Source organism: Triturus cristatus, chromosome 3_1, assembly GCF_964204655.1.
Source record: "Triturus cristatus chromosome 3_1, aTriCri1.1, whole genome shotgun sequence".
NCBI classification, from domain to species: domain Eukaryota; kingdom Metazoa; phylum Chordata; class Amphibia; order Caudata; family Salamandridae; genus Triturus; species Triturus cristatus.
Genome location: NC_140583.1, coordinates 1,005,315,193 through 1,005,386,878, shown reverse-complemented (window position 1 = coordinate 1,005,386,878; position 71,686 = coordinate 1,005,315,193). Strand labels below are relative to the sequence as shown.

The 71,686-nt window shown below is 47.0% G+C and overlaps 2 protein-coding genes across 2 annotated transcripts; both read left to right on the top strand.

Annotated features, from left to right (window-relative positions):
* Positions 1-6,856: 6,856 nt before the first annotated feature.
* On the top strand, positions 6,857-19,138 carry LOC146861412 (uncharacterized). Its single transcript, XM_085646434.1, has 4 exons — positions 6,857-6,895; positions 8,250-8,332; positions 12,968-13,094; positions 17,754-19,138. Exons 2-4 carry the CDS (start codon positions 8,284-8,286, stop codon positions 18,937-18,939), a joined length of 1,362 nt encoding a protein of 453 aa, XP_085502560.1. The 5' UTR covers positions 6,857-6,895; positions 8,250-8,283; the 3' UTR covers positions 18,940-19,138.
* Positions 19,139-47,336: 28,198 nt separating this feature from the next.
* Positions 47,337-63,640, top strand: LOC146861411 (uncharacterized). The gene is made up of 4 exons (XM_085646433.1): positions 47,337-47,360; positions 48,940-49,022; positions 53,781-53,907; positions 62,306-63,640. The coding sequence occupies exons 2-4, from the start codon at positions 48,974-48,976 to the stop codon at positions 63,489-63,491; spliced, it is 1,362 nt and encodes a 453-aa protein (XP_085502559.1). The 5' UTR covers positions 47,337-47,360; positions 48,940-48,973; the 3' UTR covers positions 63,492-63,640.
* Positions 63,641-71,686: the final 8,046 nt, after the last annotated feature.

The window sequence follows — 71,686 nt, the reverse complement described above, 5'->3', positions numbered from 1 at the left end:
GTGATGACATGTTCTAGGATAAACAGTTAGAAGAGAGAGATTAACGTTGAAGAAGCTACTCTCTGCTGGGACGCTGTTTGATGAATAAACTACCACAAAACTACAAGAAACCTGTGAAGGCTCTTCATTTCATGGCGACGAGGATGGGAATCGAATTGTTATGGAAAATATACAGTTGTCCCTTGCAAATGGATTGTCTTGGAGACATGAATTAAGGAAAATGATGTGGATGCATAGAATTACTCCCCATTCCAGTACTGGGGTAGCTCTTTTTGTGTCTCTTAAGGGAAGAGAACCAGGAAAAAAAGAATGTCTTGTATTGTTGTGTAAGAAGGAAAGCATATGGGTTGACCATGAACAAGTATTAAAAAAAGTTGAAAAAGGTCAAGAAAAGATGAAAAGTGTGTACAACTCCAGAAAAGGTGCAAAACAAGTGTATATTCAAGTGGGAGATTGGGTTGTAGTACGAAAAAATGAATGGGTTTGTAAAGGTGAAAGCAAATATATAGGACCTTTTCAGGTCAAAGATGTAAAATCCAATGTTGTTATTTTGGAAGATGGTACAATTTGGAGTTTAGGGAATGTTTGCAAAGTGTGTCGACCATAAGATATCAATTGGAAAATATACCTGCAGAACATTGGGTATAGATTCCCAAAGTTTATCTTTATATCTTATTGTACTGATTAATCTTTCTTTCTTTTTGTTTTTTCCTCGTTTCATTATTATTGTATATTCACGTTTGTTGTATTGTATGAAAAGGAGATATGTAGAGAGGTCTACTGCTTATGTCATAGCCCTGTTACTTAGTTACAGATAGAATGGAAGTGATGACATGTTCTAGGATAAACAGTTAGAAGAGAGAGATTAATGTTGAAGAAGCTACTCTCTGCTGGGATGCTGTTTGATGAATAAACTACCACAAAACTACAAGAAACCTGTGAAGGCTCTTCATTTCACCATTGTGCCACACTTTGGAGGAAATGGCCATGCTCTGGGGTGTTGTCCTGCACCTCATTGGACAGGGGTGCCCTTCTGTGTGACCCCAGAGAACACTGAATAAGTATCTGAGAGGTGCAGTGCCTCTCAGCTCTGTTGCTTGAAACTGAGAGAAGAGGAAGGATTGCCAAGCTGGAAACTTGATTTGCACCATCAGACCCTGCATTCTGACTGACTGCGCCTGCTGCATTATCTGTAACTACAGCCCTTTGGGTGTACCTTGCTTTAAGAGGAACAAAGAAGGTACGCCAAGCTGGAAACTTGATTTCCACCATCAGGCCCTGCATTCTGACTGACTGCGCCTGCTGCCTTATCTGGAACTACAGCCCTTTGGAGTACGTTGTTTCAAGAGGAATAAAGAGTGGGCTCCCTGAAAGATACAGGTTGACAGAACACGGATGCATCAACTCTGCCAAGAGTCCCCTGCCTGGAGTGTATCCAGTGGACTTTTAAGGGTGCTCTCCAGGTTCACTTTGTGGGAACTGTGTTCCCAACCTTTCAAGGCCCTTCTTGGAGATTCCAGACCCTTGGATTGTGTTTTGGACACTTTGGACCCTCAAGAGGAACTTTAGAAAGGAGTTCCAGAAGTTTGGGAACGTTTGGTGAACTTTTGTGAAAAAGCTCCATCCGGCAAACCCTCATCGAATCTGGACTGTCGTAGGAGACTGCACAACGTCTGGTGAGAAATCCTCCAGAAAAGTTCAAATGTGAAGGAAAAATCTTGACCGGGGCCTTCCTCATAGTGTATCTGACCAGGGCTCCATCTCGATTGGCCTCACCATTTGACTTTGTCCTGGTCAGAGGTGACCAAATGTCCAGAAGTGGCACTATTGGTTTCTAAGTACTAAAAAGTGTTTAATCTTTAGAAGTGAATATCCTTGGTTCCCTACATTGGATTTTTATTCTTTTTGGTGTCATTTTAAAGATAACAATATTTCCTATTTTTATAAATTGGTGTTGGAATTTTATTGTGTGTTGTATCTTAAATATTTACTGAATTGGTGTTTTTAAATGCTTTACATACCTGTCTTTGAAGTTCAGCCTGCCTGCTCGCAGCCAAACTACCAAGGATTGAGCATGGGAATAATTTTCTGAGACCTATTCTGACCCCTACTGAGCATTATTGCCAGTGGTAAATGCATATTTACCACTACTTATACACTTTCCAACAGTGTTCTAAGGACAGAGGGCTAAAATGCACTATCCTTAAAGAAGAGGAAGCTTGCCAAGCTGCTAAATGATATGTTGTGCATTTGAAATGACGTGACATGCACTAGGTATGATCAAAGTGATGCTAAGAACTGGCTCATGGAGAACTTTCTTTCCAGGTAATAAGGGAAATATGGAACATCATTTGTTTGTAACACTACTTCAATCCCCAGTGCTGACCTGTTCCACTAGCTTATGTACTTGCATGACTTAGGGTCCCTCTGAAACTTGAATGGCCTGGAGTCTGGAGAAGCTTTTTTTGCTGAAGAAGCTGTACAATTCACCATGGTGCTGGAGCTGAAAACAAGCCCATAGCCACGATGCTTTGACTTTGGGGCACATGCTCCTGAGTAATGGCAAGAACATATATGGGGTCTTGGGGTTGGTTGAGTGGCTTATATCCAAGGTAAAAAAAAAGGTAGACTTTTTTAAGGCTTTAAGTTCGATGGCATTTTTCAATTACTGCATGTAATCTACACCAAGGAAAATCCGTGGAAAGTTATTACTTAGCTGTGTATTTTAAAGCACAGCCTGAAACATCGGTCAAAACTGGATAGAATGTTATAGTGGAAAAAAGGGTCTCCCAAATGAATATCTGTGAAGTTTGTGGACATTTTTGTGTTTTAAGCACATCAGTTCAGTAACATTTGCAAACAATGGCATAGACTTTAAAGGATGTAGTTTGAATAACACCGGCAGAGGAAGATTAGTAAAAACGGGATAGTTTTTAAAACATTAAAACTAGTTGAGGATTCTCCATCAAATGACTTTTCAGGTAAACGTGGCAATTGAAGCAGTTTTAAGCACATTCCAGTTTCTATCAGTGACGTTAATTCAAACAATTTACTCTAGGAATTCTTCCTCAAAAAGGGAGAGGCACTATAGGTGAGGTGAGAATTGCCTGTTGGACAATGTCCAACAGTTCACTCCACAAAGGTAAATAGGGGTTTCTCGATAACCTTGGATCACCTTTAGAAACGTTGCTCGAGCAATAGGGCTGTATGCTGACAAAAACTGTATATTGCATATAAATCTCTTTATCTATAGCCACCATGGAGCTAAAACAAATATAAATTCAATAGCAAAAGAGACTGAAGTTTGATCAATGAATCAATGAGTATTAATTACTGTTGCAAGGTGAAAGTATTATGGGATATGGCAGGGTGGCTTACCATGTAATACTGGCATAATACATAAAGGTGGACCCTGGGTACTCTCTTGTACACCTTCACTCAGTGCTGGTAGAGTGGCAAAGAGCAGACAGGCTACTTAGAGGAACATGTGTTAAGCATTTCACATTACCAACATGGACGATAAGCAATCGACAAGACTCGAGAGAAATCTGACAACAATTTATAAAAATAGAGCTGATTTTTACCTGGGCATAGTTTGAGGAGTTTAGCTAAGCAGAACTCCGCGAAGAGACAAAAAAACACTGTGGGGTTCCGCAAGTGGGGGAGTACAGTGCAGACTGCAGTTGTCGCTGATCATCCTGCCGCTCGAGTGAAAATTCTACCCAAGTGGGAGCTTGAGTTTGCCAACTTACCATTCGTGAGCGGTGAAAAAACTCCGCTGCTCTACGCGGAGTGGAGTTTTCTGCACTCCGAGAGCTCCGAGTACTTTAAAGTGTAAAACATTTAACATCGCTGTCAATGGGAAAAACGCATATCTGCGCTTGGTTATTTAGAGAACGAGTTCAACGGAACCCACTCAGAGTTAAGGCCTCGTGAGTCCCTGGACCAATTAACAACAGCTAGCACAATTTTACCTCGCTCAGGGGAGCGGGTTGCAGAGGTGTACTTTGGCTGTCAAACTGAGCTGTCAATCAGGGTCTTTGAATGGCTACCTTAGCAAAAAGGTACTTGCGGGGTGAGTTGATTTAAGCAAGTTAATTTAAGTTAAGTTAATTTAAGCAAGGAGCTGGCCTTGGACCTACCTGGAGTCTCCAGGCAGATCGGATCTACCTGGTTCAGAGGACTCAGGTGCGGAGGTGCTTCTTGCTATCCGTGGTGCTGAACAGGATGCGCAGCAACTGGTGCTGCGAGGTATGACAAGAGAGGATGAAAACAAGTGCAGGATCTTCACGAAAGAGCCACAGGAGTGGATGGTCATTTGTGCAGGTGGACCCTTCTTTTGAAGAGTCGACTAAATCAGGTAGGAATCGGACTGCCACTAACAAGCCTTGGTACATGCAAGCACTGTGGTTGAAGAAATCTTCTTCCAGAGGACCAGGGGAACGTTGTAGAAAGCTGAGCCTCACTGAGGGCAAGGACTACAGTTCCCAGAAACCACCTGCCCAGTTAGGTTTGAGTGGCCACACCGGACAGATCATTAGACAGTACTTCAAGGTCATGGACATAGGGGTTTGTGCCTGCCGACTGCAGGGGACTAGTTCCTGTAGCCCAAGGGAGTTCTTGTGAAGTCTGGAGTTTGCAGAGGGGTTCTTCTTCCTTTTGGAACTGGCCTTGTCGTGGAAGTAGGTCTCTTCTCGGTATCACATTGAATTAAAGGTGCTGGTGCCCAGGTTGCACCTTAAATCCTAGATTTAGGGGGTGTTAGTGGGTGTGAGAACTGGTAGCCCTTGGGCTTCTACTCTTGTGGCTAATCCTCCCCTTTAGTGACCACATCCTGTAAGTGTATGTCACTAAACCAGTTAGAACCTACTTTTCAGGCTAAATTCCAGATGGCCAAAGCCATCCTCGACTGTGCACATCAGCTACAGCACCCTAGAGGTGTGTTAAGCCTTGTGGATGTGTTCACCTCCCGAATAGCTAATTTACCCACCAGCCTCGAAAGACAGTGCCTGGGGTAGGGAGAGGCTTTGTCCTCGATGGGGGAAAAATTCCTTTGTCCAGAAGCGCTGGTGAGGCCTTGGAGGTTACTATTGACTAGTCATCCTGTGTGTGTGGAGGTGTCACCTTTTGCACACACAGGTCTTTGTCTCTGACCTCTGGGAGCTGCACACATTCCCCAGCATTTGGTCAAATCTCTGTCTCGGCGGCAAACACTTGCAAAAGCCTGCCAAGGCACAAGAATACTGGGTTGACTTGGTGGGCACTGTCTAAAGTGCCAGCTAAGTATATGCTTGTTAAACCTTGACACCACTATCATGTCTGGGGTAAAAAGCACTGTGTTTGACACCAAACATGAAAGGAATTTACCGTTCCATAATGGAGTTGGACATCTGGAGATGTCCACTGTCCAGCCCATGTTTTCCTATTGTGGGTTGGGAACTTGCTGTACAATTACGTTTAGAAGGATACCAAAGGGAAATGTATGCTTGTACATATATTTCCACACATACAATATAATGCACTCTGCCTCCTGGGCTAACGGGAGGCCTACTTTAGGGGTGACTGACCTGTATTACATGCAGTGAGGTGACCCAGTCCCACATGGTGTGTGCAGGGTCAAACTCGAGCAGGCAAGCTGCTTGTGCGAGGCTCACATGGCTGACCTGCAACCTTTGGTTTCACTCGTGTCCCTCAGGGTGGTACCATAAGGGCTGCAGCCCTGGCACCCCTTTTGCATCCCTGCCCTGGGTGTGACTGCTAACATATACTAGGACCTTACAGGGGTGTAAAAGTTCTTTGCCAACTGGGTGTACCAATTCACAGTTACAGTTTAAGGAAAAAAGCACTGGTGCTGGGGCCTGGTTAGCAGGGCCCAGCACACTTTCAGATCAATTAGCACAGCATCTAGCAGCAAAAGGCTGGGGGTGACCACTACACTTTACATGGACACCCTCGCCTATCCCTCCAGATGTGTCTTAGTTGTAAGCACCCCCTCCCCGCCCCCTCCCTCTGCAAACAAGTCAAACTAGTAGATTAAGGGTTATTTTGGATTGGGTCACCAAAGGCTTTCCTGCTACTGTAGGGTTTCATAACTGGAGATCCAGAGTTACCAAGCACAGGGCCTGGTGGATGTTCTCACCAATGCATGACCAACCCCTCTTTCCCCCAACTCGCCACGTGGTCACTAAGATTCACAAAAGACATTCATGCATTACTGTTCTATCATTTACCCCTCGCCTCTCATGTTGCATTAATCAACTAATGTATGTCTCGCCCCAACCCTCAGTCTCCCCTCTGCCTTCTTGTGACCCACCCACCAAGATACATTGTCTGCTCTTTGTCTTCCCTCTCTGCCCTCTGACGTCACAGACTACGAAGTAATAAACTGTCTAAATTTACCAAAATAAATTAGCCCTGTTATTGTATATGTAATTTGGACACTCGTGCTTTCCTTACAGCGCCTCTTCTGGTCGCTATGTGCAGCAATCTATCACTCCAAAGGCTAGGACGGAATTTAAAATTGACTGCAGATAAAATCGAATGCGGTGGCCCCTGTAAAAGGGAAGAGGGTCGAGCTCGCACTTTGAGATCGATCGGTGAAATGTGGGACGTGTGCTCCACATATTACCATCCGCTGTTGGTTTGCAGTCCAGTCAGGGCGATCAGTGCCCTGCGCGTCACCCACTGAGGGCACCGGCGAGGGCTGCAGCATCACCAGCAGACAAGGCATCGTCCACAGGTGACACGTCTGCCCGCGTCTAAAGTCCAGCGGCGCCTTCTGGTCTTCCTCTGGGCGCTGTACCCAGAGGTGAGGGCGTTTACTCTGGTATAAATACCAGCGAGGCACAAGCGGTTGGTACCAGCAGAGGCCAGCCAGCAGGTGTAGACTCCAGAGGTGAGTTGTGGAAGAGGGGCTTGCGAGGGTCTGGTGAATGCCAGAGACCCAGATGTTATGATGGGGGCTATTCTTGTCCGAGGAGGTGCACATCTGCACTTCAGGCACAGGAGAGGTGAGGTTCGCTGCTTTAAGGGCTGGAGGCATTTAACCGGAAGTGGCACTGCCCTGAAAGGGGCTTCTGACTTGGGGGCCGGTGGAGGATGGGGCAGCGAAGCCACAGACACAATTCAGTGCTGGAGGTTTCTAGCTGAGAGGGCTGTGAAAGTCGACAGCTGAGCGGGTTATGATACACTGCAGGGAAGAGGGGCTGTGAGTTCAGAGGACCGTCGACCCTAGGGATTGGGGCTGCTGGGTGGGGGGCTGTGGGGGGCTCAGCGCTCCATGCAGTGCCTAATTTAAAAAAATATATAATAATAATACGTGCCAGGCCCTTCTCGGAGGCCATTGCAGCTTGCACCACCCACTGCCAAATGACAGCACCAACACAGTTACTAACCATCACACTCCCACAAGAGTGACAATTCAGACTATTCCAGGCCACCCAGAGTTACAAGAAAGGCATGGGTGGCAGGTATTATTCATGCTTAATGTTTCTTGAGGTATTAAACTCTCTGTTGCTGGGCTTATCTCAAAATAAGCAAACTGCACCGGCATGTGGTGGGCTGTCATAAGTACCAGTTTTGAGAATTAAGTGCTGGTGCCGAGCACCGGAAACCACCGGTTCAAATTAAGCACTGCCATAGACACTTCAGGGAGTCGGGGTGCTGGCTGTAACAGGTGAGCACCTCAGACACCGTAGTGAGGAGTGATGTTTAATGAGGCGTGAGGGTGCCTGGGCTCAGACATTGCAGTTATGGGAGAGGCTGTTGTTGGGGCATGTTACAGTGCATCCACGTGATTTAAGGTGGGTTGGTCTGGCACAGGGGGGCGTAGGTTCACCGAGCACCACAGACACTTCAGTGGTAAAGGCCGATGGTTAAAAGGTGACCCCTTGGCAGTGAACACGCTGAAGATGGGAGACACTGGAATGGAGTGAGCGGAATGGCTGGGGCCGCCTGAGATACAGCAGTGATAAGAGTCGAAACCTGACGGGCCAGGATGATGGATGCGGGCATTAAAGACGTTGCCCTGTACAGTGGGGGCTTCAGACCTCAGGCAGCAACTTCCCAGACATGCTTGGGTTGGCATTTCACCAGACTGAGGTGTTTGATGGAGGGATTCGTGGCTCTGATGTTGGGAACTCGGCATAAAGGGAGCCCCTCACCCACCCAATCCGTGGCAACTGGCAGCCTTTTCGGTTCTAAGCCCCTCCTCTCCCCTTTTGTGCTAAACCCAATATTTTCTCTCACAGGTTCCACCCCCCGAAGCTCCTTTCGAAGCTCAAGATGTTTGTGAAATCCATCGGCGTCGTGTTGGCCTTCCTGGCCATTACAGGTAACAGCAGAATCCTTGGCTTATGACGTCAGCTTTATTTGCAGAGCACTTAACACTATTTAGCAACCACTTTGGCACCAGGGGATGGTGTTTTACCGAGGGTCACTCAATCGGACAAGAGCGGAAGCCGTACCGGGAGCACTTGGGGGCATATTTACAAGCCCCTATCGCCACCACAGCATCACTTTTCATGACGTTGTGGTGGTGATAGAGGCTCCGCCTTGTTTACAAGGCAGCGTTAAGATCATATCATCAAGCGGCAGCGATATTTATCGCTGTCCGCAATTAGCGTGTAAAATTTTAACGTAGACTATTGCCAAAATCTATCGCCCGGTTAGCGCACTATTACCAATGCGCATCGCCGAGGCGATAGAAATCCAGGCAAAAGCGGCGGAAAGGGTGAAAATCGCCGGAATTCCAGCGATAGAAAACCGCGTTAGGGAAAACCTTGTAGATAGAGAGATGTGGACTCAGCATAACAATCCACCTCCCATTATAGATATAGCTTAGTAAGAAAAATAGCAGGCGTTACAAACCGGCGAAATACCCGGTTAGCGCTGATTTTAATATCGCGATGCGTGTTAGCGATACACTTGTAAATAGAGAGAAGCTGGGTTAACGATAATATCCCATGTTGTTTCACAGGACACACCTCCCTTGCATCTCATTAGCGATGCAAGGCGATGCGATGTTGAAGCCAGCGCTAATCCCATTTCACATGCGTTAACGTGCTCTTGTAAATAAAGCAATATTTTTATCGTCGCATTTCGTCCGAAAACGGACGCAAACACGGCTATAAAAATATCGCTAGCCCTTGATAATATGCCCCCTAGTGTGGCTCAACGCTGCCTTGTAATAAGGCCCCCTTTCGCACTATGCTTATCGTGAAAGGGGAGGGCAATGAGTGTTGCTGTGGGCGTTCCACTGCAACACCCATTGATTTTCAAGGGTGGCGTAAATATGGGGCAGCACCAAAATAAAGACCAGGGAAAGCCTGCTCTTAACCTGGCAAAACGAGAAGAAATGTTTATTTTCTCCTTGTTTTTGCTGTTTCTATGTGTGCTGCGCAGCACACATGGAAACAGCCCAGCACCAATGTCCCTTACTGCACGTATACAATCATTTTTTAGGTCTCGCCTGATCCAGAGCTTGCGCTGATCTGGCCGAGACATTTTGTATACAGGCTTTTCAAAGTGCTGCCGTGGTCTAAAGCTTCAGTGCACGTGAACGTGCACGCGCGCAGCGCCATGTGTCTTTCCTCAGCACGCGATCGTAATCGTGATCGCGATCACTTTCACTTTCGCGGCCGCATCACTTTGCCAAAGCTTGTGTATGTTATTTAAAATGCAATAGGCCTCGTTTTCTATTTACTTCAAAGTCACTTAATTCTTAATGCTGTTTGTTAATGTGCGCAATCGGAAGGCAGGCATCGTTTTAATTGGGAACTGAACGAGCACCTGCATAAAACTAAAACTGGCCCATAAATGTCACAGCTCCCCCTTGACCACAATACTTGCAGGATGGGACGTAACAACCAACTTTTAAAACGTATTTAAAGGAATATTACATGTGTACAGTTTTCTGGACTATCCATTAAGCATTCTATAAACGTCAGGAAGCAGACGCGTTTTCTGCAGGACAATGCTGGGAAAATGCTGCATGGATTTGAGAGTGGAATTACACGTCTCCCAAAATGCAGGACAAGGAAACAGCCAAGTTTAATATAGTGCTGCATAGCCTCAATGGACAGCTGCGGTCTAGAATTGCAATTCTACGAGGCGGTGAAATGCTCCGGTGAAGTGAGGTACTGGAGGAAATGATCCTATACCAGGTTTTTGGATGAGAATCTCGCATTTATTCGTCCTCCATTAGCGCGAGCAACTCTGTGTTCAGGCTTAACCTCCTCCTCGTATGCCTGCTGAATAATAATCCCTATGAGAACACCAAAGATGTGCCCCCAGTTTAAGCACCTTCGGCACCAAAGTACGCTATGCATAACGTGCCCCTCAATGATTTCTGGAAGTGAAAGTCTTTAAATTGCACATCTGTGCTGAACCCTAGCAGGTCACAATATCGTAGCAGCCCTGACTTCACCTCCCAGGTAACGCAGACGAATAGCCCTATACCTGCTCCACTTCATGCCGTTCGCCGGTAGTTTCACGCTTATCAAAGCAAAGCAACATGCACACATGTGCAAGTACTGAAACCCTTTGAGTCCCGTAACACTCTGATCTATAGATACAGCAGAGGTAGCACAGGTTCAATCCTAGACAAAATAACATATGCCAGCAAGAACAGACCAAAGACAGTTTTTTCAAATAGACTGATGAGACAAGCAATCAGTAAAATGCATTAACCCTTACCTGTTTTAAGGCTGGGAATTCTAAAACATCCATCACCTCCCTGTTAGCATAATAAAGCGTCACACCAAGCTCAGACCAAGTCCTTTAAGCGTCACTTTTATACACGGGCGTGAGAAGGCTATCACTGCATCGGTTCCAACGGGCTTGGTATTCCTATCGTGCTTCCCATGTGCTGCAAACGCTGCCGCGGCTGCAGCTACTGATGCTTTCTCTTGATCAGCAGAACACATTCAGCGGCCGAACGAGAACCTGTCATTGGCTTGCGCACGCGCATCGAGTGTGCCCATACTGCATCTGCTCACAGATCAGGCAGACCAAATTCACACGCCATGTTGGTGCGGTCATTCTTGGACGATTAAGAACTGCAGAGATCTGGCGAAGGTGGTACTAAAGTGAAGTAGAACAAGGATAACAGCTCGTAGACTGAGCTCGATTCTTTCGCGCATTTAATTATAAAATTAGAAGTAACATTAAAATGTGACCTTGCAATTAGCGTGTAAAGCACCTCTCCATATCTTTCCATGCCTGGTTAATGCCAAGACAATGTCCTTTTCTAGTTTGGATTATGTGAAGCACTTCTGCCTAGAAGCTATTAACTAATTTGTTTTCTGTGGATAAAAATTACTTTCCCCCCACAGTGTTCAGTTTATCAGTCACAGGTTTTAGTCTGTAGGTACACCAGAAACAGTAGCATACATTCAGTAGCAATAACTTGTTTGCAATTAATCTGCAAGTGAAAAGTCAGTACTCTATGGATGTTGTAACTGGACAAATTATGACAAAAGGGTAAATGTTATCCATAATTTGCTTAAGTTGTTTATTATAGTGAATACAATTTGCCTTCCCACGCCTTCAGATTGCACTAATGTAAAGTATATGTGGAATGATGCTAATGCAAAGGCCATCTGTATGCATTTGCCTGCCTGCTGAATTTAGAGATTGTTTCTTTTAGCGTTACACTCCCTTGGGTCAGTTGGTATCACTCGATTTGCTCACTCGGTGACAGTCGAAGATGACTTTTACGCTCAAAATAAACAAGCATTTGCAATGCAATAGGTCTCGCATTTACGTGTGTTTGAGGTATTGGCATTGTCAATGACAATGGCTTTTAGTTTTGTTTTCATATTTATGTTTTAATAACGAAAACAAAAATAAAAGGCATTGTTATTTGCAATGTCAATAGCTCAAACTCGTATAAATGCGAGACCTATTGCATTGCAAATGCTTGTTTAAAAATGACGTTTTGCAACTTGAGCAGCTCACATAGAAGCTCCAAAACAGCATTTAAAGATTGCTTATGTGAAAAAGGGACACCTTCCTGCACATAAACAATCTTCCCCTGCAATGCACTATGGTCATGGGTGTCTGTGTTGGCGCTAGGCAGCTAAATTCAGTGCCAGCGCAGGGGAAAATGCAGGGCTACACAACATTCTAGTGAATATCGTGCAGCCCTGCATTTTCTGAAGTGACGGAGCGTGTTGTTAGCCTTCTTTGCTTAACGACATGCTTCGCCACTTAACTTGTAAATATGCCCCCTGTTTTCTGGTTGAATGCTCAACATCCCTGAACCTCTAGTCCATCTCGTCCTCTCTCTAAAGGGAGGAGGATAGCGAAGGCCTAGATTTCCGTCCTTGGGTGGGCTCTGCGGATGCAGAAAACACCACCTGTTGTTATCTAAAGTCTGAGCCGAGTGGTTCCTGGGCACCTTCACATACCGCACCCCAGGGGTGGCATTTAGTTTGCTCTACATCCTGGCAAGGGCAGGTAATATACCTTCGCATGGATATTCCAAAGGTTCAAAGTTATCGTGTCTTCCATCCTGCTTCCAAAGCTCCCTGTAAATGCAAGCGACGTCAATGGGTAGCTCACATCCATAACCCCATTGGTCCATTTCAGCACATCCTTCACACATGTAAACTATTCAGCACTACTCCTTGATATGTAATTATAGAGGTTGGCCTGAAATTCAGCAGAAAGTGCAAAATTTGCTGTGGTGAAGGGATTTTCGAAGCCATGGGTAAAATGATATTTTGACTTGTGGGTGCACCCATGCCCTTGCAATAAGGCTTGTTTTAGCCCATTGAATGCAACCTTGTGCTGTCTCGTGCCATTCATTATGGATCCACAAGACAGCCTTTGTAGCAACCTTATCGTAGAAGTGTCCCTTGGTGAAGTGTACTCCAAAAAGAATGGTAGGCTGGTGGTCCTCATACACCAGATAATGTATGGATTCTTTCTCAAGTGCCTTTGTTCCTGTTTATTGTTCCCACAGGGTCCTGCACAGATGTGGGCACTGATGAGGTGGAAGATGGCTTCTGGGATAACTTAAAAGAACTAGGCAGCAGCGCGAAGCGGGCAGCGCAACAGATCCAGGAGTCGCAAATCAGCAAACAGTTCAAGTAAGCATTGCCTGACAGTACGAACAAAAAAATCCACCAAATCAATGACCAGTCACTATCCCTCGTGCAAGTCCCATTGCTTACAATGATTACTCCAAGCCAATTTGTTTGTAATACTTACACTACTCCCTATTGTTGTAGATCCTTACACTACAGATATTTTTCTACAGTTTCTTAGGATAAGCCGCATTGTGACATGGTTACGAATTCTTAAAGCCCCATGGTTAAACATCTTTAAATAACCCCTAACCATTGAAATCTCAACACCGGCTTTATTTTTACCGATCCATTAGCCTCATCCCCCTGTTCAACTTCTTATGACCAAGGCCAGTTGTCAGATATGGAACCAACAAGCCCCTTTCTTGTATGTCCCTCAACCGCGTCCTGTTCCAGAACACTTTCAACCTAGTCAAAGTGTTAGGAATCCAGACACAAACCTGTCCTGGGCAGACATTTCATTAGGTCCCATTGTTGAATGTCACTCAGTCCTACCCTATCACCCTTCACTATGGTCCATTGTTAGACAACCTTCTAGCAACTGCTCTTCTTTGGGACCGTCCACGAAGACCCCCTGCTCAAAATAAATACATGTTTTAGTTGTGGAAATGCCGCATTCAAACCCTATTCACATTTTTTAATGTGACTTACAGTCTTTCTTTAACGTCATCGTTAGATGCCTCTTTTCTAAGCCCATGTGTTTAGAAATGCCTTTGCAAAGCTCGGTTGATGGACACGCATAGGCTAATCCTTGTTATTAAAACTCCATGCTTGAATGTTATCCACCCTGTCTTTCTTTCTAGGGATTAGAACGTAGATTTTAGTGGCAGCTTTCATGAGCACTGGTTTCCTGCTTTAGGTTAGGCAGCGTCTTCAAAGTCTCATACCCCGACTCACATCCTCAAGAGCCTTAAGTGGGTTCTAATTTGCCCTTTGTCTGCCATTGATTTTTTTTCTTTTTTTAAGTATTTTAAGTTGCTCATTGCTACAGTAATTATAAATGGGTTATCGTGTACAGAATAGACATAATAAAAGAACAAAGTACAGTACGAGCGGCATAACCACTAGGATACATTAAATAAGAATTGAGCAGACAGTTGTTAGCAACGCTTTATGATGGAATTTCAACAGTAACCCCAGTTCCACACCCAAGGTATCATGCACCCCATTTTTTGAGGGCTCCCTCTATTTCCTGTATGTACACCAGCTGTCCCAGACTTTCTCCCATTTCTTTGGGCAGCCCTGACTCTGGTACACCACATGTTCAGCCCTTTGGCACCAGTCTACATCAGCTTCCCATCCTGTAATGAGTGGCAGCCGACTCACCCCCCGGGCCCAGGCTAAAGTTCTCTAGGAAATCCTAGAGGTCAATGTAAGGCATATTTTTGGGAATTTATGCCACTCCTCTCCGCCACTTATACATAGGAGGTGGCACCTGGCTGTGAGCGGCACGTTGAGTCCAGTGGCTTTGGCCATAATTTGAACCACCTCCCTCCAGTAGCGTTGTATTTCCAGACATTCTCATAGCATGTGACAAAAGGACTCTGTCTCACCACAACCCCTGGGATATAGGATGGTGTCGCACTTCCCGAGGCGATGCAGTAGTGTACTGGAATAGGATGATCAATGGAGTATTTGCTATTGGATGAGGCGGAACAGAGCTCGTATGGCCATCTGGGACTTTGTATAGCCTCCAACCAATCCTCCTCTTCTATAAGTCCAAGGTCTCCCTCCCACGCTTCCTGTGGGTTCTGCAGATGGTCGGGGAATTATTTATCAGGTTCTTATAGGTTAAGGACACCGCCCTCTCTGTCATGGGGTCCGGTAGGAGACGATCTTTCTAAAGGTGCCAACTTTGGTAATTGCTCCATCTCCTGTATGTGGTGCCTAAGAGCGTGACCCAATTGTAAATATTTAAAATGTTCCGATTCATCCATTCCATACTCCTGCCATAGAGCCTCAAATGTGAGTAATGCTTGCCCTCTCCACACATCCCCCAGGTGTTCAATGCCTATCAGTTCCTGGTTGGAGAACCCCTTCAGATCCAGAACCTCTTGCGGAAGCTCGCTGTCCCCCAAGTGAGCGCTGTCTGTCAGTTTGTCATCCCACCCCAGGAATCGAGTGGCTTCTCACCATGTCCTTACCGTCAGCTGTGTATGAAACGATAGAGCGCCCTCACATCCTTTTCAATATCGCAGTGAGGAGCAGCCCCGAGTACCCATGGCCTCCTTTTCCACAGGGTACGCACGCTCAGTACTGACCGAGAACACTCAGTCGTTTATTACGATCAATTGTGCCGACCAGTAATATTTGTGTATATCTTGGACTACCAAACCCTCTTCATATACCCCTCTCTGAAGCTTGCAGAGTGCGATTCTTGAACTGCCCCAATCCCACAGGAGTTGCCGTAGTGCATCATTGACTTTCCTATAGAAGTTAGAAGAGATTTACATTGACAGTCACAGAATCTAACTTTGGTTCAATGGTACCCTTGAGTATCGCTTAAGGCAGCCATGATGGCACTGAGAGAGGGTTCTGTCGTCTCTGTTTGTTCTGCCTGTATCTCCAACACCAGCGTGTTCTACCCATGACCGCAAGTGCAAGTCGCTCGGTTAGGGTTCGCCACAGCTCCTTACTGTTGAGCCTCATTTGGGCCCCTTTGAGTTCCCTGTTTGATCTCCTGTCATGCCACGTCTCAGTTGGATCATCAGTATGACGTACAAGTGGGCCATCACAGCCGAAAGGGCAGAGCCACCGCGCCTCACAATTACCCGCAGCCACTGCCTCCTCCAGTCAAATCAGGTCCAGCTTCTTGAGGCACCTTTAAATGCCCAAGCAGAGCTTAGCGCCCCATCACATAGCACTGTTTACGGCATCGTCTAAGCCCTGTAGGTGATTCCTCAGTCAGTGCATTTAAGTTGCATCAAGAATCTTTCTTCAGGTACTTGCAGGGCACTACCTGGCTCTGCTGGGCTCCCTGTGCTCCCATCTCACCAGTCCAAAAGTCTTGTAGGGAGGGGCAAGCCCCCAAAGGAGAAGAGGCATGAAAGGGGAGGGCCGGGGAGAGGAGAGAACCAGACAGATCAATTGAGCTTATTAGGCACATGGCTGTAATCCCCCACTGTATCTCTCCATCTTTGCTGTGCACCCCTTGGTGCCACTCCGGTATGCTATTTGAGCCACCACCTCTCACCAGCACCGGCAAGGCTGTGCACTCCGTTGTGAGAAATGGGGAGCCCTGTGATATCCTCAGATCAATGCCCCTCCCCTATTCACACCTGTCCCAGGGCTTCTCTGCAATCTGTTCTCTTTGCCATGTAATCCCCAATCTTCGATGCATTTCTAACCCCTCATTCACTCATTCGGGCCGCACCGTGGGCCACATCCACCGCCTGTCCAGGCCATGGGCTACGCAGTCCCACAGTCTGCCTCTAAGAGATCACACCAGTCCATCTGGGGAAAGGCAGGAGGGCCAGAGAGGCGGCCCCCCAACTATGCGCTCACCTCTGGTTATTGGGGATCTTACCGGGGAGCTATGTGGTCCTCCAGTGGTGGGGATCGGCAAGTTACAGCCTACGACACGAGGCGGTCCTCCCAGTCCACAATCAGCGGGGAGAAAATAATTACTTGCACCAGACCACCACTCACTGTGGCATGCTCTGGTGTAGTTTTACTGCGGACAGGGTCAGAGAATGTGTTGGATGTTGAGGATGAAAGGTTGGGTCACAGGGAGCTCACTTAGTACATGGCCATCTTGGCTGGTGCCAAGCCATGCCCCTGCTATTGAAATCTTTAACCTCACCTCTCCTCTTTTGGCCACAGGTTCTTAGGTTTCTTATTGTATCTCTACAGTATTCATCTAACATGTCTCCCATCTTTAAATGCCTGTTCCAGCTTTCATAGCATCCTAGTTTTATTTTGAAGACTATGGGTTTCATATACCTTTTTGCTCCTATTTTCTGCTTACCTCAGCAGTGACGGGGGGCTTTTAGTTACATCACAATTCTTTAACCTCTAGTGCTGCTCACACCAGCTTTGAGACTTTGGTTTTGCCTCACAGCCCGAGCCTAACAGTCCATTTTCTTGGGCAACGTGCATAAGATCACAGGGTTCCAGGGCCCAATTATCCCAAAGGTAAGAACATGGGCCTATTGTGAATACACTTTTCTGAGCACTGCATCCCAAAACACATAGCAGTACATGAATTCAAGGGACTGGTAACATTGGGCACAAGGGGGGATTCTATATAAGGAGAATTCTTGAATGTTATGTTCTAAGAGGTATTAGTGCTTCTCTATACAACATCCTCACCTACACAGACAGAGAGCTTTTACTTTTTACAATACTGTTACCCAAGCCGTGCCCTTATTAGCTTCTCTCCATTCCATGCCCAAATTGAGTAACCCACCAGGCTGTTGTACTCACTAAGTAAGGTATTTAAGCAAAATGTGTGTATAGTGCATGCTTAGAGAATTGACCTCCTTGAGACACTTTTAAGACTATTATGGACTTTGTGGTTGATGCAAGAAATTTTAGAACACAGATATTGGAGAAAGAGGAGAGACGAAAGGGGAGAAAAAAGGGTTAGCTGTCATATACTAAAAATATAGGATATTTCATCTAAAATAGTTATTGATACATTTTTGATTTTCTTTTCCTTAGCACCCTCCTACAAGAAAATCTTCAAGATGTTCCTCTTTATGCAGCAGACCTACAAAGCCAGCTCGTTCCATTCACCGCCCAGCTCCATGCACGGCTCTCCCAAGACTCAGAGAAACTAAAGGAGCAGATACACCTGGAGCTGGAGGAGTTACGCTTGAAGGTGTCACCATATGCAGATGATATCCACAAGCAGCTTAACAAGAACATTGAGGAGCTACAGCTGAAGCTGACTCCATATGCTGAGGAGTTTGCCAGTCGAGTACAGGAAAATGCAGAGGAGATTCGTCAGGCGCTCACCCCATATGCCGAGGAACTTGGCACTCGTGTCCAGAAAAATGCAGAGGAGCTTCGTCTCCAGCTCACCCCATGTACTGAGGAGCTTCAAGCCAGACTCAAGGAAAATATGGATAACTTCCAGGCAGCATTCGTTCCGTATGCTGAGGGGCTAGAGGCCAGACTTCAGGAAAATGTTGACCACCTTCAAGCAGTGATCAAGCCACATGCTGAGGATCTTGAGGCCAAACTCCAGGAAAAGATGGACAGCCTCCAGACTGAACTCTCACCATATGCCAAACAGCTTCAAGCCAAACTGCAACAAAATGTGGGCAACCTGCATTTGGCCCTTAGCCCGTACGCTGAGGAACTTCAGGGAAAGATCTGTGAAAAAGCGCAGCAGATGAAGAAGAACCTGGGCCCTTACAGTGATGAGGTCCTGGCGAAGATTGAGCAGAACATTGAGGAGCTGCAGAAGCATTTGACACCGTACGCACAGAATGTCCAAGAAAACCTCAACCAAAAGATTGAGATCATGGCCTTCCAGATGCAGAAAAACATAGACGATATGAGAACCAAGTTCTCTGTCAATGTGGAAGATGTGAGACAGCAAATACTCTCCTCCACCAACCAAATCAAGGAGAAACTTCACTTGGACGACATTGGGCAGAGTTTATCACCCTACTTGGAAGACTTTAACAAGAAGGTGAACCAGAGGATCGAGGAGTTCAGCCAGTCAGTCTCCCCATATGGAGAGGATCTAAAACAAATGATCATCCAGAGAGCTGAAGACATGAAGAGGAATCTGGATCCATACACTCGTCAAGTCCAGGATCAGTTGGACATGCTTGAAGGGGGCATGAGAGATAAGATCACCTCCGTCCTGAACAGGAATGACCAGGCTGAGAACTGATGGGCTCATCGACCAGCACCAATATTCTGAAGCACCCACTGTTATTTAACAGAAAACACATCCAGACTCATCAGCAGATTTAATAATAAGACAGTGCAGAAACTCCAAACTCCATTTCTGGGAATATTTGTAAAATAAAATAATGAAACATCCTCTTGAAAGCTGCACATAACCAATAAAATAGATCTTGCATACCGCATTTCAAGCCTGGTTAATGTGTCTACCGTTGCATTGTTTCTCTTGTTGAATAGCTGGAACGTGCCCCCCTGACATTATCCGATATACATTGGTTAAGTTGGGGGCTATGGTTTGTAGTTGTGATGAGGGTTTGGGATAGGGTCTGTGGGACTGGGTTAGAATAAGTTAATCTTTGGGTTGAGGTAGAAGGTTGGGAATCAGGGTTAAGGTGTGTGTTAGATGGTTAGGGTTAGAGTTAGGGTTCTAATTAGGGGTTAGGGCAGAGGGTTGGAATTGAGTTTAGGGTTTTCAGACTACTGGAGCTGGTAATGAAAAGGCATTGGCAATAGTATTGTGTTGATTGTGGTGGTAAAGAACATATTGGTATGTAGTTTCATAAAGATGTGTAGGCCACAATGTAATTGTGGATGGTGCAGCGGTTAAAGCTGATTTGACATATTAAATGATGCACAAGTGTAGTGGAACCAGTCCACTGTTAAATTGCTGCTTTAAGGCACCCATGGGCGAGGGAAAGTCCACAAAAAAGTACCTTCTACATTTCTTATAACTTGACTGGACTCACAGCAAGAGGACTCACTCACTAGCAATGGTGTGAACAGGGGATGCACATGTGTATTCGTGCACTCTTTCAACAGGCAGAAGAACACTTGTTGAGCAATGTCAAGGAAATTTACAGTAAACCAGTGCTCCAGACATTCTGTCAGGATGGGGGGCAAGAAATCACGTGCCAGATTCCCCTTTGAGCTTCTCGTGTGGCTGGAGATGAGTCAGTGACATGTTAGGTTTCAGCTTGGCATAGGCCTGCCCCTTCCACATGCACGCGACCCTCGAAGAGTCATCAACCTGTTGGAATATATATTGTTTTCCATATATAACGTGTGGCGGATATATGGTACATCTCTAAAACAGCTTTACACGTTTTTTAAGAACCCGGCAAACAACCATTAAGATACATAACAGAAAATTAACACAAATGAAATTCTGTCATTATGACTGTTAGAATGGCGACCTCCGGGGCGTCAGATGGTGTCGGACTGACCACTCCGAGAGGCACCGTTCCGTAAGGATGCAGCCGAGCGCCGCTGAGAGGCCTCCTGGCGAGGTCCTTCTCCTAGGATCGTACAGCCAAGTAATCCCCTCCCACCACAAAGGGACACAACCAGGGTATCAATGCTCACAAGTCGTTTATCAGAATTAAGGGTCGGTCTCCGTAGGCAATATTTACAGGTGGATCAAGGGATCCAAAAGAGTCTCAGGGTTTGGTTAGGAACGGGGCTAGCGGGACAGTCTCAGTGTCAGCCCGGGACGTAGTCCGCAGGGTTCGAGGGGTCGCTTCGGTGAGGTCGAGCCGCGACGAGGTCAGCAGGGCTCCGGTGGTTGCTTCAGTGAGGTCGAGCCGCGACGAGGTCAGCAGGGCTCCGATGTTCCATGAGGGTCTTCTCAGCAAGGGGGAGCCGCGACGCAGTCAGCAGGGCTCGAGTTATCAGTTCCAGGCAATGAGTCTTTCTCCGTAGGGTCAGCCGCGATCCGATCAGCAGGGCTCTGGACTCCAGGATACAACTGCCGCCCTGGTTGTGGGCTGCCCCAGATATATGGCTGGAGCCCTTTGATGTCCGGACCCTCGCGCCTGGGGGGCCGGGATGAGAGAGTCCAGACACCCAGCGGGGGGGTGGAGCCATCGCCCAGGGAGGCCGGAGGGCGTTCGGGCCCAGGTGTCGGGGGCCGGCGGGAGGCCCCATCGAAACTCCCCTCCTACGGGATCTGTTGAGTGGCCACTCGACCCCCTTGGGTCGGGTCTTGGCGCCTTGATGTTGGGGCTTCGCAGGGACCGAGGCCCGGGCGGGCCGCGTCGCGAAGGCTGGTGCGGGGAACGGGATACAAGCTCGGGGGGCCCCAAAGGGTTGGGGTTGCCCCCGTTTGGTCTGGTAGGAGGGTTCGGGACCACGCCACGAGGCCGGGTCCAACAATGACGAAAATCCAAAATGAAGATTGACAGCCTGGCGAAATTAGACCGGGAAAAAATACATTTAACAACGAAAACAGAAAGATTTTGTGGAAAAGGTATATTAGGCATAGCTTTCAATACCTGTTACTGGGATTGATTCCTGGGACTGGAGAAAAACGTACTTACAATTCCAGTTGCAATAGGAATTGTATGAATAAATGTTTATAAAATAACAAACAAAAATGAGGCGCAGAAGGCAGCTTTAATGAGAGGTTTTGAAGGTTTAAGTGGATGGAATAAACCCTCTCAAAAATAAACAACAAAAAGGTTAACCTAGCTGAAGGGATTGGCAGGTGAAGGGTGGGAACGCCTCTTAGAAAAGCAAAGAAACTAAACTGCAAGCTGAAAGAAATGTTTTTTGTCAACAAGATGGGCTTTCATCAGGTTGGATTCTCAGCCTGGTGATAACCATTCTAGGTGGAAAAAATCATAAAAGTTTGATGAAGAAGATTCATCAGAGCATTGTTCTTTAGATTGCATTTTTGTTTAATACACATACAACCAGATAAGTAAATGTTCATGGGCAACACCGGTTTACTCTTTGAGACGTGTGGGGCGGGGATAAACCAAACACGTTGGATACCTGCAATCTGGAGACCAGGATAGACAGCCCCATGTTTATGAAAACCATGACCCCTCACTGAGATCAGTTCATATAGGTTGTATGACAGAGGCACGTGTGGCTGAACCACGTGTGGCTCTACAACACGGTCCCAATCACAAATGCGTCTTAACCACGCGTTCATTTACCACGCATGCCTTTACAATGATATTCGTTGTAAAGACTTGCTTTCTAAAGGAATACGTGTGGTAAAATCAGAACTAGAGGTTCCAAGCTACTCGCCCATTCAAGCAGATCCTCTAGGAACCACCTGGAATACCCTCTAATCACACCCCGAAAACGTCCAAAACCGCTCCTTTCAGGGTCCCCAAAACAGGTGATTTCCCATTTAAAAACTAGGCCTAAAACCACCCTTACCGTAGATGGATTTCCTCCCAAAAAATCACAGGTACAGTAGATAATCCTAGCCATTGGTGACAGAAGCCGCTTTCACCTGGGGCAAATCGTACCCCCCCAAAAGCATTTCTCACCAACCCCCAAAACGGGCCCATTGGATGACATTGCAAACCAGACCGTCACAAACAAATGTGTTTTGACCCCTTCTATTGCATCGATCCTCTTGAAACTTGGAGAAACAATAGTCCCACTTATCCCCAAGTGCCTCAGCATGCCGCATCCTTATCGAATCATGGCAAGAGGTATGACTTATAACCCAAAGACCCCCCACCCCGCCCACTGAAAAACAAGCAAAAGTAAGCCAAAACAAGTCAAAAACATACCAAATCCAGGCCAAATCTTGCCAACTCCAATATGCATGCAACTAAAATGGGCCCTGAGCCCTAGACTCTGAGAACCCTAGCCCAAACCAACCCATAGTCCTAAAAAGCAGCCTGACCCCCCCCCCCCGGGCCCTAAAACCGCCCCCCTAAAAACTACCTCCCTCTCCAAACCCATTCCCAGCCCCTCTTACCTGTATGGGCCGGGCCTTCTGTCCCGAAGCTTCTTGTTCCTGCCCCCCCATCCGTGCATCTAGACCGACCATTGCCTCAACCACACATATGCATGGTTAAGGCATCTGCCTAGTTAAGGCAAGCATGGTAGCACTTGCATTGTTGGAACACATATGGCTCTGCCCTCATTGTTCAGACTGTTTCCCGTTCATATACTGTGTCTGTTGCAAAGTCATCTTTGTGCCCTGGACACCCCCCATTTTTGTTTGCTGACTGGTACTCGTGGTAACTGATTCTGACTGTCCTAGGGCTCTGCCTAACCAGACCCAGGTACAGATCTTTGCTGAAAACAACTTTAGAATACAGTGAAAATACCTACATACACTAGAGTACACTATGGGTTAGGGTACCCCTTTGATTGCCATTACCTCCCCTATAAGGCCCTTGTACATAATAGTGCAGGAGAATCAAAACTACCTATAAGTCCCTAGTGTATAATAGGGCATGGCAGTTTAGAGGCCTGCAGCCCTTTCTGCACTTCTGCACTTGCATGTGTGCACTGCTGAGGCATGAGGTCAGTTTAAAAGCAGCCCTGTATCGCATGACTGCTTTTAACATGTCAATTGTACCCAAACTCGACTTTGGTGTTTGGGGCACTTACAAATTAATAAACTACAATATTTTGGTATATTAGGTACCCCCATGGTTTCCCATAGGTGTCCCAGTGGTTAGGGTCAGGTACTTATAAGGAAGACCCTTCTAAAATAGGTTTTAAATGCCTTGGGTTTAGTGAAATTGCATATTTCACTTCCCACGTTGCAGTAAAGTGCTTCCCAAAATCAAATTTTGTGCTAGGAGCACTGTGGAGGGAGGATCTGCAATATTTTGGCATATTCAGAACCCCTAAATTCTCCCATAGGTGTTCCAGGGGTGGGGGGTCCTGTAGATATAGGCAGGGTCCTTATAAAAGATGTTTTATAAGCCCTGGTGTTGGAAAAATTGCCCAGTTCATTTTTCCCATTGCAGATCCCGAGCCACGCAGGTAAACAGAACAAGACGTTATTAAATATTAATTCCCACTAGGAAAACCTGAAAATATTAAATCAAGGACTCACTAGAATGGTATTGATAAATACAACAATATGCGATTGATGAATCTATCCTAAAATGTACAGACAAGAAGTTTAAAGACTTTCTTATCTGTATGTCAAAATTCAGCCTGTCTTGATTGCTCAGAGTTAAGTGAATAAGCTAGGCTGCTTTGATGAGGTGATAAGTAGCCCCTGGGGTGAAGGAGCCAATCTGAGAGGAGAGGCTTCTGCTACATAGGAATGCCAGAGCAAGGGGGACGGGGCGTAAACAATGATCTTCAAATGAAGTAGGAGACAGGAAGGAGAAGCCAGTTTCATTTACACCCCTACTCTTTAAAACAAGCCAGATCTCAGGCTTAAGGAAGCAATGTGCAAATACCAGGGGAAGAGGAGCCATCCTGGAGGTTGGTTTAGTCAGCTTTTGCCTCTCTGCTGAGGCGTCCACATGTCCAGAAGTGGCACTATTGGTTTTGAAGCACTAGAAAGCGTTTCATCTTTAAAAAATCATATCCCTGGTTCCCGACATTGGATTTGTTTTGTTTTGGTGTCATTTAAAGAAAAAAAAAATTCCTATTTTTATACATTGATGTTGGATTTTTATTGTGTGTTGTGTTTTAATTATTTACTGAATTGGTGTTTTTAAATGCTTTACCTGCCTGTCTTTTAAGTAAAGCCTGCCTGCTGGCAACCAAGTTACCAAGGACTGAGCACGGGAATCATTTTCTGAGACCTATTCTGAGTATTGTGTTAGTGGCATTATTGCCAGTGGTAGATTCATATTTACCACTACTAATAATCCACTTTCCAACATTTGTTGTTCAGGATGTGGATGAGGACTTGTGTTTAAAAAGTACACCTTTCAGTAAAGTGAATTAAAGTTTTAAAAATCCTCTAAAGGGCCTTAGAGCAAAATGTTTGAGTTTGATTTTTGGAATTAGCACTAAAATGTTTTTAATCCATTGTTTTGATTTTTCCAAAATTGTTATATGTGTGTTGTGCTAGATACTGTGACCCAAAACTAGGGATACCATGGAGTTGGCTAAACTGACTAAACTCAGAGTAGCTGAGCTTAGGGTTTTGTGTAAAGCTAGGGGACTACCTGCTGCTCACAAGATTAGAAAGGTCCCTGAAGGCCTGGGCCGGACCAGCCCCAGAAAATGGAAGAGCGGTAAGAAGCGGCCCCCCCAATATCACCCATGCAGAGGGTAATGATGATGCCTCCTCCATTGTTTCTAATTTTAGCTATGAGATTCCAAATGGTGGGAAGAGGGCAGGGTCCCCTACTCAGGAACAACTGCTGTCCCTTGCAGAGAGGCAGCTTGAGGCCCAATTGACTTTAATAGCTTTGGAGCAGAGGAAACTGGAACTAGCTAAGGAACAGTGGGAGGAGAAAAAGGCAAAAAGAAATGGTGGATGCAACAATGAAGAAGAGATTGAGGTATCCAGGGGTGGTAGATTTGACCACAAGCTTCCCTAGGGTATAGTACACAGGTACACAGAGGAGGATGACATTGACAAATGGTTGACTGCCTTTGTGAAGGCCCTTGAGAAATGGGGTTCCGCCCCAAGCATTGGAATTGAGTCTTGTAGGAATTGACTCCAGTGGCTGGGAGGGATAGGCTCCTGACCCAGAAGGGGCAAGAGGCAAAATCCTATTCTTACATGAGGAAATGCTTAGTCAAGAAGTTTGGTCTGACTCCAGAGCAGTACAGAGTGAAGTTAAAGAGACACCCATAAAGTGAGTACACGGCCCTGGATGGACTTTGTGGACTTTTCAGTGAAGACACTAGAAGGCTGGAATGTTGGTAACAAAGTTGACACGTATAAGGGATTGTATAATTTTTTTGTTGAAAGAACATATTTTGACCCATTGTGCAGAAGAGAAGTTACGCCAGTATCTAGTGGACTCTAAGCTCACAGACCCTAGAGAGCTGAGGGACGCAGCTGATGAGTGGGGGAGAACCAGGGTTTCCAGTCAACACCAAGGGGTGACCAGAAGAAAAGAGCACAGTGCTGGCCGGCTGTGGCAGGCATCGAGGCTGTGGTGTGAAGTGGAGCAGTGTGACGTGCGGTGCCCTCAGGTCGCGGTGCAGGCAGCGGCTAGGTGGCGGTCGTCCAGCGGCGTCGGTGATATCAGGGCTGCGTGGGAAGTGTGTTCAGCCCGGTGCTGATAGTCACAGTGCAAGCAACGGCGTCCGTCGAGGATCATCAGCCACTGGGGCTGACGTCGGTGGGCAGAGCCTGCATTGTGGGCGGGGGCAGTGCTTTGTGTAACTTACGAGCTGTGCCCCCAAACCACAGTGCAGACAGCGGCGGCGATGTCAGCTGGCAGTGTTGTCGTCGGGGAGACCAGGGCGGTGAAGTGAAGCGAGGCAGTGCAGAGTGAGGTGCCCACAGGTCACAGTACAAGAACCGGCTTGGTGGCAGCAGCAGACATCGTTGTCGGTGAGACCAGGGTTCCAGTGCGAGATGCGGCGATGCCCTCTGCAATGCCTTCAGGTCAAGGAACTACCGGAGGTCTTGGTGACAGCATCGGATTGCGGTTTTCCTCTGTGGCAACTGAAATACATGGCCCCAGAGGCGGTACCCATAAGTCTTTGCTGTTCCTGAGACTTCTTGAACAGGGAGCAAGCTCTACTTCAAGCCTTGGAGATACTCAGCAGAAGTAGGTGCAGAAAGTTCAGTTCAGACCTTTCACTGCCCAAGATAGAAGCAGCCACTGTAGACCAACACAGCAAACCAGAGAGCAAAGTGGTAGTCTCTCCTCACAGTTTTTCCAGCTCTTCTTCTTAGAGGGTTAGTTAATCCCAAAAAAGTTAGAAAGCTCTGGGGTCAGGGCCCCAATATTTATACCACATTTCCATTTTAAGTTGGCGCAAACAAAGATCTACTGACATACATAAACCAGTTCTGCCGGGCTCAGGCCTGGTTCCTTCCAGAAGGTGAAGACAGCATTGTGGAAGGCAGCCACAGTCCATTAAGGGGTAAGTAACAACTCCTCCCACTACTCTAAATCCTTCAGGTCTATTCAGCATGGCTATGAATCACCCAGGAAATGCAGGACACACCTCAGTCCCCTTTGTGTCCCGGTCTAGTGTGAATGCACAGACCAGCCCCGTCAGTCTAAAACCCAGACAGCGAATACACAAAGAGGCAGAGGCACATGGATGGTTAGAAAAGGAAATATCTACTTTCTAAAAGAGGTATTTCCAAACACACAATATAAATATCATCTTTACTAAAAGATGCATTTTTAGATTCTGAGTTCTGGCATACCAATCTCCTCTTTTCTATCAGCTTCCCCTGGCAAGCTACATTTGTAAAAGTGTTACAAAGCAGCACCCATGTTAACCTATGAGAGAGATAGCCTTTCAACTGTGAAAACGAAATGCACAGTATTTCACCATCAAGACATGTAACAAACACCAGTACATGTCCTACCTTTCCCTCACACAGCACCTTGCCCACAGGGGTACCTTGGGCCTACCTTAGGCGTGTCTGATATGCGAGATAAGAGAAGGTTAGGGCCTGGCAGGTGGGTGCACTTGCCAGGTCGACATGGCAGGAAAAACTGCTCGCAGACACCACAGTGGCAGGTCTGAGAACACTTTGAAAGGCTGCTGGTGTGGGTGGCAGAATCAGTGCTGCAGGTCCACTAGCAGCATTTGGTTTAAATGCCCTGGACCCACACAGCGCACTGTACTAGGAAAGTAGGAGTAAAGAAAATAAGCCAATCATGGAAACACAAATTTATAACAATTTACCGTAGGAGCACTTGCACTTTAGTACTGATCAGCTGTATTAAAGTGCACAGAAACACTAAACCATCAAAAACAAGATCCAGTGTTCTGCAAAAACCAGGAGGTCAAAAGCAAAAAGACAGGGGAAACACGCCAAAAGATGCCAGGTCTAAAACCAGGGGAAAAGAAGGTCAAAAGCAGGAGTCCTCCAAAGACCCACAAAAACCTGAACAAGGAGGAGGGGCCTGAGCCAATCCAAATTCAAAGGGAGGGAGTATCAGGGACAGAATGGTAGGTTCTTTGATCCCTCAAAGGTGGGTATGTGCTTTGACTGTAACCAGCCAGGGCACAAAAAGGGAGATGCTGTCTGCACCAAGACGCCCCCCACTAAGGGACCATTCCCAGGGATTGCCAGTGTAAGGGTGGGGGTGGAGAGTGCCCCAGAGAGGGGTAGGCAGGTAGTAGAAGCAACCTTAGTGTCCCTGGGTGGGATGCATATTGAACCCTGGGTGCCTTATCTCCAAACATGGATAAGTTCAGGCAGTGGCCTAAAGTTAATGGGGCTGAGGTGAAGGCTATCAGAGACACAGTGGCTAGACAAGCTGGTGCCTCAGGCGAGGTTGCTACCTGGTGAGTTTCACAAGGTGACCTATGCAGACAGCACTACTAAACTCCATCCTATGGCTGTGGTGGATTAGGAATGGGTAGGTGTGACAGGCTTTCCGAAGGTAGCTGTGTCTCCTGTGCTCCCAGTCCAGTGTTTACTGGGCAATGACCTCGAAGCACCTGAGTGGTCAGAAGTGGAGAGGGGTCTCCATATGGACATATTGGAGCTTCCTGAGTGGGTATGTGCTGTGACTAGGTCACAGTCTATCCAGAAAGAAAGGCTGGACACTTGGACCCTATAACAAAGGGCCAAGCATCCAAGGACAAGGGTACTGAGCTTGGTGAGCCAGCCCAGGGAACTCCAGAGGTGCAGGAGGAATTTACCCTGATGAGGAGGATCTGGCCTCTGAGGGTAGGACTCCATCCCTGCCAGAACTGTCAGATTTGGCAGAACTGACAGGAGCAGATGCACCCTCCAGAGAAGAGTTTAGTAAGGGACAGAGAGACTGTCCCACCCATGAGAGCTTGGGGCGGATTTTAAGCAAGAGGATGGGAAAGACAGTGGGTTTCACCGAATCTACTGGGAAGATGGACTGCTTTATACTGAGGCCAGAAATCTCAAGGAGGGGGCCACCCAGAAGTACAAAGAGTTCATCCTGACCTTGGGTCATGATATCCCCTTAGCAGCACATTTGGGACAGACAAACACTTGGAACCAGTTGGTAAACCATTTCTACTGGCCCCATATGTCTGAAAAGGTAAAGGAGATTTTCAGCTCCTGTGTCACCTGTCAGGTCAGTGGCAAGGCAGGGGGAAGACAAAGGCTCCCCTAATACCACTGCCAGTGGTTGGGGTTCCTTTTGAAAGGGTGGGGATGGGCATTGTTGGTATCCTGAACCAATCTACTGCATCAGGGAATAGGTACATCTTGGTGGTAGTTGACCATGCCACTAGGTACCCTGAAGCAAAAACTCTGAAAACCATAGATGCTCCTGCAGTGGCTAGAACACTGCTTGGTGTGTTCACCAGAGTGGGTTTTCTGAAAGAGGTTGTATCAGATAGGGGCAAAACCTTTCTGTCCAGCTATCTGACTGTGATGTGGGATGAGTGTGGCGTCGACTACAAGTTCATCATCCCCTATCACCTCCAGACAAATGGTCTGATGGAGAGGTTCAACAAGACCCTGAAGGGCATGATCAATGGGTTGTCTGAGAAACTCTGGAGGAGATGGGATGTTCTCCTCCTATGCCTACTGTTTGTACGGGTTCCACAGAAAGGGGTTGGTTTCAGTCCCTTTGAGTTGTTGTTTGGACACCCAGTGAGGGGGCCAGTGTGCCTGCTGAGTCTTTGAAGAAGCCTCTCAAAGAAGCAAAGGACAATGTGCTTGACTATGTGCTAGGCCTGAGATCTAGAATGGCAGAGTACATGTACAAGGCAAGCAGAAAACTGGAGGCTAGCCAGGAGCTCATGGAACACTGGTATGCCTGGGTATACTCCAGGGCAGTTGGTGTGGAAGTTGGAGCCTGTGGCTCCCAGGGCCCTCCATTACAAGTAGAGTGGGTCCTTTACAATCTTAGAAAAGAAGGGTGAGGTCACTTATCTGGTTGACCTTGACACCCCCAGGAATCTCATAGGGTCCTGCATGTGAACAGATTGAAACCCCACCATGACAGGGCAGATATGACCATGTTAGTGGTCACTGATGAGGGAGTGGAGGAGGAAACGAAGCCAGTGCCTGGCCTACTCTCCAGTGATGGGGAAGATGTGTCAATAAGGAAGTTGTACTGTCTCTCAAATTGACAGACCAGAAACACAGAGACTGCAAGCAGGTGCTGGAGCAATCTGCTGGCCTGTTCTCTCTGATCTCAGGCATTACTGAGTGATGTGTGCAACACATTGACACTGGTGACAGCCTACCTGTCAAAACTAAACTGTGCAGGTTGGCTGACCATGTCAGAGCCAGCATTAAGGCAGAGTTAGCTCAAATGCTGGAGTTGGGGGTAGTTGAACCATCTGACAGTCCAGTGGTGCTGGTTCCCAAGCCAAATCCAAAGGGGGACCCAAGGAGTTACGGTTCTGTGCAGACTACAGAGCTGAATGCAGTCACAAAGACTGATGCTCACCCTACAACTAGAGCTGATGAGCTCATTGACAGGTTAGGGGCTGCTAAGTACCTGAGTACTTTTGAATTCACTTCAGGCTACTGGCAGGTTGCCCTCACAGATGGAGCAAAGAAGATGTCAGCATTCTCCACCCCAGAGGGACATTATATGTTCAAGGTAATGCCCTTTGGCTGAAAGAATGCACATGGCACCTTCCAAAGGTTCGTGAACGGGGTCTTTTACTGGGTTAGAGCAGTTCAGTGCAGCTTACCATGATGATATAGCTGTATACAGTTCTATCTGGGGGCATCACTTAAGCTACCTGAGGGAAGTGCTTCAGGCCATGCAAATAGGGCAGAGTTCTGTGGTGTACCTGGGCCACCTGGTAGGTGGAGGCCATGTACAGCCTCTCCAGGTCAAGATTCAAACTATTTTGGACTGAACAGCTCCTGTTACCCAGACTCAGGTCAGGGTATTCCTTGGACTGACTTGGTACTATAGAAGGTTTGTGCAAAATTATGGGACCATTATGGGCCCCTAACAGGTCTGACTTCTAAGAAGAGGCATAAAAAGGTGGATTGGACCCCAGAGTGTCTGAAGGCTTTTGACTCTCGGAAAGCTGTTATGTGTTTATCAGCAGTGCTGCTGGCCCCTGATTACACAAAAGAATTTGTGGGTCAGACAGATGCTTCAGAACAAGGGAGTTGGGCAGTGTTGTCACAGTAAATGAAGAAGGCCTTGATCAGCCAGTTGCCTTTATTAGCAGATGACTTCTTCCCAGAGAGCAGAGGTGGAGTGCCATTGAGAGAGAGGCTTTTGCTGTGGTTTGGCCCCTGAAAAAGCTGAGGCCCTATTTGTTTGGGATTTACTTTCTTGTTTAAACTGACCACAGGCCTCTCAGATGGCTCATGCAGATGAGAGGGGAGAATCCCAAGCTGTTAAGGGGGTCCGTTTCTCTACAGGGAATTGTCTTTACAGTGGAACACAGACCTGGGTTTGTCCATGCAAATGCTAATGGGCTTTCCAGTTTTTCCCACTTAGCTGATGAGGACAATCAGGGTGTATGTTAGTAACCCATCACCTTTTGTTTGGGGGGTTATGTTGCAAAGTCATCCTTGTGCCCTGGGCACCCCTCATTTTTCTGCTGACTGGTACTGGTGGTAACTGACTCTGACTGTCCCTGGACTCTGCCTAACCAGGCCCAGGGCCAGTGCTTTGCTGAAAGACACTTACAAAACAGTGAAAAAATCTACATACACTAGGGTACATTATGGGTTGGGGAACCCATGTGATTGGCGTGACCTCCCCTTTAAGTCCCCAGTACTTCATAGTGCGGGGGGATCAAAACTACCTTTAAGTCCCTAGTATATAATAGGGCATGGCAGTTTAGAGGCCAGCAGCGTTTTCAGTACTTGCATGTGTGCACTGCTGAGGCCTGAGGTCAGTTTAAAAGCAGCCCTGTGTTGCAGGACTGCTTTTAACATGTAAATAGCGCCCAAACTCGACTTTGGTGTCTGAGGCACTTACAAATTAATAAACAACAATATTTTGCATATTAGGTACTCTCAGAGTCTCCCCTAGGTGTCCCAGTGGTGGGGATCATGTACTTATAAGGAGTACCCTTATAAATTAGGTTTTATATGCCTTGGGTTTCTTGAAATTGCGCACCTCACTTCCCACATTGTAGTAAAGTGCTTCCCAAAATCGACTTTTGTGCTAGGAGGACTGTGGAGTGAGAATCTGTGATATTTTGACATATTCAGAACCCCTAAAGTCTCCCCTAGTTGTTCCAGGGGTGGGGTGTTCCTGTAGATATAGGTAGGGTCCTTATAAAAGATGTTTTATAATCCTTGGTGTTGGAGAAATTGCCCAATTCATTTCCCCCAATCCAGATCCCCAGCCACGTAGGATAACATGGCAAGAAGTTTATCCTAAAATGTGCAAACAAGATGTTATAAGACGTTCTTGTCTGTAAGCCAAATTTCAGCCTTCCAGTTGTCTGTCTTGATTGGTCAGAGTTAAGTGGATTAGCCAGGCTGCTTTGATGAGGTGATAAGAATCCCCTGGGGTGGAGAAGCCATTCGGGGAGTAGAGGGTTCTGCTACAGAGGAATGCCAGAGCAAGGGGGAGCTATCATAAATGTAAATGTAAATGTAAACAATGATCTTCAAATGAAGGGGGAGACAGGCATAAGAAGAATGTTTTATACACCCCTACTCTTTGAACCCAGCTAGACGGCAGACTTAAGGAAGGAATGTGCCAGGGGGATGGAGAATATGGAGATGAGCCATCCTGGAGGTTGGTTTAGCCAGCTCTCGCCTCTCTGCTGAGACTTCAGCCATATTGCATTTTGGAGAAATAGTGATTTCTGGGAGACCATATGTAGAGATGTCTACTGCTTATGTCATAGTCCTGTTACTTAGTTACAGATAGAATGGAAGTGATGACATGTTCTAGGATAAACAGTTAGAAGAGAGAGATTAACGTTGAAGAAGCTACTCTCTGCTGGGATGCTGTTTGATGAATAAACTACCACAAAACTACAAGAAACCTGTGAAGGCTCTTCATTTCATGGCGACGAGGATGGGAATCGAATTGTTATGGAAAATATACAGTTGTCCCTTGCAAATGGATGAAATTAAATGATATGAAAAGGAGATTTATATAGCGCAACTGCTGCCCGAGGGCGTCCAAGCGCTGAGTAGAGATCAAAGTACTCTGAAGCGGGGGTGAGGTGTTTAGTTTCTGAAAAGGAAGGTTTTTAATTCTTTGCGAAATGAGGAGAGAGTCTGATTGGATCTTAAAGAGGGGGGAAGGGAGTTCCATAGTCTGGACGCATTGAACTCGAAGGACCTGCCTCTGGCCCTGGATCTTTTTATTCGGGGAACTGTGGCAAGGCAGGCATTAGAAGATCGGAGCTGTTTGCCGGGGAGGTATGGAGTGAGAAGGGGGTGGTTGATCTGGGGGCCCACTCTGTAAAAGGCTTGGTGGGAGATACAGAGGGCCTTGAATTTTACTCTTTCCCTGACAGGGAGCCAGTGGAGAGATCGGATCCCCGCCTTGACTGATTCTCTGCGGGGTATCTGTAGTAGTGTCCTGGCTGCACAATTCTGGGTCCGTTGTAGGTTTTCTAATATATATTCTGGGGCTCCTAAGTAGAGGGCATTATTAAAGTCAAGCCGAGATTGAATGAGGCCCTGAATGACGATTTGTTTGGCTTCGAGGGGTAGGATAGGGAGGATTTGTTTCAGCATCCGTATCAATCCGAAGCAGGTTGCTGAGGTCTTGGTTGCCTGGGTATTAAGAGTTAGGGATTTATCAAGCCAGACTCCTAAGCTCTTGATGTCCTCCTTTGGAGATGGGGGTGGGCCCAGGCTGAGGGGCCATAGCTGTGTAATGGTAGTTGGAGAAGGGGGGCCGAGGAACAGGATCTCGGTTTTGTCCTCATTTAATTTTAGAGAGGATTGTCTTGGAGACAAGAGTTAAGGAAAATGATGTGGATGCATAGAATTACTCCCCATTCCACTACTGGGGTAGCTCCTTTTGTGTCTCTTAAGGGAAGAGAACCAGGAAAAAAAGAATGTCTTGTATGGTTGTGTAAGAAGGAAAGCATATGGGTTGACCATGAACAAGTATTAAAAAAAGTTGAAAAAGGTCAAGAAAAGATGAAAAGTGTGTACAACTCCAGAAAAGGTGCAAAACAAGTGCATATTCAAGTGGGAGATTGGGTTGTAGTACGAAAAAATGAATGGGTTCGTAAAGGTGAAAGCAAATATATAGGACCTTTTCAGGTCAAAGATGTAAAATCCAATGTTGTTATTTTGGAAGATGGTACAATTTGGACTTTAGGGAATGTTTGCAAAGTGTGTCGACCATAAGATATCAATTGGAAAATATACCTGCAGAACATTGGGTATAGATTCCCAAAGTTTATCTTTATATCTTATTGTACTGATTAATCTTGTGTTTCTTTTTGTTTTTTCCTTATTTCATTATTATTGTATATTCACATGTTTGTTGTATTGTATGAAAAGGAGATATGTAGAGATGTCTACTGCTTATGTCATAGCCCTGTTACTTAGTTACAGATAGAATGGAAGTGATGACATGTTCTAGGATAAACAGTTAGAAGAGAGAGATTAACGTTGAAGAAGCTACTCTCTGCTGGGATGCTGTTTGATGAATAAACTACCACAAAACTACAAGAAACCTGTGAAGGCTCTTCATTTCACCATTGTGCCACACTTTGGAGGAAATGGCCATGCTCTGGGGTGTTGTCCTGCACCTCATTGGACAGGGGTGCCCTTCTGTGTGACCCCAGAGAACACTGAATAAGTATCTGAGAGGTGCAGTGCCTCTCAGCTCTGTTGATTGAAACTGAGAGAAGAGGAGGGATTGCCAAGCTGGAAACTTGATTTGCACCATCAGACCCTGCATTCTGACTGACTGTGCCTGCTGCATTATCTGTAACTACAGCCCTTTTCGGTGTACCTTGTTTAAGAGGAATAAAGAATGGACCCCAAGCTGGAATCTTGATTTGCACCATCAGGCCCTGCATTCTGACTGACTGCGCCTGCTGCCTTATCTGGAACTACAGCCCTTTGGAGTACGTTGTTTCAAGAGGAATAAAGAGTGGGCTCCCTGAAAGATACAGGTTGACAGAACACGCCTGCATCAACTCCGCCAAGAGTCCCCTGCCTGGAGTGTATCCAGTGGACTTTTAAGGGTGCTCTCCAGGTGCACTTTGTGGGAACTGTGTTCCCAACCTTTCAAGGCCCTTCTTGGAGATTCCAGACCCTAGGATTGTGTTTTGGACACTTTGGACCCTCAAGAGGAACTTTAGAAAGGAGTTCCAGAAGTTTGGGAACGTTCGGTGAACTTTTGTGAAAAAGCTCCAGAGGATGACCAGATCCTTAGAGAAAGGCAATCCGGCAAACCCTCATCGAATCTGGACTGTCGTAGGAGACTGCACAACGTCTGGTGAGAAATCCTCCAGAAAAGTTCAAGTGTGAAGGAAAAATCTTGACCGGGGCCTTCCTCATAGTGTGTCTGGCCTGGGCTCCATCACGGTTGGCCTCACAATTTGACTTTGTCCTGGTCAGAGGTGACCAAATGTCCAGAAGTGGCACTATTGGTTTCTAAGTACTAAAAAGTGTTTAATCTTTAGAAGTGAATATCCCTGGTTCCCTACATTGGATTTTTATTCTTTTTGGTGTCATTTAAAAGATAACAATATTTCCTATTTTTATAAATTGGTGTTGGAATTTTATTGTGTGCTGTGTCTTAAATATTTACTGAATTTGTGTTTTTAAATGCTTTACATACCTGTCTTTGAAGTTCAGCCTGCCTGCTCGCAGCCAAGCTACCAAGGATTGAGCATGGGAATAATTTTCTGAGACCTTTTCTGACCCCTACTGAGCATTATTGTCAGTGGTAAATGCATATTTACCACTACTTATTATACACTTTCCAACAGTGTTCTAAGGACAGAGGGCTAAAAGGCACTATTCTTAAAGAAGAGGAAGCTTGCCAAGCTGCTAAATGATGTGTTGTGCATTTGAAATGACGTGACATGCACTAGGTATGATCAAAGTGATGCTAAGAACTGGCTCATGGAGAACTTTCTTTCCAGGTGATAAGGGAAATATGGAACATCATTTGTTTGTAACACTACTTCAATCCCCAGTGCTGACCTATTCCACTAGCTTATGTACTTGCATGACTTAGGGTCCCTCTGAAACTTGAATGGCCTGGAGTCTGGAGAAGCTTTCTTTGCTGAAGAAGCTGTACAATTCACCATGGTGCTGGAGCTGAAAACAAGCCCATAGCCATGATGCTTTGACTTTGGGGCGCATGCTCCTGAGTAATGGCAAGAACATATATGGGGTCTTGGGGTTGGTTGAGTGGCTTATCTCCAAGGTAAAAAAAAAAGGTAGACTTTTTTAAGGCTTTAAGTTCGATGGCATTTTTCAATTACTGCATGTAATCTACACCAAGGAAAATCAGTGGAAAGTTATTAGTTAGCTGTGTATTTTAAAGCACAGCCTGAAACATCGGTCAAAACTGGATAGAATGTTATAGTGGAAAAAAAGGTCTCCCAAATGAATATCTGTGAGGTTTGTGGACATTTTTGTGTTTTAAGCACATCAGTTCAGTAACATTTGCAAACAATGGCATAGACTTTAAAGGATGTATTTTGAATAACACCGGCAGAGGAAGATTAGTAAAAATGGGATCGTTTTTAAAACATTAAAACTAGTTGAGGATTCTCCATCAAATGACTTTTCAGGTAAACGTGGCAATTGAAGCAGTTTTAAGCACATTCCATTTTCTATCAGTGACATTAATTCAAACAATTTACTCTAGGAATTCTTCCTCAAAAAGGGAGAGGCACTATAGGTGAGGTGAGAATTGCTTGTTGGACAGTGTCCCACAGTTCACTCCACATAGGTAAATAGGGGTTTCTCGATAACCTTGGATCACCTTTAGAAACGTTGCTGGAGCAACAGGGCTATATGCTGACAAAAACTGTATATTGCATATAAATCTCTTTATTTATAGCCACCATGGAGCCAAAACAAATATAAAATCAATAGCAAAAGAGACTGAAGTTTGATCAATGAGTATTAATTACTGTTGCAAGGTGAAAGTATTATGGGATATGGCAGGGTGGCTTACCATGTAATACTAGCATAATACATAAAGGTGGACCCTGGGTACTCTCTTGTACACCTTCACTCAGTGCTGGTAGAGTGGCAAAGAGCAGACAGGCTACTTAGAGGAACATGTGTTAAGCATTTCACATCACCAACATGGACGATAAGCAATCGACAAGACTCGAGAGAAATCTGACACCAATTTATAAAAATAGAGCTGATCTTTACCTGGGCATAGTTTGGGGAGTTTAGCTAAGCAGAACTCCGCGAAGAGACAAAAAAACTCTGTGGGGTTCCGCAAGTGGGGGAGTACAGTGCGGACTGCAGTTGGCGCTGAACTTCCTGCCGCTCGAGTGGAAATTCTACCCAAGCGGGAGCTTGAGCTTGCCAATTTACCGTTCGTGAGCGGTGAAAAAACTCCGCTGCTCTACACGGAGTGGAGTTTTCTGCACTCCGAGAGCTCCGAGTACTTTAAAGTGTTAAACATTTAACACCGCTGTCAATGGGAAAAACGCATATCTGCACTTGGTTATTTAGAGAACGAGTTCAACGGAACCCACTCAGAGTTAAGGCCTCGTGAGTCCCTAGACCAGTTAACAACAGCTAGCACAATTTTACCTCGCTCAGGGGAGCGGGTTGCAGAGGTGTACTTTGGCTGTCAAACTGAGCTGTCAATCAGGGTCTTTGAATGGCTACCTTAGCAAAAAGGTACTTGCGGGGTGAGTTGATTTAAGCAAGTTAATTTAAGTTAAGTTAATTTAAGCAAGGATCTGGCCTTGGACCTACCTGGAGTCTCCAGGCAGATCGGATCTACCTGGTTCAGAGGACTCAGGTGCGGAGGTGCTTCTTGCTATCCATGGTGCTGAACAGGATGCGCAGCAACTGGTGCTGCGAGGTATGACAAGAGAGGATGAAAACAAGTGCAGGATCTTCACGATAGAGCCACAGGAGTGGATGGTCATTTGTGCAGGTGGACCCTTCTTTTGAAGTGTCGACTAAATCAGGTAGTAATCGGACTGCCACTAACAAGCCTTGGTACCTGCAAGCACTGTGGTTGGGGAAATCTTCTTGCAGAGGACCAGGGGAATGTTGTAGAAAGCTGAGCCTCACTGAGGGCAAGGACTACAGTTTCCAGAAACCACCTGCCCAGTTAGGTTTGAGTGGCCACACCGGACAGATCATTGGACAGTACTTCAAGGTCATGGACTTAGGGGGTTTGTGCCTGCCGACTGCAGGGGACTAGTTCCTGTAGCCCAAGGGAGTTCTTGTGAAGTCTGGAGTTTGCAGAGGGGTTCTTCTTCCTTTTGGAACTGGCCTTGTCGTGGAAGTAGGTCTCTTCTCGGTATCACATTGAATTCAAGGTTCTGGTGCCCAGGTTGCACCTTAAATCCTAGATTTAGGGGGTGTTAGTGGGTGTGAGAACTGGTAGCCCTTGGGCATCTACTCTTGTGGCTAATCCTCCCCTTTAGTGACCACATTCTGTAAGTGTATGTCACTAAACCAGTTAGAACCTACTTTTCAGGCTAAATTCCAGATGGCCAAAGCCATCCTCGACTGTGCACATCAGCTACAGCACCCTAGAAGTGTGTTAAGCCTTGTGGATGTGTTCACCTCCTGAATAGCTAATTTACCCACCAGCCTCGAAAGACAGTGCCTGGGGTAGGGAGAGGCTTTGTCCTCGATGGGGGACAAATTCCTTTGTCCAGAAGCGCTGGTGAGGCCTTGGAGGTTACTATTGACTATTCATCCTGTGTGTGTGGAGGTGTCACCTTCTGCACACACAGGTCTTTGTCTCTGACCTCTGGGAGCTGCACACATTCCCCAGCATTTGGTCAAATCTCTGTCTCGGCGGCAAACACTTGCAAAAGCCTGCCAAGGCACAAGAACACTGGGTTGACTTGGTGGGCACTGTCTAAAGTGCCAGCTAAGTATATGCTTGTTAAACCTTGACACCACTATCGTGTCTGGGGTAAAAAGCACTGTGTTTGACACCAAACATGAAAGGAATTTACCGTTCCATAATGGAGTTGGACATCTGGAGATGTCCAGTGTCCAGCCCATGTTATCCTATTGTGGGTTGGGCACTTGCTGTACAATTACGTTTAGAATGATACCAAAGGGAAATGTATGCTTGTACATATATTTCCACACATACAATATAACGCACTCTGCCTCCTGGGCTAACGGGAGGCCTACTTTAGGGGTGACTGACCTGTATTACATGCAGTGAGGTGACCCAGTCCCACATGGTGTGTGCAGGGTCAAACTCGAGCAGGTAAGCTGCTTGTGCGAGGCTCACATGGCTGGCCTGCAACCTTTGGTTTCACTCGTGTCCCTCAGGGTGGTACCATAAGGGCTGCAGCCCTGGCACCCCTTTTGCATCCCTGCCCTGGGTATGACTGCTAACATATAATAGGACATTACAGGGGTGTAAAAGTTATTTGCCAACTGGGTGTACCAATTCACAGCTACAGTTTAAGGAACAAGCATTTGCAATGCAATAGGTCTCGCATTTACGTGAGTTTGAGCTATTGGCATTGCAAATGACTGCCTTTTATTTAAGTTTTAAAAACAGATAAATGCATTGTCATTTGCAATGTCAATAGCTCAAACGCGCGTAAATACGAGACCTATTGCATTGCAAATTACTACGGAAAGAAGTTCTAGTTTTTTTCTTATTAAGTGCAGAATTGTGCTCTGGGCTTTATAGCGCCGCTGTGAGGTGGAAACACCCAACATTTAAGTGCCCGGAGGAGACACCTAATCCAATATGCAAAAGACTGCCGACTTTGGAACTTGGGAACCAGGTTCGAGTCTCGGCGTGGGCTCAACACCCTGTGATTGTGGGCACATCACTAATCTCTCCTTGCTTATCAACAAGACAAGCCCGGCGGAGCGTGGTGCGCGCGCGCTTGGGGGCGGGGGAGCGCATTCCAGGCGGGGGAGCGGACCCTTTGAAGTGCGATGCCAAACGGATTGCATGGCGGCACGATGCGCGTGATTGTGCGCGTGCTAGCCATGCAATCCGCTTTTTGGGAGCACTTCAAAGGGTCCGCTCCCCTGCCTGGAATGCGCTCCCCCGCCCCCAAGCGCGCGCGCCACACTCCGCCGGGCTTGTCTTGTTTTCTTTCTACATCTTGTCGAAACATTTCAATTAGCATTCCCACCCTTCCACGTGACCGCGGTACTGGCCACAGTTAGTTCCACGTCGGTGTGACAACCCGAACAGTTCTTACTGTGCTTGCTCCCTCCTAGAAGTTAATAAATACTACGTAGACCTCGACGTATTTATGCGTTATTCAGCTTGTAGTGTAATGTGCAGGTTTTGGAGGGAAAGCTGCAACTCATCGAATTCCAAGGACATCTAATTACTTACACGAACCCTTGAAAACGGGAAAAGCCAGTCTTCCCCCTCGACTGCTATCTCCAGCTGAGCGGCTGGAAGCAGGGTAAGTTGTCGGGGCCGCACACCTCCATCAGCCAAATAGTGTATAATTCTGCTCCATGAAACTAAGGCATGGCCTCTTGTCAATTTATTTTCTTGCTTGGTTGGATTAGGGTTCTGTAGGAAAAATGCAGATAGAAGGAGGAATATTGCACTGTTTGTACCAGTGGGCAAGACAGAGGGCCAACTAAGAAACAGAATTTCGGAAAGTCCCGCTCACAATGAACATTGAAAAAAGCTGCCTTGGGAAAAAGAAAGATGGGACCTATATTACATTTTGCAACTCTTATGGAAATGTGTTGATGGGCACATTTGCTTGCTGCTGTATGTTTGCTGCTACTTTTTAAGATTGTTGGTAAATCAGCAGTGACACGCTGTGTTTTATAGTCAACAGACTGCAGTTATTCATGGCTAACTACAGATCTGGGCATTTTACCTTACTCCATCATTTATAACCCTCAAGCCCTATTTATACCCTTCGATGAACCGTGTCCAATTTACCTCTCAGCACGATGGTTTCGGACTTCTGTATTAAAACCATCCACAATATTGCCTCCAATGACCGTGTTGAAATGTCATAAAATAGTTCCTTTTAAAGGGCCCTTAGAGTCATAATTCCAGTGATGGACTTTGTTTTTCACACGTGCAATGCATTCTCACACACCTTAGAAACGTGCACCTGCTATATTCTGTGACTCCCAACTCTTCTCCAAAAGAGATTTGGGGTTACTAACGCAATTACACACTGGAGATGTCGAACAGACCAAAGCAGTTGTTCTGGTTACACCGCCCCAGAACACTCAACAATGGCACGTGACGTCTCTACTAAGTTACTGTGACGTACTGTAGCTAGCCCTACATGAATCCGACTTTCATGCCACTGGCCTTGTCTAAAACCCGAGTGACATACTGGGAGCTGTGCCCTGGGGTACGGGCACCACAGCTCTCTCACGCTGCATCTAGGCCAGTGCATTGCACACAAGGGAGAGGAGAAGGGCTCAGCTATCGCATTTTATAATTCTGAGTCATTTTTTTTTTAGCATGAAGTATTCTGATTGGCCGCGCGAAACCAATGTATATGCTTCAGAGCGAATCTGCCTGGATAATAGGATGCCAAGGGAGAAGCCGACAGAGGGCAGAACGCTTTCTTCTGGGTCCTAACTACTGCCGCTTATGAAGACCGTGGCTCGGGTACCAGTCACTGCAGGAAAGAGGAGAAGGGAAATGGAGAGAGAGGGAGAAGGGCACTTTGCAGGAAAGAGCAGTGGCCCTTTCAGGCAATTTTAAAAGGGAAGATGAGAATTTGGATGGCGATGGTGTGGCGTAACGGCTAGAGATTCCGAGCTTAGAACCGGGTTCGAGACTCGGCGTCAGCTCGAGAGCGTGTGGTTCTGAACAAATCACTGTATCTCTCCGTGCCGTTCCCCACCCCCCTCCAAATGAATGCGTCCTTGTGTAATGTAACTGGGTTCTCACGTAAAGCATTACAGTCCCTCGGGTTGAGTTTGCGCCATATAAAAACTGAAAAAAAATAAAAAGAATGAACTGCAGAACAGAGAAACCCGTGCTGCAGCAACATGTTCAATTCAGGAGCGAGAAATAACAAGCTGTCGCCATTGGGAAGTGGGATAAGGGAGAGGGTGGCAAATGGTGAGCTCATTTCGCGACCGCTTTGATGTTCTCATCAAAGCGGCCGCGAAATGAGCTTTTGTAAACGGGGGATTTGAAAGTGCAAACTAGTGCTTTCAGGCTGCCAAATGGTGCGCGCGCCCGGCGCACATGCACTGTATTTGGAGGCCTGAAAAGCACTAGTTTGCACTTCCAGATCCCCCTTTTACAAAAAGCGCTGGCTCAGGCGAGACCTAAACAAGCATTTACAATGCAATGGTCTCGGCATTGTTAAAGTTAGAGCTATTGGCATTGCTCATAACCCCCACCGCAAATCTTCAACACAACACTTAACCAGCACTCTGAACTGCCACCCAAGACAGCACAGATATTCCACATGGGATTGGATTATGCCGTGCCTATGTTTTTTTACCGATAGTATGCAACATAGCCGATGCTGTGCAGCATGGCAAAAGGGAAAAAATGCAGTGACAGTCATGTACATGCATCACCTGTTAGCTGAGTAACGTTGCCTCTTTAAAGATGAACATATTATCCTGCCTTTTATATTTACTCCAAGCACTTCCTGTATTACTTCCTGCAAAAAAACATTGCATCATTGCAGACACTGGTCAATGCATTTACCCATTTACCTGGCTGGGCAGTAAATCTTGAGTCTCTAAATCAATCTTGCGAGCAGAGTTTTGGGTGGTGTTAACCAGCAGTATTAGCCCAATATCATCAAGGTCAACACCCACATAATGTCTTTGAATGGTCACTTCATGAGATCACATGGAAGCCGCTCTTTTGGGAAAAGCCCAATAGGATATAATTTGGCTACCTAAATGGTCGAGGTCGTCGGTGGGCTATATGCGGGACCAGTGGAATTAAGTGATTTTGCAGCTGTGGCATTTTTGCATATTTATGGATTTTTCGTATTTGCCGCATAATCCACCATCTGCTGAATAATCTGCAGATTTTAACAAAAAAAAAAGTTTCTAGCTCAAACTGATCAAATTTACTAAACATGTAGCGACACGTGCTGCATCACAGTGGAAGGCCCTTTCCAAAGGTTGACTGGTCCTGTTTCTGTTGCTTATTACTGTATTGGGTGTTAGACTGGTACTAATGATATTAAACTTTTGCCCAGATAGGCTGAACCCGAGTCAAAATTACAAAATAATGAAGCAATATTATCACAAAATGTGCGTGCATTATGCTTTATAATTTGCTTTTTCTTACCACATAATTTAGTCAACCCAGCCGCATAGTTTGGTCCTCCCCTGCTGTATAATTCCAGTGGCACTGCTTATAGTGAAAACATGACGCATCAAGTACTTACAGCAATTTACAATGGTGAGGTGAAACAAGAACGTGGGAAACCTCTAAAGAAGATGTAATACATTAGGGGCCTCATTTACAGGGATTTGGCGTAGGACAGTGCATAAAGCCACCTTGCTTCTCTGCCCTATGTCAAAGTGAAAGGGCAGAAATGCACCGTATTTATCTAATATGGTGCATTCCTGTCCTTTACCCCTGCATTGGCGCCATTTTGGCAGCCTAGCGCCAACGCAGGCACTCTTGCACCATGGTGCAAGGGTGCCTGTGTTGTTGGCAGGATGGTTTTGTGCAGGAAGGGGCACCTCCCTCCACAAACACAATCCTGGGAGACTTTTTCCTTTTTCTATGTGTGTCGCAGAATATAGCACACATGGAAAGAGGCAAAACTGAGGAGAAATAAAGTTTTCTCCTCATTGTAAGATTTACATGGTTTTGTAAATCTGGGGAAGCGTAAAAATCCATGGGTGTTGAGTGGGAACAATAACTGCAATGCCCTTGGAACGCCTACCTAACGCAGAGTAAGGCAACGCAACAGTTTGCGCTGCCTTGTTTTATTCCATATCTATGAGGCCTTTCAAAACCACACAAAGTGGCTTTGCGTGACCTCATAAATATGATTTTTTGGTTTGCGCAGACAAAGCGTCATAAAAAGTGATGCCACTGCAATGCAAGGGGCTCATAAATGTGCATCTAGAGGTACCTGAGGGGGCCTGCCCTAGAGAAGTGGCGCAGAAGATGTGCCTGGTATGACTGTTAGTTAAGGTGTGATGTGAGTTGCCTGGGGTGACAGAAAGGTACATCAGGAGAGGTGGCTGGGGAGGCTGGCGCTGGAGTGGTTCAGCAGGAGCTTTGCTAAGATAGCGCCCTGGGCCTGGGCGGAGAGACATTTGGCGCCCTTGCTGATGGAAGTGAATTAAATGAGGCAGCAGGGGGTCCCTTTTGTGGTCACTGGTCAGTACCTGGATGAGCAGGCACTGGCCCCGGAACACAAACATCCCTGGACTCCCCCAGCTCACCTAAATCAAGAATGGCTTAGCTACCACACGCAGATGATGGTTTTGTTGATAGGTGCCAGCAGGGGCCAGAGGGTTAAGAGATGGCAAGGAAGGGGGTCAGGGGTGTTTAAAAGATCACCTGCTGTATGATAATGAAGGACTAAAACCACTTTAAACTGGGAAATCACACAGAAGCGAACAAGCAGGGACAAGGACAAGGCTGGAGCAAGACGAGAAAGGTGCTGCTGCGGGCGTAACCTCAATGCACACAGCTCCAGGCACCCTCAGAAAACTGCAACGAGAGTTGTGTGAGGAGATGACCTGTGGAGAGGAAATAAACGCATGCGGTCTGTACAGATGACTCTCGAGGGAGGTAAAACAATGGAGGTGCCTGGGAGGAGAGAGAAGTGACGCACGAAGTGCCCCGTATGACTGAGTTATGACGAAGCGCCTGGGGTGACTTGTAGTGGAGATGTACAGCATGAGGGGGGTTGGCGACAGGGAGGTAAAACAATAGCGCTGCGTGGGGAATGCGTACCGTGAAGAGGTGGTGCAGACCTGCACGTGGTCACTCCTGCAGCGCAGTCACTGGTGCTTCGAGACGCCCGAATTTACACAAAAGGTTATTACATTTGCTGCTCGCCCCCCGCACATCTCTCTGGGAGAATCCATGGTCTCCGGCACTGAAGGCATCCGTACCACACGCACGCTTGTTTTAGGCACCGGCTTTAGATTCCCTTCTCAGATTCTCTGCCCAGTGACCTCTGCCATGTCTGCTAGAAATAGCCCAGGGTGTCTGGGTCGGGCGTAGCATTAGGAGAGCGCACAGACATTGCATTCATTTACCCCACATGCCCCAGCCCTCCAGCCCTCTCCCCCCTCCTGCGACACTCTCTGTGTAAACTGAGCTTTCCTCTGGCTCAGTTGTCCTAACAAAGGCCGAGCAGCTGAGGGTACACAGGGCGGAGGGCCTGAAGGTAGAGGCGGTAGGGGCTGGCCCTCCTGCCGGGCGCCTACGGCAGCTGAGGTCCAGCTGTCAATGACTCTCAGACAGCTTCAGATGAAAGAGGGAAGACGAAAACATGGTGCAGGCATTGCTGCCCCGGGACGCAAGTCTACAGATAGTCATCTGCCGGTGACGTCATCGGCGGCCCCGCTTGACATATGGCTGCTTTCTGCAGCACGCAGCGGAAGGATTTACACTACAGGTATACTCTACAGTACAAATCCCTACATGTAGCGCCGGAAGAAAAGTCAAACATTAAAAAAGCACAAGCAGACTCTAGCGCTGCGAAGACGCTGAGGAGCTAAGCACATGTCTGATGATGGGAATGACGAGGTAGCGGGCGCCCGGAGGGAGAGACATCAAGGGGCAGGTGAGGAGAGGCGCTGGCTCGGTCGAGTGGTTGGTTCTGTTGTAGTACGAATCGAGGGGTCCAAGGTTCGATCCTCGGTCAGGGTAGATGCGCGTCATTGTGTGTGCATTAAATAACAAGCACACCACCGCCTTTCTCCGAGGCGAAGAAGAAATGCCTCGGAGAAAGGCAGCGGCGGTTCCGGATTCGGGGGCGTGTTTTTCTTTTCTCTCCTCTTGCCATTGGCTGGAGGAGATAATTAGAAAAGTTGCAAAAAACTCGCCCCCGAATCCGAAAAGGATGGGGCCTGTTCGGAGTGACGAACCTCTTCTCCAATGGCTGGCCAGCATTCAAGAGGCCAGCCAATGGAGAAGAGGGGAGAAGAGGGGCGGGATCAAGCCCCTCTTCTCCAAGTCATTATATCTCGTGAGCGAGACTGCGCAAGCGCAGCCTTCGCTAGCCGAGACCTAAAAAGCACTGGTGCTGGGGCCTGGTTAGCAGGGCCCAGCACACTTTCAGATCAATTACCACAGCATCTAGCAGCAAAAGGCAGGGGGTGACCACTACACTTTACATGGACACCCTCGCCTATCCCTCCAAATGTGTCTTAGTTGTAAGTACCCCCTCCCCGCCCCCTCCCCTCTTCTCCAAGTCATTATATCTCGCGAGCGAGACTGCGCAAGCGCAGCCTTCGCTAGCCGAGACCTAAAAAGCACTGGTGCTGGGGCCTGGTTAGCAGGGCCCAGCACACTTTCAGATCAATTACCACAGCATCTAGCAGCAAAAGGCAGGGGGTGACCACTACACTTTACATGGACACCCTCGCCTATCCCTCCAGATGTGTCTTAGTTGTAAGCACCCCCTCCCCGCCACCTCCCTCTGCAAACAAGTCAAACTAGTAGATTAAGGGTTATTTTGGCTTGGGACACCAAAGGCTTTCCTGCTACTGTAGGGTTTCATAACTGGAGATCCAGAGTTACCAAGCACAGGGCCTGGTGGAAGTTCTCACAAATGCATGAACAACCCCTCTTTCCCCCAACTCGCCACATGGTCATTCGATTCACAAAAGACACTCATGCATTACTGTTCTATCATTTACCCCTCGCCCCTCATGTTGCATTAATCAACTAATTTATGTCTCGCCCCAACCCTCAGTCTCCACTCTGCCTTCTTGTGACCCACCCACCAAGATACATTGTCTGCTCATTGAAGCCTGCCCTCTCTGTCCTCTGACGTCACAAACTACAAAGTAATAAACTGTCTAATTTACGGAAAAAAATTAGCCCTGTTATTGTATATGTAATTTGGACACTCGTGCTTTCCTTACAGCGCCTCTTCTGGTCGCTATGTGCAGCATTCTATTGTTCCAAAGGCTGGGGCGGATTTTAAAAATTGACTGCAGATAAAATCGAATGCGGTGGCCCCTGTAAAAGGGAAGAGGGTCGAGCTCGCACTTTGAGATCGATCGGTGAAATGTGGGACGTGTGCTCCACATATTACTATCCGCTGTTGGTTTGCAGTCCAGTCATGGAGATCAGTGCCCTGCGCGTCACCTGCTGAGGGCACCGGCGAGGGCTCCAGCATCACCAGCAGATAAGGCATCGTCCACAGGTGACACGTCTGCCCGCGTCTAAAGTCCGGCGGCGCCTTCTGGTCTTCCTCTGGGCGCTGTACCCAGAGGTGAGGGCGTTTACTCTGGTATAAATACCAGCGAGGCACAAGCGGTTGGTACCAGCAGAGGCCAGCCAGCAGGTGTAGACTCCAGAGGTGAGTTGTGGAAGAGGGGCTTGCGAGGGTCTGGTGAATGCAATAGACCCAGATATTATGATGGGGGCTATTCTTGTCCGTGGAGGTGCACATCTGCTCTCCAGGTACAGGAGATCTGGGTTCGCTGCTTTAAGGGGTGGAGGCATATAACCGGAAGTGGCACTGCCCTGAGAGGGGCTTCTGACTTGGGGGTAGGTGGAGGATGGGGCAACGAAGCTACAGACACAATTCAGTGCTGGAGGTTTCTAGCTGAGAGGGCTGTGAAAGTCGACAGCTGAGCGGGTTATGATACACTGCAGGGAAGAAGGGCTGTGAGATCAGAGGACCGTCGCCTCTAGGGATTGGGGCTGCCCTGCTGGGTGGGGGGCTGTGGGGGGCTCAGCGCTCCATGCAGTGCCTTATTTGTAAAAAAAATTATAATAATTACGTGCCAGGGCCCTTCTCGGAGGCCATTGCAGCTTGCACCACCCACTGCCAATGACAGCACCAACACAGTTACTAACCATCACACTCCCACAAGAGTGACAATTAAGACTATTCCAGGCCACCCAGAGCTATAAGAAAGGCATGGGTGGCAGGTATTATTCATGCTTAATGTTTCTTGAGTTATGAAACTCTCTGTTGCTGGGCTTATCTCAAAATAAGCAAACTGCACCGGCATGTGGTGGGCTGTCATAAGTACCAGTTTTGAGAATTAAGTGATGGTGCCGAGCACCGGAAACCACCGGTTCAAATTAAGCACTGCCATAGACACTTCAGGGAGTCGGGGTGCTGGCTGTAACAGGCGAGCACCTCAGACACCGTAGTGAGGAGGGATGTTTAATGAAGCGTGAGGGTGCCTGGGCTCAGACATTGCAGTTATGGGAGAGGCTGTTGTTGGGGCATGTTACAGTGCATCCACGTGATTTAAGGTGGGTTGGTCTGGCACAGGGGGGCGTAGGTTCACCGAGCATCACAGACACTTCAGTGGTAAAGGCCGATGGTTAAAAGGTGACCCCTTGGCAGTGAACACGCTGAAGATGGGAGACACTGGAATAGGACCCAGGCCGGGGAAGGCAAAGCCGGACCCAATAGAGGCCTGGGTTAGAACGCCGGCCGGCGCCGGGACCCCTCCATGCCACGCCCCCGCAATTAGGAAACCCGGCTAGGCCGGGGAGGGCACGGATAGGCCCACAAACAAAGGAAGCTCCCCCCCTGAATCAGGGGGCGAGAAAGGTAGGCAAGGGGGAGGTTAAAAGGGGCCAACGGCCCAGGAAATGCCATTTCAAGTCTCCCGCTCGCGTAAGAAGAAGAGAAGTGATAAGAGTCGATACCTGACGGGCCAGGATTATGGATGCGGGCATTAAAGACGTTGCCCTGTACAGTGGGGGCTTCAGACCTCAGGCAGCAACTTCCCAGACATGCTTGGGATGGCATTTCACCAGACTGAGGTGTTTGATGGAGGGATTCGTGGCTCTGATGTTGGGAACTCGCCATAAAGGGAGCCCCTCACCCACACAATCCGTGGCAACTGGCAGCCTTTTCGGCTCTAAGCCCCTCCTCTCCCCTTTTGTGCTAAACCCAATATTTTCTCTCACAGGTTCCACCCCCCGAAGCTCCTTTCGAAGCTCAAGATGTTTGTGAAATCCATCGGCGTCGTGTTGGCCTTCCTGGCCATTGCAGGTAACAGCAGAATCCTTGGTTTATGACGTCAGCTTTATTTGCAGAGCACTTAACACTATTTAGCAACCACTTTGACACCAGGGGATGGTGTTTTACCGAGGGTCACTCAATCGGTCAAGAGCGGAAGCCGTACCGGGAGCACTTGTGGGCATATTTACAAGCCCCTATCGCCACCACAGCATTACTTTTCAGGACGTTGTGGTGGTGATAGAGGCTCCGCCTTGTTTACAAGGCAGCGTTAAGATCATATCATCAAGCGGCAGCGATATTTATCGCTGTCCGCAATTAGCGTGTAAAATTTGAACGTAGACTATTGCCAAAATCTATCGCCCGGTTAGCGCACTATTACCAATGCGCATCGCCGAGGCGATAGAAATCCAGGCAAAAGCGGCGGAAAGGGTGAAAATCGCCGGAATTCCAGCGATAGAAAACCGCGTTAGGGAAAACCTTGTAGATAGAGAGACGTGGACTCAGCATAACAATCCACCTCCCATTATAGATATGGCTTAGTAAGAAAAATAGCAGGCTTTACAAACCGGCGAAATACCCGGTTAGCGCTGATTTTAATATCGCGATGCGTGTTAGCGATACACTTGTAAATAGAGAGAAGCTGGGTTAACGATAATATCCCATGTTGTTTCACGGGACACACCTCCCTTGCATCTCATTAGCGATGCAAGGCGATGCGATGTTGAAGCCAGCGCTAATCTCATTTCACATGTGTTAATGTGCTCTTGTAAATAAAGCGATATTTTTATCGTCGCATTTCGTCCGAAAACGGACGCAAACGCGGCAATAAAAAATATCGCTAGCCCTTGATAATATGCCCCCTAGTGTGGCTCAACACTGCCTTGTAATAAGGCCCCCTTTTGCACTATGCTTATCGTGAAAGGGGAGGGCAATGAGTGTTGCTGTGGGTGTTCCACTGCAACACCCATTGATTTTGCAAGGGTGGCGTAAATATGGGGCAGCACCAAAATAAAGACCAGGGAAAGCCTGCTCTTAACCTGGCAAAACGAGAAGAAATGTTTATTTTCTCATTGTTTTTGCTGTTTCTATGTGTGCTGCGCAGCACACATGGAAACAGCCAAACACCGATGTCTCTTCCTGCTCATAAACAATAATTTTTTAGGTCTCGCCTGATGCAGCGCTTGCGCTCATCTGGCCGAGACATTTTGTATACAGGCTTTTCAAAGTGCTGCCGTGGCCTATAGCTTCAGTGCACGTGAACGTGCACGCACGCAGCGCCATGTGTCTTTCCTCAGCACGGGATCGTAATCACGATCGCGATCACTTTCACTTTTGCGGCCGCATCACTTTGCCAAAGCTTGTGTATGTTATTTAAAATGCAATAGGCCTCGTTTTCTATTTACTTCAAAGTCACTTAATTCTTAATGCTGTTTGTTAATGTGCACAATCGGAAGGCAGGCATCGTTTTAATTGGGAACTGAACGAGCACCTGCATAAAACTAAAACTGGCCCATAAATGTCACAGCTCCCCCTTGACCACAATACTTGCAGGATGGGACGTAACTACCAACTTTTAAAACGTATTTAACCCCTTCCATGCTCATGACGGAACGGTTCCGTCATGAGCATCGGTTGAGCTGTGCTCATGACGGAACCGTTCCGTCATGGCCCCGCCCGCGCTCGAACCCTTCAGCACCGCGGGGGAATCCGCGCAGCGCTGAAGGGGTTAAAGGAATATTACATGTGTACAGTTTTCTGGAATATGCATTAAGCATGTTATAAACGTCAGGAAGCAGACGCGTTTTCTGCAGGACAATGCTGGGAAAATGCTGCATGGATTTCAGAGTGGAATTACACGTCTCCCAAAATACAGGACAAGGAAACAGCCAAGTTTAATATAGTGCTGCATAGCCTCAATGGACAGCTGCGGTCTAGAATTGCAATTCTACGAGGCGGTGAAATGCTCCGGTGAAGTGAGGTACTGGAGGAAATGGTCCTAAACGAGGTTTTTGGATGAGAATCTCGCATTTATTAATCCTCCATTAGCGCGAGCAACTCTGTGTTCAGGCTTAACCTCCTCCTCGTATGCCTGCTGAATAATAATCCCTATGAGAACACCAAAGATGTGCCCCCAGTTTAAGCACCTTCGGCACCAAAGTACGCTATGCATAACGTGCCCCTGAATGATTTCTGGAAGTGAAAGTCTTTAAATTGCACATCTGTGCTGAACCCTAGCAGGTCACAATATCGTAGCAGCCCTGACTTCACCTCCCAGGTAACGCAGACGAATAGCCCTATACCTGCTCCACTTCATGCCGTTCGCCGATAGTTTCACGCTTATCAAAGCAAAGCAACATGCACACATGTGCAAGTACTGAAACCCTTTGAGTCCCGTAACACTCTGATCTATAGATACAGCAGAGGTAGCACAGGTTCAATCCTAGACAAAATAACATATGCCAGCAAGAACAGACCAAAGACAGTTTTTTCAAATAGACTTATGAGACAAGCAATCAGTAAAATGCATTACCCTTACCTGTTTTAAGGCTGGGAATTCTAATACATCCATCACCTCCCTGTTAGCATAATAAAGCATCACACCAAGCTCAGACCAAGTCCTTTAAGCGTCAATTTTATACACGGGCGTGAGAAGGCTATCACTGCATCGGTTCCAACGGGCTTGGTATTCCTATCGTGCTTCCCATGCGCTGCAAACGCTGCCGCGGCTGCAGCTACTGATGCTTTCTCTTGATCAGCAGAACACATTCAGCGGCCGAACGAGAACCTGTCATTGGCTTGCGCATGCGCATCGAGTGTGCCCATACTGCATTTGCGCACAGATCAGGCAGACCAAATTCACACGCCATGTTGGTGCGGTCATTCTTGGACGATTAAGAACTGCAGAGATCTGGCGAAGGTGGTACTAAACTGAAGTAGAACAAGGATAACTTTTTCGCGCATTTAATTATAAAATTAGAAGTAACATTAAAATGTGAACTTGCAATTAGCGTGTAAAGCACCTCTCCATATCTTTCCATGCCTGGTTAATGCCAAGACAATGTCCTTTTCTAGTTTGGATTATGTGAAGCACTTCTGCCTAGAAGCTATTAACTAATTGGTTTTCTGTGGATAAAAATTACTTTCACCCCACAGTGTCCAGGTTATCACTCACAGGTTTTAGTCTGTAGGTACACCAGAAACAGTAGCATACATTCAGTAGCAATAACTTGTTTGCAATTAATCTGCAAGTGAAAAGTCAGTACTCTATGGATGTTGTAACTGGACAAATTATGACAAAAGGGTAAATGTTATCCATAATTTGCTTAAGTTGTTTATTATAGTGAATACAATTTGCCTTCCCACGCCTTCAGATTGCACTAATGTAAAGTATATGTGGAATGATGCTAATGCAAAGCCCATCTGTATGCATTTGCCTGCCTGCTGAATTTAGAGATTGCTTCTTTTAGCGTTACACTCCCTTGGGTCAGTTGGTATCACTCGATTTGCTCACTCAGCGACAGTCGAAGATGACTTTTACGCTCAAAATAAACAAGCATTTGCAATGCAATAGGTCTCGCATTTACGTGTGTTTGAGGTATTGGCATTGTCAATGACAATGGCTTTTAGTTTTATTTTCATATTTATGTTTTAATAACGAAAACAAAAATAAAAGGCATTGTTATTTGCAATGTCAATAGCTCAAACTCGTATAAATGCGAGACCTATTGCATTGCAAATGCTTGTTTAAAAATGACGTTTTGCAACTTGAGCAGCTCACATAGAAGCTCCAAAACAGCATTTAAAGATTGTTTATGTGAAAAAGGGACACCTTCCTGCACATAAACAATCTTCCCCTGCAATGCACTATGGTCATGGGTGTCTGTGTTGGCGCTAGGCAGCTAAATTTAGTGCCAGCGCAGGGGAAAATGCAGGGCTACACCACATTCTAGTGAATATCGTGCAGCCCTGCATTTTCTGAAGTGACGGAGCGTGTTGTTAGCCTTCTTTGCTTAACGACATGCTTCGCCACTTAACTTGTAAATATGCCCCCTGTTTTCTGGTTGAATGCTCAACATCCCTGAACCTCTAGTCCATCTCGCCCTCTCTCTAAAGGGAGGAGGATAGCGAAGGCCTAGATTTCCGTCCTTGGGTGGGATCTGCGGATGCAGAAAACACCACCTGTTGTTATCTAAAGTCTGAGCCGAGTGGTTCCTGGGCACCTTCACATACCACACCCCAGGGGTGGCATTTAGTTTGCTCTACATCCTGGCAAGGGCAGGTAATATACCTTCGCATGGATATTACAAAGGTTCAAAGTTATCGTGTCTTCCATCCTGCTTCCAAAGCTCCCTGTAAATGCAAGCGACGTCAATGGGTATCTCACATCCATAACCCCATTGGTCCATTTCAGCACATCCTTCACACATGTAAACTATTCAGCACTGATCCTTGATATGTAATTATAGAGGTTGGCCTGAAATTCAGCAGAAAGTGCAAAATTTACTTCGGTGAAGGGATTTTCGAAGCCATGGGTAAAATGATATTCTGACTTGTGGGTGCACCCATGCCCTTGCAATAAGGCTTTTTTTGAGCCCATCGAATGCAACCTTGTGCTGTGTTGTGCCGTTCATTATGGATACACAAGACAGCCTTTGTAGCAACCTTATTGTAGAAGTGTCCCTTGGTGAAGTGTACTCCAAAAAGACCAGTAGGCTGGTGGTCCTCATACACCAGATAATGTATGGATTCTTTCTCAAGTGCCTTTGTTCCTCTTTATTGTTCCCACAGGGTCCTGCACAGATGTGGGCACTGATGAGGTGGAAGATGGCTTCTGGGATAACTTAAAAGAACTACACAGCAGCGCAAAGCGGGCAGCGCAACAGATCCAGGAGTCGCAAATCAGCAAACAGTTCAAGTAAGCATTGTCTGACAGTACGAACAAAAAAATCCACCAAATCAATGACCAGTCACAATCCCTCGTGCAAGTCCCGTTGCTTACAATCATCACTCCGAGCCCCATTGTTAGTCATCCTTACACTACTCCCTATTGTTGTAGATACTTACACTACAGATATTTTTCTACAGTTTCTTAGGATAAGACGCATTGTGACATTGTTACGAATTCTTAAAGCCCCATGGTTAAACATCTTTAAATAAACCCTAACCATTGAAATCTCAACACTGGCTTTATTTTTACCGATCCATTAGCCTCATCCCCCGTTCAACTTCTTATGACCAAGGCCAGTTGTCAGATATGGAACCAACACGCCCCTTTCTTGTATGTCCCTCAACCGCGTCCTGTTCCAGAACTCTTTCAACCTAGTCAAACTGTTAGGAATTCATACACAAAACGGTCCTATGCAGCCATACCACCTGGCCCATTTCTAGATGTCCCCCTGTCAAGCACATGTATTGGAAATCGTTCCTAAGAGCCGGGAAGCTTGAATTCCTATTACCTGCAGTCCTTCCACCAAGCGAGGTTCATAAGGTCCCATTGTTGAATGTCACTCAGTCCTACCCTATCACCCTTCACTATGGTCCATTGTTAGACAACCTTCTGGCAACTGCTCTTCTTTGGGACCGCCCACGAAGACCCCCTGCTCAAAATAAATACATGTTTTAGTTGTGGAAATGCCGCATTCAAACCCTATTCACACGTTTTAATGTGTCTTACAGTCTTTCTTTAACGTCATCGTTAGATCTCTTTTCTAAGCCCATTTGTTCAGAAATGCCTTTGCAAAGCTCGGTTGATGGACACGCATAGGCTAATCCTTGTTATTAAAACCCCATGCTTGAATGTTATCCCCCTGTCTTTCTTTTTAGGGATTAGAACGTAGATTTTAGTGGCAGCTTTCATGAGCACTGGTTTCCTGCTTTAGGTTAGGCAGCGTCTTCAAAGTCTCATACCCCGACTCACATCCTCAAGAGCCTTAAGTGGGTGCTAATTTGTCCTTTGTCTGCCATTGATTTTTTTTCTTTTTTTAAGTATTTTAAGTTGCTCATTGCTACAGTAATTATAAATGGGTTATCGTGTACAGAATAGACATAATAAAAGAACAAAGTACAGTACGAGCGGCATAACCACTAGGATACATTAAATAAGAATTGAGCAGACAGATGTTAGCAACGCTTTATGATGGAATTTCAACAGTAACCCCAGTTCCACACCCAAGTTATCATGCACCCCATTTTTTGAGGGCTCCCTCTATTTCCTGTATGTACACCAGCTGTCCCAGACTTTCCCCCATTTCTTTGGGCAGCCCTGACTCTGGTACACCACATGTTCAGCCCTTTGGCACCAGTCTACATCAGCTTCCCATCCTGTAATGAGTGGCAGCCGACTCACCCCCCGGGCCCAGGCTAAAGTTCTCTAGGAAATCCTAGAGGTCAATGTAAGGAATATTTTTGGGAATTTATGCCACTCCTCTCCGCCACTTATACATAGGAGGTGCCACCTGGCTGTGAGCGGCACGTTAAGTCCAGTGGCTTTGGCCATAATTTGAACCAACTCCCTCCAGTAGCGTTGTATTTCCAGACATTCTCAGAGCATGTGACAAAAGGACTCTGTCTCACCACAACCCCTGGGATATAGGATTGTGTCGCACTTCCCGAGGCGATGCAGTAGTGTACTGGAATAGGATGATCAATGGAGTATTTGCTATTGGATGAGGCGGAACAGAGCTCGTATGGCCATCTGGGACTTTGTATAGCCTCCAACCAATCCTCCTCTTCTATAAGTCCAAGGTCTCCCTCCCACGCTTCGTGTGGCTTCTGCAGATGGTCGGGGAATTATTTATCAGGTTCTTATAGGTTAAGGACACCGCCCTCTCTGTCATGGGGTCCGGTAGGAGACAATCTTTCTAAAGGTGCCAACTTTGGTAATTGCTCCATCTCCAGTATGTGGTGCCTAAGAGCGTGATCCAATTGTAAATATTTAAAATGTTCCGATTCATCCTTTCCATACTCCTGCCATAGAGCCTCAGATGTGAGTAATGCTTGCCCTCTCCACACATCCCCCAGGTACTCAATGCCTATCAGTTCCTGGTTGGAGAACCCCTTCAGATCCAGAACCTCTTGCGGAAGCTCGCTGTCCCCCAAGTGAGCGCTGTCTGTCAGTTTGTCATCCCACCCCAGGAATCGAGTGGCTTCTCACCATGTCCTTACCGTCAGCTGTGTATGAAACGATAGAGCACCCTCACATCCTTTTCAATATTGCAGTGAGGAGCAGCCCGAGTACCAATGGCCTCCTTTTCCACAGGGTACGCACGCTCAGTACTGACCGAGAACACTCAGTCGTTTATTACGATCAATTGTGCCGACCAGTAATATTTGTGTATATCTTGGACTACCAAACCCTCTTCATATACCCCTCTCTGAAGCTTGCAGAGTGCGATTCTTGAACTGCCCCAATCCCACAGGAGTTGCCGTAGTGCATCATTGACTTTCCTATAGAAGTTAGAAGAGATTTACATTGACAGTCACCGAATCTAACTTTGGTTCAATGGTACCCTTGAGTATCGCTTAAGGCAGCCATGATGGCACTGAGAGAGGGTTCTGTCGTCTCTGTTTGTTCTGCCTGTATCTCCAACACAAGCGTGTTCTACCCATGACCGCAAGTGCAAGTCGCTCGGTTAGGGTTCGCCACAGCTCCTTACTGTTGAGCCTCATTTGGGCCCCTCTGAGTTCCCTGTTTGATCTCCTGTCATGCCATGTCTCAGTTGGATCATCAGTATGACGTACAAGTGGGCCATCACAGCCGAAAGGGCAGAGCCAATGCGCCTCACAATTACCCGCAGCCACTGCCTCCTCCAGTCAAATCAGGTCCAGCTTCTTGAGGCACCTTCGTCCGTCCTGACTCTGTTGGACACGGTCGCTCCCTCCTGCCCTGCTCCTCCCTTAACGCTGGCTGGGTATCGTTAGCGCTGCTACTGTGCCTACTTTGATTGAAGCATTATTCAACTGCGACTCTGCTTGCTTGAATTTACTGCATCTCGCTAACGCTGTGAGAGTGCCTATATCGATTGAAACTCGTTATTTTTCACAGTACCTTGCTCATAGAGATAGCGCTTTGTCTGTCTGCTTGACTGTCTGCGCCCCGCTACTCACCACAGATTAATTATTTAACTATTCCTCCCCAACCCGGTCGGCTATTGCCTTTGAGCCGCCATTACCTGGGTTGTTGTTGTTGTGGCCGGAGCCCGCCCCCTACACCACGCACCCGCCTCCCAGCAGCTCCTCCCTCGCCCCTCCCCCTCCACTATCCTTATATGACAGATGCAATAGCGCGCAGCGTTCACGCGCAGCGATCGCGCCCCGGTCGCGCCGAAGGTGCGCCAAAGGTAAGCCCGTCTACGCCCGTCCGCGCCTGGACCGCGCCCAGCGCCATTCCCCCTGGTCCTCGTAATGCCCACCCCTCCCGCATTACTTACGATGCCACCACCCTCCTAGCCCTCAACCCCGGCCGTTCCCCCAACTGCGTCCAAGCCGCCCCTGGACACACCCATGGACCCTTCTCCTGCAACTCCTGCAAGTTCGACGGCACCAAGAACAACTCCTCATCCACAAACACAAAACATATAACCGACCCCCACCATCTAAAATGCATCCTACTCAACACCCGATCGATCCACAGGCACGCCATTGACCTCTGGAATCTACTAGACACCATCTCTCCGGACGTAGCCTTCCTAACAGAAACATGGATGAATGCCTCTTCAGCCCCAGACATCACCATTGCCATCCCGGAAGGCTATAAGATCATTCGCAAGGACCGTACCGGCCACATAGGAGGAGGCATCGCTATCGTCCATAAGAAATCCATCCGCATCTCAACCAGCTCAGACGTCAATCTCACCAACTCTGAATACCTTCACTTCCAGATCCACACCGACCCCAAGACCACGCTCAGAGGCACCCTCCTTTACAGACCACCAGGACCCCGCGCACAATTTAGTGAAGACATCACGGACTTCATCACTCCACACGCGCTCCCCTCCGAGGAGTACATCCTTCTGGGAGACCTCAACTTTCACCTTGAAAAGAACAACGACCGCAACACCACCACCCTTTTGGACAACCTCGCCAACCTCGGACTCAAACAACTTGTCACTACCCCCACCCACATCGCAGGTCACACACTCGACCCTATCTTCACCTCCAGCAAACATATCTCCTTCAGCCACACCACAGCTCTCCTTTGGTCTGACCACAGCTGCGTTCACTTTACCTACAACAAGCCCACATCCAACATCCACCACCAACCCACTCTGCAAAGAAGCTGGAACAAAATCACCATCGACCAGATCTCCTCATCGCTTCTGCAAAACCCCCCAGCCCACTCCTCAAACCCAGACCAAGCAGCCACCAACCTCACCCAATGGTTATCCAACAGCGCCGACATCCTAGCACCACTGAAAAAACGACAAATCAAACCAGGCAGCAAGAAGGCCTCCTGGTTCAACGATGATCTTCAGAAATCCAAGAAACTCTGTCGCTCCCTTGAGAAGGCCTGGAAAAAAGACCCAACCACCAGCACCAAGGACGCCTTCAAAAACGCCACCCGCATACACCACCAACTGATCCGGAATGCCAAGAAAGCCGCTTTCAAGAACCGACTAGATAACAACGCCCACAACAGCAAGGAATTATTCAACATCGTCAAGGAATTTACCAACCCCTTGGCCAACTCCAACGACATCACCCCCTCTCAAGCCCTCTGCGACTCCCTAGCCTCATTCTTCCACAACAAAATTGCAGACATCCACAACAGCTTCGACAACCGACCCAGAGACCAACCCACCCAACCCCCTGCAGGACCCCCACCCCCCCCGAATAGCCTCAATGACTGGAAGCCAATCTCCACTGAGGACACCATCCGTCTGATTAACTCTATCCACTCAGGATCCCCCACAGACCCATGCCCTCACCACATCTTCAACAAAGCAGACTCTGTCATAGCACCACACCTCCGAGACGTCATCAACTGCTCCCTCAAATCCGGCACCTTCCCGGAAAGCTGGAAACATGCCGAACTCAGCGCCCTTCTGAAGAAACCCACAGCTGACCCCACCGAACTCAAAAACTACCGCCCCATCTCGCTCCTCCCATTCCCGGCCAAAGTCATCGAGAAAGCGGTCAACAACCAGCTCGCCGCCTTCCTCGAAACCAACAAATCCCTCGACTCCTCACAATCCGGCTTCCGAGCCAAGCACAGCACTGAAACCGCCCTCATCGCCGCAACAGACGACATTCGAACTCTACTGGACAATGGAGACACAGTCGCCCTCATCCTCCTCGACCTCTCCGCAGCCTTCGACACGGTCTGTCATAGCACCCTTTTACAACGCCTCAGAAACGTCGGAATCCAAGGAAAAGCACTGGAATGGATCACCTCGTTCCTCACCGGAAGAACCCAGAGAGTCAGGCTTCCACCATTCAAGTCAGAGGCCACTGAAGTCATCTGCGGCGTACCGCAAGGATCTTCACTCAGCCCCACCCTCTTCAACGTATACATGAGCCCCCTCGCGGTCATCGCACGCCAACATAACCTCAACATCATCTCCTACGCCGACGACACTCAACTGATCTTATCACTCACCAGAGACCCTAACACCGCCAAAACCAACCTGCATGAAGGAATGAAAGAAGTAGCCGAATGGATGAAACACAGCCGTCTGAAACTGAACTCAGACAAAACAGAAGTCCTCATCCTAGGCACCTCCCCCTCCGCCTGGGATGACTCTTGGTGGCCAGAGGCCCTTGGAAAAGCACCTATCCCGACAGACCACGCACGGAACCTGGGCGTCATCCTGGATTCCTCACTCTCGATGAACAGACAAGTCAACGCCGTTTCTTCATCTTGCTTCAACATTCTTCGCATGCTCAAAAAAACATTTCGCTGGATCCCCACCGAAACTAGAAAAACAGTCACCCACGCTCTGGTCACGAGCCGACTGGACTACGGAAACACCCTTTACGCCGGTACCACCGCAAAACTCCAGAAAAAACTCCAACGCATCCAGAACGCTTCAGCTAGGCTCATATTAGACATCCCGCGTATAGAACACATCTCTGGTCACCTGAAAAGCCTCCACTGGCTCCCCGTCAATAAGAGGATTACTTTCCGCCTCCTAACCCACGCACACAAAGCACTCTACGAAATCGGACCCGAATGCCTCAACACACGACTATCCTTCTACACCCCCCCCCGCCAGCTACGATCCTCCAACCAGGCCCTTGCCACTGTACCTCGCATCAACAAAACCACCATGGGAGGTAGATCCTTCTCCTACCTGGCAGCTAAAACCTGGAACTCACTTCCCACTCACCTTCGCCTTACTCAGAACCACCTAGCATTCAGAAAGCAACTTAAAACGTGGATATTTGACAAGTAAGTCCCCACCCTTCCTCAAGCGCCTTGAGACCCTCTGGGTATGTAGCGCGCTATATAAATTTACTGACTTGACTTGACTTGACTTGACCTTTAAATGCCCAAGCAGAGCTTAGCGCCCCGTCTCATAGCACTGTTTACGGCATCGTCTAAGCCCTGTAGGTGATTCCTCAGTCAGTGCATTTAAGTTGCATCAAGAATCTTTCTTCAGGTACTTGCAGGGCACTACCTGGCTCCGCTGGGCTCCCTGTGCTCCCATCTCACCAGTCCAAAAGTCATGTAGGGAAGGCCCCCAAAGGAGAAGAGGCATGAAAGGGGAGGGCCGGGGAGAGGAGAGAACCAGACAGATCAATTGAGCTTATTAGGCACATGGCTGTAATCCCCCACTGTATCTATCCATCTTTGCAGTGCACCCCTTGGTGCCACTCCGGTATGCTATTTGAGCCACCACCTCTCACCAGCACCGGCAAGGCTGTGCACTCCGAGAAATGGGGAGCCCTGTGATATCCTCAGATCAATGCCCCTCCCCTATTCACACCTGTCCCAGGGCTTCTCTGCAATCTGTTCTCTTTGCCATGTAATCCCCAATCTTCGATGCATTTCTAACCCCTCATTCACTCATTCGGGCCGCACCGTGGGCCACATCCACCGCCTGTCCAGGCCGTGGGCACGCAGTCCCACAGTCTGCCTCTAAGAGATCGCACCAGTCCATCTGGGGAAAGGCAGGGGGGCCAGAGAGGCGACCCCCCACCTATGCGCTCACCTCTGGTTATTGGGGATCATACCGGGGAGCTATGTGGTCCTCCAGTGGTGGGGATCGGCAAGTTACAGCCTACGACACGAGGCGGTCCTCCCAGTCCACAATCAGCGGGGAGAAAATAATTACTTGCACCAGACCACCACTCACTGTGGCATGCTCTGGTGTAGTTTTACTGCGGGCAGGGTCAGAGAATGTGTTGGATGTTGAGGATGAAAGGTTGGGTCACAGGGAGCTCACTTAGTACATGGCCATCTTGGCTGGTGCCAAGCCATGCCCCTGCTATTGAAATCTTTAACCTCACCTCTCCTCTTTTGGCCACAGGTTCTGAGGTTTCTTATTGTATCTCTACAGTATTCATCTAACATGTCTCCCATCTTTAAATGCCTGTTCCAGCTTTCATAGCATCCTAGTTTTATTTTGAAGACTATGGGTTTCATATACCTTTTTGCTCCTATTTTCTGCTTACCTCAGCAGTGACAGGGGGCTTTTAGTTATATCACAATTCTTTAACCTCTAGTGCTGCTCACACCAGCTTTGAGACTTTGGTTTTGCCTCACAGCCCGAGCCTAACGGTCCATTTTCTTGGGCAACGTGCATAAGATCACAGGGTTCCAGGGCCCAATTATCCCAAAGGTAAGAACATGGGCCTATTGTGAATACACTCTTCTGGGCACTGCACCCCAAAACACATAGCAGTACATGAATTCAAGGGACTGGTAACATTGGGCACAAGGGGAAATTCTATATAAGGAGAATTCTTGAATGTTATGTTCTAAGAGGTATTAGTGCTTCTCTATACAACATCCTCACCTACACAGACAGAGAGCTTTTACTTTTTATAATACTGTTACCCAAGCCATGCCCTTATTAGCTTCTCTCCATTCCAAGCCCAAATTGAGTAACCCACCAGGCTGTTGTACTCACTAAGTAAGGTATTTAAGCAAAATGCGTGTATAGTGCATGCTTAGAGAATTGACCTCCTTGAGACACTTTTAAGACTATTATGGACTTTGTGGTTGATGCAAGAAATTTTAGGACACAGATATTGGAGGAAGAGGAGAGAGGAAAGGGGAGAAAAAAGGGTTAGCTGTCATATACTAAAAATATAGGATATTTCATCTAAAATAGTAATATTGATCAATTTTTGATTTTGTTTTTCCTTAGCACTCTCCTACAAGAAAATCTCCAAGATGTTCCTCTTTATGCTGCACACCTACAAAGCCAGCTCGTTCCATTCACCGCCCAGCTCCATGCACGGCTCTCCCAAGACTCAGAGAAACTAAAGGAGCAGATACGCCTGGAGCTGGAGGAGTTACGCTTGAAGGTGTCACCATATGCAGATGATATCCACAAGCAGCTTAACAAGAACATTGAGGAGCTACAGCTGAAGCTGACTCCATACGCTGAGGAGTTTGCCAGTCGAGTACAGGAAAATGCAGAGGAGATTCGTCAGGCGCTCACCCCATATGCCGAGGAACTTGGCACTCGTGTCCAGAAAAATGCAGAGGAGCTTCGTCTCCAGCTCACCCCATACACTGAGGAGCTTCAAGCCAGACTCAAGGAAAATATGGATCACTTCCAGGCAGCATTCGTTCCGTATGCTGAGGGGCTAGAGGCCAGACTTCAGGAAAATGTTGACCACCTTCAAGCAGTGATCAAGCCATATGCTGAGGATCTTGAGGCCAAACTCCAGGAAAAGATGGACAGCCTCCAGACTGAACTCTCACCATATGCCAAACAGCTTCAAGCCAAACTGCAAGAAAATGTGGGCAACCTGCATTTGGCCCTTAGCCCGTACGCTGAGGAACTTCAGGGAAAGATCTGTGAAAAAGCGCAGCAGATGAAGAAGAACCTGGGCCCTTACAGTGATGAGGTCCTGGCGAAGATTGAGCAGAACATTGAGGAGCTGCAGAAGCATGTGACACCGTACGCACAGAATATCCAAGAAAACCTCAACCAAAAGATTGAGATCATGGCCTTCCAGATGCAGAAAAACATAGACGATATGAGAACCAAGTTCTCTGTCAATGTGGAAGATGTGAGACAGCAAATACTCTCCTCCACCAACCAAATCAAGGAGAAACTTCACTTGGACGACATTGGGCAGAGTTTATCACCCTACTTGGAAGACTTTAACAAGAAGGTGAACCAGAGGATCGAGGAGTTCAGCCAGTCAGCCTCCCCATATGGAGAGGATCTAAAACAAATGATCATCCAGAGAGCTGAAGACATGAAGAGGAATCTGGATCCATACACTCGTCAAGTCCAGGATCAGTTGGACATGCTTGAAGGGGGCATGAGAGATCAGATCACCTCCTTCCTGAACATGAATGACCAGGCTGAAAACTGATGGGCTCATCGACCAGCACCAATATTCTGAAGAACCCGCTGTTATTTAACAGAAAACACATCCAGACTCATCAGCAGACTTAATAATAAGACAGTGCAGAAACTCCAAACTCCATTTCTGGGAATATTTGTAAAATAAAATAATGAAACATCCTCTTGAAAGCTGCACATGACCAATAAAATAGATCTTGCATACCGCATTTCAAGCCTGGTTAATGTGTCTACCGTTGCATTGTTTCTCTTGTTGAATAGCTGGAACGTGCCCCCCTGACATTATCCGATATACATTGGTTAAGTTGGGGGCTATGGTTTGTAGTTGTGATGAGGGTTTGGGATAGGGTCTGTGGGACTGGGTTAGAATAAGTTAATCTTTGGGTTGGGGTAGAAGGTTGGGAATCAGGGTTAAGGTGTGTGTTAGATGGTTAGGGTTAGAGTTAGGGTTCTAATTAGGGGTTAGGGCAGAGGGTTGGAATTGAGTTTAGGGTTTTCAGACTACTGGAGCTGGTAATGAAAAGGCATTGGCAATAGTATTGTGTTGATTGTGGTGGTAAAGAACATATTGGTATGTAGTTTCATAAAGATGTGTAGGCCACAATGTAATTGTGGATGGTGCAGCGGATAAAGCTGATTTGACATATTTAATGATGCACAAGTGTAGTGGAACCAGTCCACTGTCAAATTGCTGCTTTAAGGCACCCATGGGCGAGGGAAGGTCCACAAAAAAGTACTTTCTACATTTCTTATAACTTGACTGGACTCACAGCAAGACGACTCACTTACTAGCAATGGTGTGAACAGGGGATGCACATGTGTATTCGTGCACTCTTTCAACAGGCAGAAGAACACTTGTTGAGCAATGTCAAGGAAATTTACAGTAAACCAGTGCTCCAGACATTGTCAGGATGGGGGGCAAGAAATCACGTGCCAGATTCCCCTTTGAGCTTCTCGTGTGGCTGGAGATGAGTCAGTGACATGTTAGGTTTCAGCTTGGCATAGGCCTGACCCTTCCACATACACGCGACCCTCGAAGAGTCATCAACCTGTTGGAATATATATTGTTTTCCATATATAACGTGTGGCGGATATATGGTACATCTCTAAAACAGCTTTACACGTTTTTTAAGAACCCGGCAAACAACCATTAAGATACATAACAGAAAATTAACAGAAATGAAATTCTGTCATTATGACGAAAATCCAAAATGAAGATTGACAGCCTGGCGAAATTAGACCGGGAAAAAATACATTTAACAACAAAAACAGAAAGATTTTGTGGAAAAGGTATACTAGGCATAGCTTTCAATACCTGTTACTGGGATTGATTCCTGGGACTGGAGAAAAATGTACTTACAATTCCAGTTGCAATAGGAATTGTTTGAATAAATGTTTATAAAATAACAAACAAAAATGAGGCGCAGAATGGGAGCTTGGGGGGCGGACGAGCACAGCGAGGTCCGCTCCCCGGGCAGATTGGGAGGGGGGAGGAGGGGGGCGTGGCCGAAGCGGCCATTTTGTAAGTTTTGGGCTACATTTGGGAATAGCCCAAATGTAGCCCAATTTTCGTAAAGATAGCCCAAGGGTATATAGGGCAGTTACGCGCTTTCCCAGCCACCATTTTAGGTTTGGTGACCTGGTGGCTGGGAGCGCTAGCAGTAGTGTGTAAAACTTTTCCGCTCCCGCCCACCCTAATGTTAGGGGTGGAAGGGGTGTTAGGTCTTGGGGTGAGGTTAAAAAAGGGGAAACCTGGCGGGCAGCATTTGTTGGAACAGGTACATAGGGGCAGTTGATGTATTGTCACTGGAACAGGTGCAGGCGGGGTGGTTGACAGTTGGCCGGGATTGGCTAGAGTTTGTTGTTATAGGTTTGGTAGTTTGGGTCCATGAACAGGGAAAGGGTAACCAGTTTGGATAAGTTTAGATTAGAGGTTGGATAGTTACAGTTGCACAGAAGGCAGGTAGGGGTTACGGTCAGGGGAGTTTGGGAGTTGGAAAGGCTACATGGTGTAGGATTGGGTTATATGTTGGTTATGGAATGTTATGTTGTATTTTGGGGGATGGGGGAACTGATGTGGGGATCATAGGGGTGGGGGGAAAGACCAAGGGGTCAGGAAGTTATTGTATAGCGAGGCGTTAGTTTTGTAAGGCAGTGGCCAAGGAGTTAAAATTGTGATATGCACCTGTTTCAATAAAGCGGCCTTTTTCACACACAGTAAGTGGTATGGTGTCGGCTTGCCCCTCCTCCCCCCCTAATCTCCCAATGAGAGGTTTTGAACGTTTAAGTGGATGGAATAAACCCTCTCAAAAATAAACAACAAAAAGGTTAACCTAGCTGAAGGGATTGGCAGGTGAAGGGTGGGAACACCTCTTAGAACAGCAAAGAAACTAAACTGCAAGCTGAAAGAAATGTTTTTTTTCCAACAAGATGGGCTATCATCAGGTTGGATTCCTCAGCCTGGTGATAACCATTCTAGGTGGAAAAAATCATCATAAAAGTTTGATGAAGAAGATTCATCAGAGCATTGTTCTTTAGATTGCATTTTTGTTTAATACACATACAACCAGATAAGTAAATGTTCATGGGCAACACCGGTTTACTCTTTGAGACGTGTTTGGCGGGGATAAACCAAACACGTTGACTACCTGCAATCTGGAGACCAGGATAGACGGCCCCATGTTTATGAAAACCATAACCCCTCGCTGAGATCAGTTCATATAGGTTGTATGACAGAGGCACGTGTGGCTGAACCACGTGTGGCTCTACAACGCGGTCCCAATCACAAATACGTCTTAACCACGCGTTCATTTACCACGCATGCCTTTACAATGATATTCGTTGTAAAGACTTGCTTTCTAAAGGAATACGTGTGGTAAAATCAGAACTAGAGGTTCCAAGCTACTCGCCCATTCAAGCAGATCCGCTAGGAACCACCTGGAATACCCTCTAATCACACCCCGAAAAAACGTCCAAACCGCTCCTTTCAGGGGCCCCAAAACAGGTGATTTCCCATTTAAAAACTAGGCCTAAAACCACCCTTACCGTAGATGGATTTCCTCCCCAAAAATCACAGGTACAGTAGATATTCCTAGCCATTGGTGACAGAAGCCGCTTTCACCTGGGGCAAATCGTACCCCCCCAAAAGCATTTCTCACCAACCCTCAAAACGGGCCCATTGGATGACATTGCTAACCCGACCGTCACAAACAAATGTGTTTTGACCCCTTCTATTGCATCGATCCTCTTGAAACTTGAGGAACAATAGTCCCACTTATCCCCAAGTACCTCAGCATGCCGCATCCTTATCGAATCATGGCAAGAGGTATGACTTATAACCCAAAGACCCCCCACCCCACCCACTGAAAAACAAGCAAAAGTAAGCCAAAGCAAGTCAAAAACATACCAAATCCAGGCCAAATCTTGCCAACTCCAATATGCACGCAACTAAAATGGGCCCTGAGCCCTAGACTCCGAGAACCCTAGCCCAAACCAACCCATAGTCCTAAAAAGTAGCCTGACCCCCCCCCCGGGCCCTAAAACCGCCCCCCTAAAAACTACCTCCCTCTCCAAACCCATTCCCAGCCCCTCTTACCTGTGTGCGCCGGGCCTTCTGTCCCGAAGCTTCTTGTTCCTGCCCCCCATCCGTGCATCTAGACCAACCATTGCCTTAACCACACATATGCATGGTTAAGGCATCTGCCTAGTTAAGGCAAGCATGGTAGCGCTTGCATTGTTGGAACACATATGGCTCTGCCCTCATTGTTCAGGCTGCTTCCCGTTCATATACTGTGTCTGATGCAAAGTCATCTTTGTGCCCTGGACACCCCCCATTTTTGTTTGCTGACTGGTACTCGTGGTAACTGATTCTGACTGTCTTAGGGCTCTGCCTAACCAGACCCAGGTACAGATCTTTGCTGAAAACAACTTTAGAATACAGTGAAAATACCTACATACACTGGGGTATACTATGGGTTAGGGTACCCCTTTGATTGCCATTACCTCCCCTATAAGGCCGTTGTACATAATAGTGCAGGAGAATCAAAACTACCTATAAGTCCCTAGTATATAATAGGGCATGGCAGTTTAGAGGCCTGCAGCCCTTTCTGCACTTGCATGTGTGCACTGCTGAGGCCTGAGGTCAGTTTAAAAGCAGCCCTGTATTGCATGACTGCTTTTAACATGTCAATTGTGCCCAAACTCGACTTTGGTGTTTTGGGCACTTACAAATTAATAAACTACAATATTTTGGTATATTAGGTACCCCCATGGTTTCCCATAGGTGTCCCAGTGGTGGGGGTCAGGTACTTATAAGGAAGACCCTTATAAAATAGGTTTTATATGCCTTGGCTTTAGTGAAATTGCACATTTCACTTCCCACGTTGTAGTAAAGTGCTTCCCAAAATCATATTTTGTGCTAGGAGTCCTGTGGAGGGAGGATCTGCAATATTTTGGCATATTCAGAACCCCTAAATTCTCCCATAGGTGGTCCAGGGGTGGGAGGTCCTGTAGATATAGGCAAGGTCCTTATAAAAGATGTTTTTTAAGCCCTGGTGTTGGAAAAATTGCCCAGTTCATTTTTCCCATTGCAGATCCCGAGCCACGCAGGTAAACAGGACAAGGCGTTATTAAATAATAATTCCCACTAGGAAAACCTGAAAATATTAAATCAAGGACTCACTAGAATGGTATTGATAAATACAACAATATGCTATTGATGAATCTATCCTAAAATGTATAGACAAGAAGTTTAAAGACTTTCTTATCTGTAAGTCAAAATTCAGCCTGTCTTGATTGCTCAGAGTTAAGTGAATAAGCTAGGCTGCCTTGATGAGGTGATAAGTAGCCCCTGGGGTGAAGGAGCCAATCTGGGAGGAGAGGCTTCTGCTAAATAGGAATGCCAGAGCAAGGGGGACGGGGCGTAAACAATGATCTTCAAATGAAGGAGGAGACAGGAAGGAGAAGCCAGTTTCATTTACACCCCTACTCTTTAAAACAAGCCAGATGGCAGGTTTAAGGAAGCAATGTGCAAATACCAGGGGAAGAGGAGCCATCCTGGAGGGTGGTTTAGTCAGCTCTTGCCTCTCTGCTGAGACTTTAGCCATATTGCATTTTGGAGAAATAGTGCTTTTTGGGAGACCACTGTGCCACACTTTAGATGAAATGATCACGCTCCACATGTGGGGTGTTGTCCTGCACCACATTGGACAGGAGTGCCTTCCTGTAAGAGCCCAGAAAACACCGAATAAGTATCTGAGAGGGGCAGTGCCTCTCAGCTCTGTTGCTTGAAACCGAGAGAAGAAGAAGGATTGCCAAGCTGGAAACTTTGGGGAAGATTTATGAGCCCCTTGCGCCACTTTTGCGTCACTTTTCCCATGTTAAAAGTGACGCAAAAGTGGCGCAAGGGGCTCATAAATCTGCCCCTTTATTTGCACCATCAGACCCTGCATTCTGACTGACTGCGCCTGCTGCATTATCTGGATCTATAGCCCTTTGCGTATACTTTGCTTAAAGAGGAATAAAGAATGGACACTAAGCTGGAAACTTGATTTGCACCATCGGGCCCTGTAGTCTGACTGCCTGTGCCCGCTGAATTATCTGGAACTACAGCCCTTTGGGTGTACCTTGTTTATAGAGGAATACAGAGTGGGCTCCCTGCAAGCTACAGGCTAACAGAGCTCGCCTGCATCAAGTCCATCAAGACTCCCCTGCCTGGAGTGTATCCAGTGGACTCTTAAGGATGTTGTTCAGGTGCATTGTGGGAATTGTGGTCCCAACCTTTCAAGGACCATCTTGGAGATTTCAGACCCTTGGATTGTATTTTGGACACTTTGGACTCACAAGATGAACTTTAGGAAGAAGTTCCAGAAGTTTGTGAGAGTTTGGTGAACTTGTGTGAAAAATCTCCAGAGGATGACCAAATCCTCTCAGAAAGGCCATCCGGCGAACACTCACCGAATCTGGTCTATCGTAGGAGACTGCACGATGTCTGGGGAGAAATCCTCCGGAAAAGCCGAAGTGTGAAGGAAAAATCTTGACCAGGGCCTCCCGCTTAGTGTATCCGACCAGGGCTCCATCCCGGTTGGCCACAAACTTTGACTTTGTCCCGGTCGGAGGCGTCCACATGTCCAGAAGTGGCACTATTGGTTTCGAAGCACTAGTAAGCGTTCCATCTTTAAAAATTCATATCCCTGGTTCCCGACATTGGATTTGTTTTGTTTTGGTGTCATTTAAAGAGAAAAATATTTCCTATTTTTATACATTGATGTTGGGTTTTTATTGTGTGTTGTGTTTTAATTATTTACTGAATTGGTGTTTTTAAATGCTTTACCTGCCTGTCTTTGAAGTAAAGCCTGCCTGCTTGCAACCAAGTTACCAAGGACTGAGCATGGGAATCATTTTCTGAGACCTATTCTGAGCCCTATATTGTGTTAGTGGCATTATTGCCAGTGGTAGATTCATATTTACCACTACTAATAATCCACTTTCCAACATTTGGTGATCAGCGGTGTGGATGAGGACTTGTGTTTAAAAAGTAGACCTTTCAGTAAAGTGAATTAAAGTTTTAAAAATCCTCTAAAGGGCCTTAGAGCAAAACGTTTGAGTTTGATTTTTGGAATTAGCACTAAACTGTTTTTAATCCATTGTTTTGATTTTTCCAAAATTGTTATATGTGTGTTGTGCTAGATACTGTGACCCAAAACTAGGGATACCATGGAGCTGGCTAAACTGACTAAACTCAGAGTGGTTGAGCTTAGGGTTTTGTGTACAGCTAGGGGGCTACCTGCTGCTCACAAGATTAGAAAGGCTGAGTTGATTAGGTCCCTGAAGGCCTGGGCCGGACCAGCCCCAGAAAATGGAAGAGCGGTAGGAAGCGGACCCCCCAATATCACCCATGCAGAGGGTAATGATGATGCCTCCTCCATTGTTTCTAATTTTAGCTATGAGATTCCAGATGGTGGGAAGAGGGCAGGGTCCCCTACTCAGGAACAACCGCTATCCCTTGCAGAGAGGCAGCTTGAGGCCCAATTGACTTTAATAGCTTTGGAGCAGTGGAAACTGGAACTAGCTAAGGAACAGTGGGAGGAGAAGAAGGCAAAAAGAAATGGTGGAGGCAACAATGAAGAAGAGATTGAGATATCCAAGTGTAGTGGATTTGACCACAAGCTTCCCTAGGGTATAGTACACAGGTACACAGAGGGGGATGACATTGACAAATGGTTGACTGCCTTTGTGAAGGCCCTTGAGAAATGGGGTTCCGCCCCAAGCATTGGAATTGAGTCTTGTAGGAATTGACTCCAGTGGCTGGGAGGGATAGGCTCCTGAACCTGAAGGGGCAAGAGGCAAAATCCTATTCTTACATGAGGAAATGCTTAGTCAAGAAGTTTGGTCTGACTCCAGAGCAGTACAGAGTGAAGTTCAGAGACACCCATAAAGTGAGTACACGGCCCTGGATGGACTTTGTGGACTTTTCAGTGAAGGCACTAGAAGGCTGGAATGTTGGTAACAAAGTTGACACGTATAAGGGATTGTATAATTTTTTTGTTGAAAGAACATATTTTGACCCATTGTGCAGAAGAGAAGTTACGCCAGTATCTAGTGGACTCTAAGCTCACAGACCCTAGAGAGCTGAGGGACGCAGCTGATGAGTGGGGGAGAACCAGGGTTTCCAGTCAACACCAGGGGGTGACCAGAAAAAAGGAGCACAGGTCCTTCCCCAGGTGAAAGCCCAGGTGTTAGAAATGAGATATCTAGTTCACAGGTTGTTACCCTGTCCAAGTAGGGACCCTTCTTCCTAGTCAGGATAAGGTAGTTACACTTCCAAAAAAAACCCTGCTCACCCCCTTGGTAGCTTGGCACGAGCAGTCAAGCTTATATCAGAGGCAGTGTGTAAATCATTTGCACATAACAAGCAGTAATAAAGTGAAAACACTAAAAGGACACCACACCAGCTTTAGAAAAATATCCAATATTTATCCGTGTAAAACAAGACCAAAACGATAAAAATCTAACATAAAGCTCTTCAAAATATCAATATCCATAATGCAAAAATAAACTTCAGAAAAAGTTCCTTAAAGTTTATAGCTCCTTCTGGGGCTACCACGGCGGTGTGGGCCAACAAATCCCACAGTTCCAGCCAACTACGGTGGTGTGGCCCGGCTGCAGTATCGAAAGACCCTTAAAAAGTACCTTTTGTTCTGTGCG

What these genes read in the sequence shown, in the direction of transcription:
- LOC146861412 (XM_085646434.1), top strand. Translation starts at nt 8,284, where the DNA reads ATGTTTGTGAAATCCATCGGCGTCGTGTTGGCCTTCCTGGCCATTACA. An exon ending in GGCCTTCCTGGCCATTACAG is followed by an intron (nt 8,333 to 12,967) that starts GTAACAGCAGAA and finishes TTGTTCCCACAG; the next exon opens with GGTCCTGCACAGATGTGGGC. An exon ending in CAAATCAGCAAACAGTTCAA is followed by an intron (nt 13,095 to 17,753) that starts GTAAGCATTGCC and finishes TCTTTTCCTTAG; the next exon opens with CACCCTCCTACAAGAAAATC.
- LOC146861411 (XM_085646433.1), top strand. Translation starts at nt 48,974, where the DNA reads ATGTTTGTGAAATCCATCGGCGTCGTGTTGGCCTTCCTGGCCATTGCA. An exon ending in GGCCTTCCTGGCCATTGCAG is followed by an intron (nt 49,023 to 53,780) that starts GTAACAGCAGAA and finishes TTGTTCCCACAG; the next exon opens with GGTCCTGCACAGATGTGGGC. An exon ending in CAAATCAGCAAACAGTTCAA is followed by an intron (nt 53,908 to 62,305) that starts GTAAGCATTGTC and finishes GTTTTTCCTTAG; the next exon opens with CACTCTCCTACAAGAAAATC.